Here is a 56,395-nt window from a genome sequence, read left to right on the forward strand (position 1 = left end):
GCGACCTGGGGTCCCCAGTGACAGTGCTAATGGCTTTGGTTTGTGAGAATTTATTCCTGTAGAAGTGTCCTCACACCTCTAGTAGGCATCAGTAGGATTTCAGTGTCCTTTGGCCTAGTGATGTTGGTGCTCCTGAGGCTCCAAATGTTGGTAGTGACTTGTGCATGCAGCTGAGCCGTAGAAGCTTCCAGGCTGAGTGTCTTGTGGCGGAGGTCTGATAATTCATTTAGGGCAAGACTCTGGGGGTTGGCAGTCAGAGCTCAGAGCCCCATCTCTGCAGATGAACCTGATCTTTCACACATCAGAGCTGAGAGCTAGTAGCTCAGCCAATGATGCAACACGCACCCTTCCCTGTCTCTGTTAGTAATTGCCTTTGCTGCAGGAATCCCTTGAACAGCAACTCCCCTTGGGCCAGTCCACGCTGAAAAGAAAGCTTTTCAATATCTGGCCATGGAGCCATTGCTTAGCCTCCGCTCCCCTATGGCTCAGGGAGGCAAGAGTTTATAATAGTGTGCTGTCAGGCCTGTCTGTCTGTGGGGCCCTGTTACCAGGCAGTCTGGAATTATTCCATTTGGGTCCACAAGGTTTTTGTTTGAGGTTCAAAGTGAGCAAACGCTTAGGTCTCTGGTCCTTTGTATGAGGTGGGGGATGGGTAGACAGTCAGGGCCCCAAAGGAATCACTTTCTGAAGTCACTTCAGTATTGTTTGAGCCACTTCCAGCTGTATGCTGTTCAAAGTGACTTTACAAAGTCTGGAAAAATGTGAAGACGCAAAACCACCCAGCATCTTGCCACAAAGAAGAGACCATGGTGTATTTCTCTTGTATTTATTTCCAAACTTTTCCATGCATTAAGGCATGAAAGACCTTCTGGGGTGATGGGAATACTATATCTTCATTGGAGTGGTGGGTTCCATGATTGAAGACATCTTCCAAACACCTACAAAGGGCAAGCTTACACTGTGCAAACTCACTTTCATCCACAGGAACTGGACTCCATAAACAGCAGACACAGCTCCTGAGGTGCTTACAGTGAGATGTTTTTCAAAGTTCTTTATTAAGACAATGCTGAGAACTTTGCTCTGGGCTCTGGGTGATTTGTCACTGGGTTAAGGACTGTAAGCACCTTGTAAGCTCTTGATATTGTCAAACTGTTTTTCAGAACGTGTGTCATTCTGTGCAGCCCCCAGATGTCTGGAATGTCCTTGAGCCATTATTTTCACCACCTTTAAGCACATTTTCCGGAGGTTTGGTTAGTAATCTGCTTAGTATTCAGACATCAAGTTTCACTTTTTTCTGTTAAAAAGGGGTCTGGGCTGGGAATGGAACTTAGTGGTACAGGGCTTGTGGGTGAAGCCCTGGCATCATTCTCAAGCACTGTAAAAACATAAAATAAGAATTAAAAAAGGGCATGCAATTAGGCAAAGGTTTCTTAAATATAACACTTAATGAATGGTCAAAAAAAAGAGAAAAAAATTAACAAATTGAGCCTCACTAAAACTCAATACCTTTGTACTTCAAAAGATATTATTAAGAAAATGAAGCCTGGCAAGGTGGCAGACGCCTGTAATTCCAGCACTCAGCAAGCCCAGGCCAGAGGCACTTGAGTTTGAGGGCCAGCCAGACTCTGTCTCAGTAAAGACAAACAAGACACTGGGAGAAAATATTTGCAAAACTTATGCCTGTTATGCCTGACAAAGGACTTGTGTTCAGAATTTATAGTGAACTTCTTATGACCCAGTGACAAGAACATAACTAAAACAATCAAAAAGTGGGCAAAAGATATGAATAGAGATTTTGACTATAAATGCATGTTCAGTAAACAAAAAGACATTAGTGTCATTGGCCAAATACAAATTGAAACCACAATGAAATACTGTATCACACCATGAAAACGGATGTAAAAATAAGCCAATGAATCTTGTCAGGATACAGAGAAGCTGGAGCCCTCACACACTGCTGACTGCAATGGATAACGATGCATGCACTGTGGAAGACAGTTTGATGTTTTCTTAAAAAGTTATTCATAAAACTACCATATGACCCCACAATTCTAGGTTGGTGCTCTACCATTTGAGCCACACCTCCAACCTGCCTGACCCAGCAGCTCTCCTCCTAGGTATCTACTGGAGAGAAAGGAAAACACATCTCCATACAAAGACTTGCGAGCCGATGTTCATAGCAGCATTTCCCAGAGGTCACATGTTGTAGGACTCTTTATATGAAATGCCCAGAAAGGCAAATGTTCAGACAGAGAGATTAGTAGTTGTCAAGGCATGGGGTATGAACAGAGGCTAGCTTTAATTGTACAGGAAAGGTCTTATGGGAATGGAAAAGTTCTAAAACTAATTTTTGTTTTCAGCACCGGGGTTTGAACTCAGGGCTATACCTTGAGGCACTCCACCAGCCCTTTTTTGTGATGTTTTTTTTCAAGATAGGGTCTCAAAGTTATTTGCCTGGGCCAGCTTGAAACCACCATCCTCCTGATCTCTGCCGCCTGAGTATCTAGGATTACAAGTGTGAGCCACCAGTGACCTGACTCTAAAACTAATTTATGATGATGATTGCACCACTTGGTAAAGTTACTAAAAAACAATCTATTCTACACTCGAAATGGATAGATTTTATCTATGAAATAAAACATACCTCAGTACAGCAGTTGACAAAGGGGTCACTACTTTGTCCTGTTTGGCTGTTCGAAGCCAGTCAGGACAAAAGTCACCTGGTGGCCCGCACCTGTGGTACGAGCTACTGAGAGGCCTAGGGAAGACCCTGACTGGAAAATAATTAAAGCAAAAAGGGGCAGTGGCTGTGGCTCAAGTGGTAGAGCTCCTGCTTAGCAAGCACGAGGTCCTGAGTTCGAATTCCAGGACAGCAAAGAAAAAAAAAGTGGTGGGAGCTGATGGAGCAGGTAGGGAGGATGCAGCAAACCCCTCCCTGCATACTACGGGTCCAGATTAGGTGCTCAGAGTAGGAGTTCCTTAAAGATTGCGTGAATGAACTAATGAATGAGTGAATGCAAGTGGTGTCTGAGAGTCGACACATCTGCTCACCAGAACTCATTTGTGCTCAAAGGCCTGGTGGGAGGGGAGCCCCGCCCCGCCGAGCCCCGCGCCGCGGAGCCCCGCCCCGCGGAGCCCCGCCCCCGGCCTCCGGTTTCCGGGCAACTGAGAAACAAAAGGGCGCTGCTCCCCTAGGACTCTTGGTGCGCGCTCCGCGAGGCTCCTGGAGCCTCCCGCGCGGGGCAGGCGTGGGATCTGACGCTAGGGTCTGAACTGCGGCCCAGCGCGCCCACTCGCAGGTACCCCTCGACCCTGACCCCAGCGGGGACGCCCCCAGCCGGACGTCCCTTCTTGACTCCTCGCCTCGCAGGGCTCCATTAGCCTTCTGAGCATTGGCGCGGGTTTTGCCTCCAAGAACCTTGGGCTGTGTCCTGAGCCCAGCGAATACATTCGTCTTCGTGGGGGTCTCGCCAGGCGCCTGCCCGTGCTGTCCTCGGCATGGTTTCCCTTGCCCCAGAGGACAGGCGCCTGTTGTGCTGGGGAGCATCGTCCCGAGCCTTGCGTCACCTCCCCAAGCTCTCTCGCCTCCCGGACGGGGCTCACCGGGCCAGGCCCTCCACAGGCGCCCAATGACCGGCTCGGCTCGGGTCGGAGAATCGGGTCGCTCATGATAATGCAGGCGGCCACTCTCTCCAAATCTGTTGTGTGTCTACTGTCCAGACCTGGGTAGTTCGTGGGAGGAGGCAGAGAAGGGAGTAAAAGGTGGGTTTTCCTGCAGGCAGCCGACTGGCTCCCACAGCAGAGGGTGATGGAGTCATTATTCTCCACAGGCAGCACTGCCAGTCGGCTCTGCCAGCATGTCGCTGCACGCCTGGGAGTGGGAGGATGAGGACCGGGCAAGCATGGAGCCCATGTCCTCCCTGGCCAGCCTTTACCAGTCACTGAGCGACTGTGATATGGAGGAGTACCTAAGGGCCAGGGCCAGGGCCCAGGAGTCTGACTCTGATGACCAGTACAGCAGCATGGGGTCCTTCGTGGAGACTGACAGCACCTTTGACTCCCACGTGCCCCACGTTGTCCCCTGCAAATTCATTATCTCGCTGGCCTTCCCGGTTAATGTAGGTAGGTGCTAAAGCAGAATTTCAGCATCCTCTGCCAACGGGGGTGCCCTACTGACCTGCATCTTTCTTCTGCCCTCCCCATATGGGGTGGTTGATGCCAGCCGGGATCACAGGTCAGAAAAATAACAGCAAGTTTAGCAGAGCTCAAGGATGGGCTAGGCATGTGCGTGGCTCTGTGGCTTCACTGTACTTCATCCTCTCAAAGCCCTAAGAAGCAGGTGATATGCCATCTGGTTTTTATGGACAAAGAAACCACAGAGAGGTTAAGGCATTGGTCTTGTGCATCACCCAATACCTCGTTTAAAATACATCTGAGATCCACTGAATCAAAATCTCTGAGTACAAAATGTTGATTTAGTTATTGCCACAAAACAAGCCCTGAACTCACTGACTGCAAACAAGAACCTGTTGTTCCCTGTATGTTCAGGGCATGGATCCAGGTTGGGCTTTGGGATGGTGGTTCTGCTCTGTTCATGTGTCTTCCATCCTCCTCCCAGATAGCTGCTTGTCATACAAAGGCAGGTGCACACAGAGGATAAGCTCATTTCCACAAGCAAGTGTCTTGGTGACTCCTACCTGCTAATGTCTCTTTGGCCAAAGCAAGTCACATAGTTCAACATTAGGGGCAGATTGATAGACTTTGATCCATCCTCCCTTTCTTCCTTCCCTTCCCTTCTCTGTCTATTTGACTGTCCCTCATGGTGACTGATTTCAGCTTCCCCTTACAGCTTGTTCTCTTGTTGCTTCAGATATTTTGGAAGCTGTTTGATTAGTTGGTGTAGAACATATTTACAATTGCTCCATTTCCTTGGTGTGTGGAACTTTTTGTCATTATGTGATGACCTCTTCTTTCCATAGATTGAACCCAGGTCCTCACACATGCTAGGCATGCACTCTACCACTGAGCTATACCTCAGCCCTATTCTACCCCTTTTTGGTGGATATTTAAGGTACTATTGTGCAACAGACATCCTTATACATATATTTTTGTGCATACCCATGTGTGGGTACTTCTGTAGCATGAATTCCAAGAGCTCTTGGGTTAAAGGTATGCCCTTAAAGTTGTTTGACAGTTACTGTTAAGTTGACCTCCAAAAGGGTTATAATAATTTGCTCTTCCATCAACAGAAAATGAGAGGCTCTGTCCACTCTACCTTGGATCAAATCAGAACATAGGCCACAAGCTTTCGGGGCAGAAAGCTTCACAGAAAAGTGTGCTGGCTACCTAGGACTGGCAGGTGGTGCTCTACTCCAAGCTGTGTACAAACACTAGCTATTCTGTCCATACAGTAGCAGTTTCCTGGTTAAAAAATTAGACTTTAAATCTACAACATGTAGTGGGGGGTGTAGCTGGGTGGAAGAATTGCATGCCTAGCATGTGTAAGGTCCTGGATTTCATCCCTAACACCCTAAAAAAGCAAAACAAAAGCCCTGAAAAAGTGCAAAAAAATGCCCCTCCCAGTCCCCAAATAAACATATTCTGCCCCCCTCCTCCCCAGAAAACCAGCTTTTAAAAACAGTCATGGGCTGGCAGAGTGGCTCAAGTGGTAGAGCACATGCCTAGCAAGCACAAGGCCATGAGTTCAAACTCCAGTACTGCCAAAAAAAAAAAGTCACATAAAAGAATCCTATTTTGGTGGAATGAAATTTGGATCAGATACTTATGGAGAGCAGGGTCTGGGGGTGCATGAGGCTGAGGTAGGAAATCACTTGAGCCCAGCTTGAACAACATAGTGAGACCCTCCATCTCAAAAAAAAAGTCCCAAACAAATATTTGTGGAGTTCATATATTGTGAAAATTTCCAATGTAGACAGTTCCGTTGAAGCTTGTGGCAGACAGTGGGGCGCCTTAGGCTCTGGCCTCTGGCAGCATTTCTCATGGGGTTTTTGCTAGGCATATCTGCCAACTTCACTCCAGAAGACTCTGCTAAGGTCCTGGGGAGACTGCACTCACCATCCCAGGCAGAGTTATTTGCACTGCCTCACTGTATCTCAGAACCCTGTTCAAACTGCTGCTACCATACGAATCATGTTGTATTTATTTGGTTTTGACTCATTTCTTAGAGCTGGGCCTAGAGTGAGACGAGCAAGGCTACCAACATGAAACACCTAAGGAGATACCTCTCTCAGAACTATGCACTTAAATTTTGCATGCTGGTGCCCAGTCTGGCTCTGCTACTCTGTTGGCCAGGACTGGAACTTATCTTCTCCAAGCTAGTGGGTGAACAGCACAGGGCTACACAGCCTCCCACAGCCCCAGGCTCTTTGTGTTAGTCAGTTTTCCATCACTGTGACAAAACCTGAGATACTCAACTTATAAGGAGGAAAAGGTTGTTTTGGTCATGGTTTCAGTCACTTGACTCTGTTGCTTTTGGGCCTTTGGTGAGGCAGAACATCTTGGTGGGAGTGTGAGGGGAGGAAACTGCTCACCGCATGTCAGCCTGGAGGCAGAAAGAAGGGAGAGGCTCAGTCCCACTAACCCTCCAAGGGCACACCCCAGTGACTTAACTTACCTCCACTAGGCCCACCTCCTAAAGGTTCCATCACCTCTCAGTAGCACCACAGACTGAAGCAAGCCTTTAACACATGGCCTTTGGGTGCCATTTCCAAGCCATGACACTCTGTCTTGCCTCCAGGGAGCTGTGGTGACAGAACAAGTCCATTAAATCTCTCTCTTCTAGGTCAAAAAGGAAAATTCACAAATTTCACTGATAAATATAAGAGACACTTTAAAGTGGAAAGCCATGTTGCAAAGGCTTGCCGTTTCTACCACATCGAATATTTCATCCTGCCCGACGATGAAGAGCCTAAAATAGTCGATATAGTGCTATTTCCAACAGTGGCCAAAGTATTCCTGGAGTCAGGAGCAAAGGTACAGGGTGTGTGGAGTGCAATATTCATAGCACAGAGTGTATTCCATGGACCTGAAGTATACACAGCCCTGGAGTTTGCTAGAAGTGCAGGATCCTGGGGCCACCCCAGACTTCCTGAGTGAGAATCTGCACTCACCTAAGAATGAGTAGCATTCAGCTGCATGATTTTTCCTTTAGGTACTTTTACTCCATAATTTCCTGAGTATTTCAAAAGTTTCAGCAGCTCTTACAATTTCTTTCTTTGTGTGTGCACCTGTATGTGTATACCTACTCATGTGTGCATGACTGTGTGTATACATGTGCAAGCACACCCCTGCCAAGGGTTTGGCTCTGGGTCGTTGCTTAGAAGTAACCAGAGAGGACACTATTTATGGGAATTTGCTTTGCTTTTTATTTTTTCTGAGGAACCCAGAGGCCTGAGGGGACCCCATGTCCCACTGTGAGTTCAGAGCCAAGAGAGGCAGGCATAGAAGCCAGACAGGCAAGGATGGCATGCTGGCTCCATTTCTGATGGGCCAGGCTGATGGGGGCTACCTAGCTCTGCACACTGCTCCTCCTCCATCTCCCCACAGTTAGTCTTGAAAGGTATTGTTTCACAGACCATGAAGCCTTGGCGAGAAGGTAACAAAATCTGGGTGTCATAGAGCCAAACTTTTAATATCAACGTGACAAAGGAATTATTAAAGAAAATAAATTTCCACAAGGTCATCTTGAGGCTCTGGGACACCAAGGACAAGGTTTCGAAGAAAGTCAGGTATTATCGACTAAAGGCCACCGGTTATTCTGAGAACACAGGATCTTATGGTAAGTCTGAGATTTTGGTTTTATTTGAAATGTTGCTGGAGATGTGATTTTTCAGCACGTGTAGAGCATCCTTCATCCAGAAATCTGAAATCCAAAGAACGCTAGAGTTTAAACAGCATCTCTGATGCCTCAAGCAGAAAGTTCCACAGCCCACTCCAGGTGACAGGTCAGTAAAAATGCAGGTGCACCAAAAATACTGTATGAAATTACCCTCAGAACATGTGTATATGGCATGCAGGCAGCATAAATGAACCTCGTGTTAGACTCAAGCTCCATCCCCAAGACATCTCGTATATGTGTGTGTTTGTGTTACATATGTGTAAACACTCCAAAATCTGAAAAAAAATTCTGAATCCCAAGCATTTTAGACGAGGGATATTATAGTTCTGGAATAAAAGCCAGAATTCCTTCATGTGTACACACACCATCCCTCCAGCAAGTGCTCTGGTGTGGGAAGAGCCTCCCTATGCAAGGTACATAGTGTCTGTGTGCCTCCAACACCTTTCAGAACACTTTGTCCACATCAGGGCAGCTCTGACATGGTCCACATCAATTGTCTGTCTCCCTGGACTAATATTGTATATTCACAGAAAAAAGTTAGAGAATAACAAAAAACAAAGGACAAAATTTGGATAGGAGCTTTACTCAGTGGTAGAGCAACCTTGGTTCGATCCCCCACCAGGAAAACAAGAGACAAAGGGAGAGAAAAAAGAATAAAAAATTCTTCCATTTCAAGACAACCGTACTAACATTTTTATGTAGCCCTTTCTAGACTTTTTCTTTTCTTTTTGAAGTGGTGCTGGGGCTTGAACCCAGGGCCTCATGCATGCTATGCAAGTGCTCTACCACTGAGATACACTTCAGTCTCTCACCCTTTTTAAGGTTTATTTTGAGACAGGATCTTTCTAAGTTGCTCAGACTGGCCTTGAACTTTTGATCCTCCTGCCTCTACCTTCCGAGTAGTGGGATTGTAAGTGTGAACCACCTTGTCCAGCTCATTCTAGATGGTTACTTGTACAAATATGGCAATGTCAGAGTCTCTGAACTGTCCTGGAGGGAATGAGCCTGGAGGGGTGAGAAGACCCAAGGTTTGAAGTCAATATCTTCTCTGTCTTGTACTAGCTGGTTGCCATGGGCAAGTCCATGAACATCTGTTTCTCATCTGTAAAACGGAAAAGATGAATAGGACCTACTCCTACTCCGCTGGCAGCCCAGACAAGGTGGTGGGAGCGGCCCATTCTCATGCAAGCCACAGGATGGTTGCCTTGTCCATGAGAATTTAAAACCCGAATGAAGGTGCACTTGATGTTCAGAGCTGTTAGGAGACATGCGTATTGGAGGTCTGGCACTGTTGCTGTGCTTGGCTTCCAGGCAGCATAACGAGCCTCACTTTGCTGTGAGCATCTGAGACCCTCACTTGCAATGGGGATAGCAGAATCAGATCCCAATTTTGTGTGACCAGGAAACTGGTTTTCTCCAGTTTTCCAGCCTCCTTGAGAGGCCACTCTCATACCGTGATCTCAGGACTTTAGTGTTTCATCTGTACTGTTGCCACTGGGCCAGGCCATTCCTCATTGTGTGGCTTTCCTGCAGATGATAGGGGCTCTTCTCACCAGAGGGCCATGTCAGACTCCCAGGATGGCAATGAAAACCTGCAGATATTGCCAGATGTCCCTAGGGACCAAAATCACCCTGAGTGATTTAAATCTGAACTACTAATTGTAGGGTCCCTGTGTGAGAAAATGGTACACAGGTAACTTTTCTCACCTGCACCAAATGAAAGTCTCATGTTCTCAAAGTGTGGGCTTCTAGTAAGCTGGCAGACACACCCTTGGCTGGTTTGAGGACCCAACCTGAACAGCTGGGCCACAATTTGTGGTCCACATCTGCCCCGGCCTGGGCTCACATTGGAGCAGGAGGCCAGGGTATCAGGAAAGCTTTCTGGAGAAGGGGCCATGGGAGACAAGTTGGGAAGGATCAGCTACACTCTGAGCCCTGCAGGGAGAGCCTGGGGCCTGCTGAATGAGCCTGAGACCAGAGCCCCAGCCATTCCTCACAGCTTCCAGTTTCCTCACAGCCTCCAGTTTGGCATCATGGCCTCTTACTTTAAATACGTTTTTCTCATGAAAAGAGCTGTTATATTCACCTCATAAAAACAATTTAGGAATAGATGACAGAAAGGAGAAGAAACATATGCCTGTCACCATTACCTGCCTTCCATGGGTCTAGTGCACCTGTCTTAAACCCTGCCTTTTGACACTGGCATAGATACCTTATAGGCACTCATTTCTCAGGAGTACAGAAATACCTTAAGAGGTCTATTTCATTAGAGAGGACAGGAAATTTATCTGGTAGGTCGTCTCAGAGGCTGATGGCCTTAATGCAATCCCTATAGGGCCAGCATTTCACTTTGCTTCCATCTGTTCAGCCTCTTGGTTTCACAATGCTGGAGGAAGGTGTTATCATTCTTAAACCCTCTAAATCTCAGTTCTTGACCCCTCCCCCAACACCTGCTTGGTATTCCTGCCTAATTTGTTTTTTAGTTCTCCACCCAGCCACTATCTCTTCCTCTGCTCCTGGCTTGCTGTACACCTGGTTTTTGCCTGTCTCCCTTGCCACCATAGCCTGACCTTCCTGTGTCATCCCTTTAAACCCTGGCACTTCACTCTGTTTGTTTTCACAGCTGCCTTGAGAACTTTTTCATGGTTTGTTCTCCAAGGCTTCGTCCTTGCTTCTGTCCCCATCCTTCTGATGCCTTGCTGTAATTTATAATCCCTGAAGACACTGGCTTGTCCTGATTATAGCCCCTGCCTTCAGGCAGCAGGCCATGCCTTTGGAGCTCCCAGCCTCATCTCTTTCTTCAAAATTTTTATCTGTCTTTCAATAGTGAATCAAATCTCACTTCATCTTCACTTCTTTTTGTGGCTTCCTTTATCTGTACTCATTCGTTCCCTCCTTTGATTCAGAATTCCATCCATGCTTGGTTGTTGTCAAGAACCTGCAAGGCCCCCTACTGATGGAAGGGAAAGGGGAGATGACTCCCCCGCTGGGGACGGGAGCTGTGATGTAGGCCTGGCTTTTCCGAGGACCCGATGTGATGGCAAGAAAGTTACCAGATACTTATCTATAGAACAGGGATATGTGGTGGGTTACATGGTATTGTCCCCCTTTGCAGTGAGATCAATGACTCTTTGAACAGTCACTCAAGTGCTTGATGGTCTCATTTGGCAGAAGCCAAAGAGCACCTTGCCCAAGCAGGTGTGTGGTTATTCTTTTGAGTTCCTGGTATTTGGAGGCAGCATCCCACACCACAGCTCCAGGAGGCAGACCCACACCTACTTACCCCATACCTACTTAGCCATCAGCTTATCCTGATGGACTCAGGTCCACCAGGAGGCAGTGACTGCACACAGCAGGGACTCATAGGAATTTCTAATCCACTTAGCCCATGGCCCTTTTTCCTTTATTCTAGAGGAAGTAAGACATTTGGTTTTAAATCAGAAAAGATTGTTTGAAATGGGTCCTGAGAAAGCCAACTCTCTCACAGAGGAGTGGGACCAGGAGTATGCACCAGGAAAACAAGAAAAGGCAGAAAAACACTCAAAGTCTCCACAAGGTGAGTTGAGACAAGCTTGTGGACAAGCTGAACATTGGCTGCGTGGAGTATGCATGTGCGGCTCACTCTTGGTTGTTCTTTTTTATAACTCATTTGTTACAAAAAAACCTTTTCTGACTGTGGAAGTAAACGTATGTTTTAAAGGAAGATACAGTGAGTATAGAAAAGTAAAAAAGCAGGAAAAATAAAAATTCATCACCAGTTGTAATTAGTATAACATTTTGGTTACCATGGTATAGTGAATTTGTTTTTGTTCTTGAACTTTTTTTTTTTAATATGAAGTTACCCTGGATGTGAACAGTATTTCTGTATTCTGAGATTATTTATGTGTCATCACAAGCACTTTTCTGTTTTCTTATGAACTTTGCATTAACTTTGTTTGTGATGACTGAACAGTCTTGCATCTTCTGGGGGACTGCAATTTGCATAGTCGTTCCCCATATGTGGGAGCTTGGGGATCTTGGGAGTTTACATTCTCGTAAACTGTGGTGAAGCAACAATTTGATATGCAATAGATTTTTGTCTTTTCTCTATGGGGGCAATATATAAATTCATGCAGGATTCTGCTTGTATACTCATGATTTAGTCACTCAGGTGTTACTGGCAAAACTTTTTTACTGAATGCATACCATGAACCAGGCCCTCTGCCTGCATGCAGCACCACAGAAATGTGTAAGGGGCATCATTTTGTAGTGAACTAGCACATAACAAGAAGTTTAGTGACATTTGCTAATATTTCCAGATTCTCACCAAGCAGAGCCTGAAACTTCTTCCAGGAATAGTGAGGAATATGAAAAGTCACTCAAAATGGATGATTTTACCTCATTTCGGTAAGGCTGGAACCATGTTATTGTGGAGGAGGAGCGGTCATACTGGCCCTATTCTTGTTAAGCTGCACTCACTCAATCCAGACAAAATGAAAGGAACAGAGAAAGAAAGCGAAGCATGTTTATGTGCACATGCACCAGGATTGCACTTCCTGCCTGCAGCATTTCTTCTCATTTGATCCTCATAATGGTCACTTTTAAAAAAAAAATGAAGATTTGGTTTTTCTTCATCTTTCTGTAATTCTGAATCCTGAAAGTTTAGCAAGTCATTACACTCATACATCTGTAACCCCTTTCTCACATGACAGGCACACATATACTACACCAGATGTCAGTACAGTATTCTCTCCGCAGTACAGACATTTATGTAGATGAATTTCACGTGAAAGAGGTGCTAGGCATTCCTGTGGTCTGGCCCAGTGAAAAGCAAACATCAGAGTGCCATTTTAGCAGTCAGTTGACATGATCAGTATAATCATTATATATTTTCATAACTCATCCATAGATGAGAAACACAAGACTGTGCATCCTATGCGTAGGATCAGATTCACTGGCAACCAGAAATCATGCTAACGCATCACTAACCATGTGTTGGCAGGGCTGCAGCTTCGCCTTCATTTCCTCCACGAGACTCACTTTCCTTACCAGGATTCACCAAGCACTGGATCTCCACTCACCATCTGGAGATTTTGCACAATGATGATGGTTTTGATACAAATTAGACAGTCCATAATTCATAAACACATTGCCTTCAAATAACTTGCTAGTGGGATACAATGCTCACTTTTCCATTTTCGACACAAGGTGACTGAGTGGTTCAGTGATTTGCACAAAGTCATAAAACTAGAATTTTTGGATAAGCAAGGATTCCAACCCACACCCTCAGACTCCTGAGCCTTGGCCTTTCCTGCTGTGAGTCTTTGGGGCCTTAGGTGGCCAGAGAAAGGTGTGGAGACGGAGGCTCCTTGTGTGCTGTGGAGACATGGGGAGCGGAAGCCTTGCTGCTGGTCTGGGGAATGTGATGAGGAACCAGAGCATGTACCACTGGACAGTCTTTCCTTTTCTTCCTTTTCCTCCCCTCCCCTCCCTTCTCCTCTCTTGCTCCTCCTTCCTCCCCCCCCACTCTCCCTCTCTCCCATCCTTCTTTCCTTTCTTCTGTCTTTCTTTCCTGTCTTTCTCCCTCCTCTTTCATCCCATTCCTCTCTCCCTTTCTTTCCTTCCTTCTGTCCATCTTTCTATGTTTTCCAGGCTGGCCTTGAACTCATGGGCTCAAGCAATCCTCTGTCTCAGCCTCCCAAGTATCTGGGCCTAAAGGTGAAGTTCACTGTGCCTGGTTAACAATCTTGATTTTTGAAATTGTTTTTGCATTTAATTTATAGATTAATTTGGGAAGAACTGACATTTTTTGTGGTCACATTAGCCCATCAATGATCAGGGCATATCCTTTTACTTAATTCAGACCTCTTTTATGACCTTTACTGGAGTTAGTTCCTCCTTCCTGTAGATGTTGTAGCAATTCCTATATGTGAATTCCTAGATGTTATAGTTTTAGCTACTTTCATAAAAGCATATTGTTTTCCATTATATTTCCTAGTTGGCTGTACCTTGATGGTGTAAGTGTGGTCTGTAGACCACTGGGTCAGCACTTCTGGGGAGCTCAGTAGAACTCAAGTCTCCAGCCTCCCCTGGCTCCTGAGGTGTAATGCACATTTTATTTGACAGGATCCCCATCCAATTCACATGCACATTGAGTTTGAGAGGCTGGTCAGAAAATGTTATTTTGAAACATCTATCTTCATCTAGTGTAGTAAATAGAGTCTCAGGTCTGGCTTCTGAGTTTTCATGGTTATTAACTTTTCTCTTTGTGGATTTTCTAGGCGGAATACTTCAAGACCACCAACTACTTCTGTGGCAGGAACAACCATGATGGAGATCAAGGAATCAATTGAGAAAACATCATTAACTAGCTTAACCAACATATTAGAAAGGCATAGGTCTCAAAGTAAGTGAGGATGGGATTTTGAAATTTTTGAGACAGAGTCTCACTAAATATAGTTCCAGGCTGTCCTGGAACTTGAAATTTTATAATATAACTAGACTTGGAAAATTAGGAAATATTTCAAAATCTGGCTACTTCAGTAAGATTCAGTAAGGTATCTGACTAAGTGCTATACTGTACTACATGCACTTTCACCTTGCCCATCTCTCCATCCCAGCCTCTCCCTCTGGTCCTAACCCACTCCACAATGTTTATGTTTGCCTGATCCATGATTTGGGCCTAGGGAGACACTACCGCCTGGTGGACACTTTCAAGTAACAGTTACAATTCTATAGGAGAGCTGCTGTGGTGGGGTGGGTACATGGCTTGTTGGGGTTATGGAAAGACTCCCAGAAAGACAAACCATTTGTGGAAAGGACACAGCCTCCCATGTCATGGGGCCTGCTCATGCCATGCAACCCTAGTTACAGACTGGGGAAAGACAAGAGTCCTCATGCTCAGCCTAGATCCCCTCACCAATTTTCAGTAAGCAGCTGGGTGTCTAGTATGAGGTAGGAACTTTAGAGCCCCATGTCACTGCTGCCTCCTGGGATGGGCCATTTCATTGTCCAGCTACAGCTGCTGCAAGTCACCAGGGCTTGTTTCCTCACCTCTCAACCTGTCTTCTCCTTCTGATGACCTGGCTCTGGTTCAACAATCTGAGTCTGCACAGGGAAGCGGCTGGGAGTTGGCTCTCTGTGAGTTTATGGACATGAATAAAACTTGTCTGTGTTTTAAGGCTTGTGAAAACTAGTCCACACTTTCACATCTGAAACCTTTCAACTCCTTTGGAGTTTTCCCTTTGCAGACTAAACAGCATCACTCCTTTTTAAAGTTGCTTTAAGCATTCGATGAGATTTTCAAGCTATTCTTTTTTATTTTGGAATAAATATAAGAAAAGTCACAGAAAAAAACCACAAGTATGCACCCACAACTTAGATGTTAAATTTTGCCACATTTCTCTCATTTTTTCTTTTTGAAAGAAATAAAGGTAATAGAGTGTAAGTGCCCTTTTCTTGCTGTTCTTAGAAAGCATGCCCTCCCTGATCAAAGTCGGTGCCCCTCGCACTGATCTTTGTTTTATGAGGTACACAAATGGTGTGATGTCCCACAAACTTTCCTGCAACTTGCTCTTTACAGTCAGCTTTATTTCTGAGATTTGTTCACGTCCATATGTAAGTCCAGCACTCACATTCTGACTTCTGCAATGCACTCCATTAGATGGAGTGTCATCCTTTATCTGGTCCCTGTCAAGGGCACTGAATTTCCCTAACGTCTTACTGTCTCCAGCACTGTTATGGTGAGCATCTGTGTACTTGTGTGAGGACCCTGGGTGTTTGCTTTGGGGCAGGACCCCCAGTACTGGCTGTTAATCTGAGTTGGGCCTCCTTACCCTGCCAACAGTGTTGAGGTCCTTCTCCACCCACCTCCAGGCCCTGCAGGTAGGTGCTGAATTCCTGGTCCCTTGTAAGCATTTCATAGACTTCTTTGTTTGCTTTCACAGTTAAAGGGAAAGAGTCAGAGTGGAAAAGGAAAAGCCCTCAGAGAGGGAAGAAATCTCAAGCAGAAGAGGAAACAGATTCCAAGCTAGCAGAGCCCTGGAAACAGAGTGACTTCTCCCTCCAGCTGGCAGTCATGCCTCTCCTTGCTGGTAGCTAATAGTTCCTGACAGTTTCTGCTTGTCTTGTCACACATGTCCATATTTGGGATGCTCCTGGTGATCGAACCCCTGCTCTGTACCATCTATCATCCTCACTGCCACCTCAGGATTGTGGGTGTAATTGTCTCCACTGTACAGAGGAAGAAATAGAGGCCCAGGGAGGTCAGGTACATTGCCCAAGATCACACAGCTAGTAAGTGCAAAGTCAGGGTTTGAACCCAGGTCTGTTTGGTTCCAAAATCCAAGGAAACCTGCAAGAATATGTGGCATGATTTTATTTGTTAAATAGGCACTGCATTTTATGAACACTTTCCTACAGGTTTTTTTTTTTACAAGGACTAGTAAAGGGAATGAAGGAAGAGAACCAGTTTTTACTGAGCATATATCCGGTGTCTTACATATGTACATCATTTTCCTCTCAGTGAACCTGTGGTGGTGGTGTTGGGGACAAGGGTCTTCACTGTCACACTCAGGGAGATGAAGCAACTAACCCAAGGCCACACTGGTCAGTGGCAGAACAAGGATTTGGGTCTCTTGCTTTGTAAGATTTACCACAATTTTTAAACTAAGTTTTCTACATTTTGGTAAACAATAATTATGTTTATATATTTTATGAAAGATAAGAATATATTTTGGGTAAAATTATGCAATTTTTTTTAAAGCATGATAATATGGGGGGCTTTTGACTGGCAGGTGGTATGTGTGTCCTCTGCTGGCTGTTATGTGGAGGCTCAGGCTCTAGTCTGACCTTGTCAGGCCCACAAGTGTCAGGACAGTCATCATCTTCACAGCTCTTGGATTGATGGTGATACATTTTGAGACAATACTATTAACTTTTTTTTGTGTGTGTGGTACTGAGGCTTGAACTCCTGCTTGGTAGGCTTTGCTAGACAGGCACTCTATCACTTGAGCCACTCCACCAGCCCAGAGAAAATACTATTAACTTTTGAGCTTGCTTGTTTTCAGTGCTGTGGTGGGACCAGGGCCTCCAGTATACTAGGCAAGAGCTGTACCACAGAGCCACACCCCAGCCTTAGTTTTCATTGTTAAGTGGAGTGTTGAAAACCAGCCTTCCTCTAAAGTTGGTTATCTCCAACTGCCTTAACTTCCCTGTGGCTCAGAATCCCTTGTGCACAAGTGCTGTAATGTGAGTGACTTCCAGGGTCTCGTCTCCCTGGCCCGGCTGACTGCTCCTTCACTTTGCTGGGAGAGATGGGAGAACCTCACAAGACACCTGGCTCACAGGGAGAGCCAGGGATGTGCAGCCCTTTTCTGAAGCCTGTGCTGTCCACGATGTGCAAATGGCAGGTGGTGCAAGAGCCTTGGTGACAAACAGACTTCGAATCCCAACCCAGACACTCACTACCACATTATCTGCTCTCTCTGGGCCCCAGTTTTCCTATCCATAAAGCGGGGATGATAATTTCTACCTGAGTGTTGTCTTAAGGGTCACAGGAGGTAGCAAGAGACCTTGCACACAGTAGGACTCTGGGGGCTGATGGGAAGGTAGCAGCTGCCTCTCCAGGACATTGGGAAGGCTGGTGCAGGGCACTGGGACTTCATCAAGGAAAACAAAGATAAACCTGCTCCCTTACATGGATGACAGTATAGTCATAAACTGGGACTGGCTTCAAAATGCAGATGATGTCTGGTTTTGCCAGAAAATAATGACATGAGGTTACATCCTCAACTTCAAATTAGGCCATAGATTTTTATGAACTTCATGGTAGATATTGGTTGTCCAGAATCCCAGTATGGTTTTAGAAGGATTTCAGGCTTGGGAATCAATTTTTTCCTTCCTTCCTTCCTTCCTTCCTTCCTTCCTTCCTTCCTTCCTTCCTTCCTTCCTTCCTTCCTTCCTTCCTTCCTTCCTTTCCTTCCTTCCTTCCCTCCCTCCCTCCCTCCCTCCTTCCCTCCTTCCCTCCTTCCCTCCCTTGCTTCCTTCCCTGCCCCTCCTCTTTCTCTTTTGGTTGTACTAGGAATTGAATTCAGGGCCTTGCTCTTTCTAGGCAGGCACTCTACCACTTGAGCTGTGCCTGCAGCTTTGGTTGATTTTTCAGATAGGGTCTCATGTTTTTGCCTGTGATCCTCTTACCTCCACTTTCTGCATAGCTAGGGTTAAAGTGTATCACACCCAGCTGTGAACTCTTATTTTAAAAGGAAATGGTAGAAAATGGAGGGCCATGGTGAGCCAAGTTGAACTGGGTTGGATGCTGGCATCACAATTCATTAGCCAAGAGATTTTGGATGATGACTTAACATCTCTGGGCCTCAGTTTCTCCATCTGTAAACTAGAGGTGACAGCAACCACAGAATTTTGTTTTAAAGAGCAAATGACATTAACACATGTCTGGAGAGGGCACTTGAAGGAACATAAACATTGCCCCACCTTTTCCTTCACTTGGGAATAAGATTCTCAACATGGAGTTGTGTCCCTGGGGGCCATTGATGGTATGTGGAAGCACTTTGGTCATCACAGCTGGGAGTGGGGTGCTACTGGCATCTAGCAGGTTGCTGCTACATATCCAACAGTTCAAAGAATGGTTATCTCAAAGAACGAGCAGTCCTCAAATGTCCAAGGTTGAGAGACCTGAGTTATGGCTGCCATCTCTCAAACTCTGAATGATGATATCAGCCCATGTTTGTTCCAGATATTTCTTCTGTCTTGGGCAGTGTCTTATTTGAAAAAGCTTACTAAGTTATAGAACTCAAACCATAATTATTTATCTCTGATTTGCTTCATGAAGGAGAATCATTCATATGGGGGGCTCACCTATTCATGGCTTGTTTTGGAAGTGACTACTCTCCTTGAGTGAGAGCAGTTTGGCTTTTTTGTTTTTGTTTTGTTTTGAGTTACTGGGGTTTGAACTCAGGGCTTCATGCTTGCTAGGTACATGCTCTACCACTTGAGCCATTCTGCCAACCTGCAATTTGGCTTTTATGTGCCCTAGAAATACATTTACAGGCACTTTGAAAGGAACAGAACTGATTGCTTTTTGAGCACGTGCTGTGTATTGGTAGCACCCCTAGCATCTTCACCATCTCTCTTAGCCCTCTGAGCCTGAGAAAGGTATTATGTGAAGAAACTGAGTCTCAAAAAGACTAGCTTGTCACATAAGTAACAGATCTGGGATCTGAACTCATATTTCTCTGCCTCTAAAATTTAAGCTGCCTTAATTATTTTATTTCATTTTATTTTTGCCTACCCTGGTATGTCTCTGACTGGTAAAATGTAGGTAGGGCCCTTTTTAATAGGAAAAGCATTCTCACAGATATCTGTGTACCATGAAGTGCCTCAACTTACCCCTCCCCCTTTTTTGTAGTTGAACAGTTGCAAAAATTGTCATGGTGGGGGCATGCATATATAGGTTTGGCTCAAATGTGCCAGTTATGTTAGACACAGATCTCTGTGCTCATTAGAACAGTTGGCTCCCCGAGCCCCCTGTGCACACACTGACATTACTGCTCCTGATGTTGTACTGTTCTGCCTGGAGCAGCTCTACCCAAGGGTATTGTCTTCTACCTGGGCAGTAGCCCACAGCCACGCAGGGCCACTGAACACTTGAAATGTGGTCAGCATGGTTAAGGAACTGCACTTTAAATTTTATTTAGTTTTAATTTAAGTTCTAATCACCCATGTGGCCAGGAGGTATTATAGACCAGGAGGTACTATAGAGGACAGCATGGGTCTAGAATTGTGGTTCTAGAATCACCTGGGGAGCTTTTGAAATCTCTCAGCATGAGGCCATACTCCAGGCCAATGAACTCAGGGTTCTAGGATGGCATGCATACCCAGATGATTCAGGAAATATGTATCAAGATGACAAAAATTAAATGAGAAACATTCAGTCATCAGAGAGAATTGATGGGACTTTAGTTTGAGAAATTGGAATATAACATGCTTCCTGTGGGCATTTCCTAATTCTTTCTTACTCTTGTGGTGCTGGGGATCCTACCTGGGGCCTTGTGTGTGCTAGGAAAGTAACTCTGCCATTGAGCTACATCCCCAGTCTTTGGTTTAAGATACAGGGCCTTACTGTGTAGCTGAGGCTGGCCTGGAACTTGAGCCTCCTGCCTCAGCCTCCTGAGTGCAGGTGTCCAAGTCCATGCCTGGTATCTCAGTTCTTTTTTTTCTTTTCTTTCAAGTTTTCCTTTTGGATTCTGAGTTTATCATTAGCTCTTCTCAGGTTACTTTACCCCTCTGAACACACCTGGGCTGTCATGAGTACAGGACTAATGCTGTATTTCCTCCCAGGATGGCAAACTGTCCAGAATCGCGGCAGTGAGAAGTCTGCCAACATTTTGGATTGCTTTTTGACTTTAAAAACAGAAGTTCCCATCATGACTGAGGAGCAAAAGCAGGACTTAAACCCCCTGACCATAAAGATAAAGTGTGCCTCCTGCCTTCCATCACAACCTGTACCCATTCATGAACTCGAGGTAAGCATGAAGCCATCCCCCAAGTGAAGAGTACCTCATCCCACCCAGCTGCCCATTATGCTTCGTCCCAGTAGCCTTCAGTGAGACATGTGAATTAGCATCCACATTTTGCAATTTAGGATCCCACAGGAAGACATGAAAAGAAATTAGTCTCCTGAGATGGGAGCCATCTTATCTGAGGTTTCTCACCGAACTTCTACAAGTGGAGGTTGCTAGCCTCTCTTTAGGAAAGTATGGGCTTCTCTGTTAATAGTGACAGTATTCGGCTAGACACTTGCTCATTGTGAACCGACTAGCTTTTGTGCTACTGTTTATCCTGGGAATTCCTCTTCACTTTCTTGGTTGGATCTTTGTCTCTTGGACTGTACATCTTCCTCTTCATTTGCTCTTTAGTTTTGCTGGAGCACATCCTTCCAGTAACTTCTTGAGAAAAGGTCAATGGGATATTTCTTCCCCCCATATTTTTTTTCATATGTTTGAGTGTATCTTTTTTTTTTTGGAGGTACTGGGGTTTGAACTCATGCTTGCTAGGGCAGGTGCTCTTACCAGTTGAGCCACACTGCCAGTCCTTCATATGTCTCAATGTATCTTTATTCCACCCTCGTACTTGGTAGATATTTTGATTGGGTATGGAATGCCAGGTTAAAAATAATTTTCCTTCAGAGTTTTGAAGACTTTGTTCCATCTTTTTATGTTCTGAGGATGTTCTGTGTTGAAGGTTTATGTGTGTCCTCTTTTTTACTTCTCTCAAAGCTTGTAGAATTTTCTTTTTGTCTTTGAAGCTGCTTAGTTGTTTTAGTCTGAGAATATCTGCAAATACACATCATACTTTTATTTTGAAATATAGATACACAGGAGACTGTAAAGATTCACCAGAGGACCCATGTGTCATTCACCACTTAACCAGTGTTGTTATCTAACTACAGCATGAGTTCAAAGTAAGAGCATTAATATTGATGCAGTGTATCATTGCAATCAAGCTGCAGAAATAGTCCATGAGCACAAAGATAGCCCTCATGCTACCCTTATTCCCTATTCATTTTTTCCATATACAGTTTTGCCAACTTGGGATTGTTATTGTTATGCATCGAATTGGGCTTCCCCTCAAAAGCAGTACATTAAATTCCTACCCCCAGAGGTCATTTTACAGGTGAGCATACATACCCCCCAATGGACCAATGTGAAGGTTTTGCTTTTAAAAATTTGTGCATTTTGTTTTTTAAAGTGCTGGGGATGGAACCCAGGGCCTCAGCCACCCAAGGGAAGTGCTCTACCACTGAGTCACATTCCCAGCCCGATTCACTTAATTTTTTTAGAAGAATTTTAATTTACAAAAAACTGAGCAGATCATATAAAGAGTTCCTATATACATATGCCCATTTTCACATTATTAATATCTTACATTAGTATGATAAATTTGTTACCAATAATGAATTAATAGGCCATAATTTATTAAGATTTCCTTAGGGTTTTTAAAAATTGTTTTCTGTTTTCATTATAGTGAAACAGAGCTTGTTTGGAGGTTCTAATAGGGAAGTGCAGCTGCTCATATACCCTTGAGGAAGAACGGTCCTCCTCTATTGGGGATGGTCATCCTCTTTGACCGAGCGCGCAGCTTCAGGAGGGACAAACATGGAGTAGTGAGGGAGGAAGGGGACACCCACCTAGCCAGCCAGACTAGCTGAGTTAATGCTCGTAATCAATGGGGTGACAGATGTCACAGCCAGATCCTCTTACATCCTCATGGTGGAGCAGACACACAATTTCCCACTTTCACCGTTTTCAAGCACACAGTTGAGTGGCAGTAAGTTCACTCACAATGTTATCACCACTGCCTATTTCTACAACTTTTCATCATTCCAAGCAAAAACTCTGCCCATTAAACAAGTCCCTATTTCCCCCTACAAGCTGTCTCTGGCAATTTCTGTTCTATTTTCTATTTCTATGGGTTAAGGTTGGCTTTAGAACAACTCTATGAGTTAGAGACAGAACAGGACCTCGAATAATCACACAGTTTCTGCCCTTTCATTAGTACTTATTTCACTTAGTGTCTTCAAGTATCCATGTTGTAGAACATGCTATAATTTCATTCCTAGTTATGGTTGAATAATATTCCATTTTATGCATGTGCCACATTTTATGTGTCCATTTATCAACTGATGTACAGTTGGATTGTTTCTACCTTCTCGCTATTGTGAATAATGCTCTCATGAATATGGGTGTCCATTCACATCATTTGACCATTGCTATGGTTTCGATAGGGAACATCCCCCAGCAAAGGCGCATATATTGGAGTCTCAGTCCCCAGTTGGTGATGCTATAGAGAGATTGTTGGATCATGAGGCTACTACACCAGGGGATTAGTCCATGAATGAGTTCATAGCTGAATGAGCTATTAGGACATGGGCCTGGGTAAGAGGGAGTAGGTCACTGACGGCATGATTTTGAAGGGTATATTTTGTTCCTGGACTCTTCCTCTCTCTCTGGCTTCTGGCTGCCATGAGGTAATCAGCTTTCTTCCACCATGCCCATACTCTTTGATGCTTTTGCCTTGCCATGGACTTGAAAGCAATCGAGGCAGCCAATCATGGACTGAAACCTTGAACCATGAGCTGAAATAAACCTTTCCCCCTTTAAGTTATTCATTAAGGTATTTTGTCACAGAAATAGAAGGTGACTCACATAGAAAATTGGTACCGGGAGTGGTGTTGTTGATACCAGTGTCAGGTGTGGACCAAGTTCATGTCCAAGAGTTGGCAAAGAATGATGAGTTCAGACTCAAGGGGGAAGTATAAAGTGGAGAGTTTATTGAGATTGAAAAGTGTATAGTGGGAGAGTAGATCCCCAGAGTTGGGGGATCCCAAGACAGGGTACCCAAGAAATGACATGATTTGAGGTTTTTATCCATTCTCTTTAGGGCATTGTTTCAAGGTTATTCCCTCTCCCCCTTCTCTGTCTTGTATCTTCTTCTTAAAGAAGTATGTGCGTTGCCATGCCTGCACTCTTTATCTTCTAGCTATCCCCACTTCTGGCAATTTTCCTTACCCTAGCTGCCTACATCCCAAGCTGTGGGATCATATCACTGTGATTATACATAGTAATGTGGTTCAGAAGCCTTTGGAATTGATTTGTGGGAGGAGTTTAGGAAAGTTTTGAGATGCAGGCTAGAGAATCCCTGAAAAATGGAAAAGAGACAATCCCTGACTCTCATGGGAGTTCAGAAGATCAGAGTGCTGATAGGAATGCAGAGAATAAAGGCTGTGCTCATGAAGTTTCAGATGGGATCTTCACTAGAGGCCATATTATATTACACTGAGGCAAAGGACTTGTCTTCATTATTATTATTCTTATTATGAGACGTTGTGTCAAGCTGAATTTAATAGTGACAGACTAGTCTGGCAGAGGATATTTAAAAGAAGAAGAGTATTCAGGCTGTGGCATGAGTATTGCTAGCTGCTTATTTCCAGATTTACAGAAAGAACCAGAAAAAAACATAGAGGAAGGATTTGAAAAACTTGAACTTTAGCCAGAAAAGCAGCAGGTTTAAAATTGAGGCCAAGGAAGGTGTTAAAGAAATTAGTGTGATTAAAAAAGAAGCCAAGTACTTTTAATCAGAACAACAGGAAAGATGCCTTGAAGGCATCTCAGGAATTGGCCAGACTCCCCATCAAGGGTTAAAGGCTTTGACTCTGAAAGACAGGAGCTCCAAGAAACTGGTTCACATAGGGCAGCCTGGGGAAGTGTGGCCCTGTGCTTAGCCTCCAGGAAGGCTGATGCAGCCGTGGTCTAAGTAGGCTTGGCTGCTTTCAAGCTGGTGGCAGGCCTTGCCATCATACACACAATGCTGATTTTTCAGGCATGCAGAAAACTAGAAGAGAAATATAATAAACATAAGAGCAGAGATAAATGAAATACAGTTAATTTGTAACAAATGAAACAAAGTTTATTTTTTTATATCAACAGAATGGGCGACCTGTTAGTTACATTGACTAAAAAAGAGATATTCAAATTACTAAAATCAGACATGAAAGAGCAGATAGTACTAATGATTTTACACTAATAACATAAGCGAATACTATGCCAACACACTGGCTAAATACAATGAAAAAAGTACTAAAGGTATATTGCAAATACATAAGTCATCAAAATGAGTGAAGTACAAAAAAATCCAGGAACAACTTATTAAAACTAAGTGATAAAAATTCAAAATCTGAATAGATTAATAACTAATAAGAATATTGAATCAATAATTAAAAATCTCCCAACAAAGAAAATTCCAGGACTAGGTGGCTTGATTGGTGAATTCTACCAAATAGAATAAACAGCAAGAAATGTTTTAAAAAATTTTTCAGAACTGGGGTGTAACTCATTGGTAGATCACCTGCTTAATGTGTGAGGCCCTGGGTTTGATCATCAGCACTGCAAAAACAGTTCTTCAGAGAGAAGGAAAGTGATCAAGATTTTCCTGAGGAGCTGCACAAAGGGAAAGCATTGGGAGGGAATAAGGAAGAATAATTTTCTTCTTATCCTTAATTACTCCAAAAGAAAACAACTGGTCAGCATAATAATAATGACAATATATTTGATGATTATAACTTATGTATGAGATAGGAATGACAACAGTGATACAAGGAACAGGAGGAGGTTTAGAATTATTTTGTTATAACACATGAGTATCTCTTACCCAAAAAATGCTTGGAACTAGAAGTGTTTCAAATTTTGTAGGTTTTTTTGTTGTTGTTGTTGTTAGAACTCAGCCTAATAAAATTCTGATTTATCAGTGGACAACATCATTTCACACATCAAGCAGGCCAAAATAAATAAATAAATAGTAACTTCATAGGCAAAAAGGGAAAAAAAAGGAATATTTTATCTTTGGCCTTTAAAAACATCTCATACAAACCAACTACTTATAGTACAGCTAAGTACATACACACAAAAAAGTTATTGGAATGCTTGGAATAAGATTGGTTTTGTTTGTTTTTGCCTTTTCTTGCAAAGTTTTTTTTTAAATCTCCTTTGAGATTATAATGAACATGGTCACACCACAAGTAAAGTTAGAGTAGGACGCAGAACACTCTGAAGGGTGGTTTGGTCATGTGAGATCATTAAAAATGGCTGACCCCTAACAACATGTACAAAAATATAAACTGTAAGTAGAAATACAAATTTCCTTTTTAAGTACTTTTAAGAAAAAAAAGCAGGGCCTTGGAAGCTTTGTTTTTTCCTCCCCTGTTGCAGATTCATGTTGTGGTTTTGTGGGTGGTGGAGAGCTTGAGTGGGCTGCCTACAGTGGACAGATGGGCCTCTCTACTCAAAGGTGACCACATTTAGATTCTGGGGCAGGAAGTGTAGGGTGGATAGGTCAAGAAGGTCTTTTTTGTAGTTTAACTTCTCCTTTTTTGCTGTTTAGTTAACCTCATCAGTTTTCTGCTTCTTGGTATCAACATCACCATCCTCATCACCTTTAGCTGCCCATTTACCTGTGGCTGCTTTCATCTCTATCTTCTTCCTCACCATCACCTTCTTTCTCCCCACCTTTTTCCCCTTTATCTATCTCATTGTCAGCCTCCTGCTCTCCATCTTCCTCATTAGCATTCCCATTGGCTGAATTGTCTCTTCTGTTTTCTGCCTCCACAACTTCCTTCTCCTTTAAGTCCTTGGTGATCCAAGATAAAAGCGAGTGCACACAAGGGAGATATGAGGATAGGTAAGACACCTAAAAAGTTAGCTAGCATTTGTTGCCCTCAACACAGAGAATCTAAAGCAGCTACCTTAAAAGCAACTGAGGCCAATAGGAGAAGGGGACCAGGAACTAGAGAAAAGGTTAGATCAAGAAGAATTAACCTAGAAGATAACACACATGCAGAAGGAAATCAATGTGAGTCAACTCCCTGTATAGCTATCCTTATCTCAACTAGCAAAAATCCTTGTTCCTTCCTATTATTGCTTATACTCTCTCTTCAACAAAATTAGAGATAAGGGCAGAATAGTTTCTGCCAGGTAGCGAGGGGGTGGGGGGAGAGGGAGGGGGTGGAGTGGGTGGTAAGGGAGGTGGTGGGGGCAGGGGGGAGAAATGACCCAAGCATTGTATGCACATATGAATAATAATGAAAAAAAAAACAATCTGTACAAAAAAAAAGTCCTTGGTGATCTCAGAGCTGGTGTCCCCAGCTACATCTGACATGGTGGGACACACTGGTGATCCAATGTAACAGATGAAAAAGAAAGCTAGAGTTTGGGGACTTTGGTGAGAAAGCTGCTGGAGTATGTTGTGGAGGAGGAGGAGGTGCTGCAGAGGTGGCTGTGGCCTTGCAAAGATGGCTTTTCAGAACAGCCAATGGGTGTAGTTTTTGACTTTGGAACATTTGCATAGATTTTGCTAACTAAGCATCCCTAATCAAGAAATTAGGGATAAAATCTGAACTATTCCTAAATCCAAAAGTTCTCAAGCACCATGTTACTTTGAGATTTTGGAGCATTTTGGATCTTCAAATTGGGGTGCTTGACCTGTATAAGGTACTTGCACTGACTATGAAGAAGTATAGTGTTATCTGAAAGCAGACTTGGATTATTGCTTATAAATCTGTAGACAAAATCACGGGTAGCCACTTTAAAATTTTAAAGTACTGACTGGCACACAGTGGCCCAAGACTGTAATCCCAGCAACTTGGGAGGTAGAGATCAGGAGAATAGCAATTTGAGACCAGCCTGGGCAAAAAGTTCACAAGACTCGATCACAACTAATGGCTGGGTGTAGTGGCAGACACCCCTTATCCCCAGCTATTCAGAGAAGTACAATTAGGAGGATTGCAGTCCTGGCTGGCCTGAGCATAAAGCAAGACCCCCCCATCTCAAAAATAACCAGCACAAAAGGGCTGGAAATGTGGCTCAAGAGGTAGAGCCTAGGAAGGATGAGGCCCTGAGTTTAACCTCCAGTTTAAGTATAATAAATTGCTAAGGAAACAGCATGTAATCATATAAAATGCTCAATTAAAACCACAGGAGACAGAGTAAGAGTGGAATTAAAAAAATAAAGAAGGAGGAACATGAATAGAAAATAGTGACAAATGTGGTAGACACTAATTTAACTATAGCAATGATAGTCTAAAGCAGCAGTGGTCTAAGTATACCAATGGGGGAAAAAAAAGACTGTGAGAGCAGATAAAAACAAACAAATAAACAACCCAAAACTCCAAGACCCAACTATGTTGCCTACAAGAAACTCAATTTATTTACTTATTTTTGCAGTGCTGGGGATTGAATTCAGGGCCTCAAGTATGATAGGAACTCTACCAGTGAGCTACACCCTCAGCCCAGAATATAATACACAAAAAAATATAAACACAAAAAGGATGCAAAGAGGTATACCATGCTATAATTAATAAAAAAAAAAGAATGCCTGAGTATCTCTATTTACTCCAGAAGCAGCTGATTTCAGAACAACAGACATTATCAGGAATAAAAAAGGACATTACCTACATAATACTCTCCAAGAAGTCTTAACAATCCTTAATGTGTATATTCCTAACTAATAGATAAGTGCAAGAAGAAGTAGATGAGTCTCATTGTAGTTGAAGTCTTCAACACCTTTCTATTAGTAATTGACAGATCTACCAGGCAGAAAGTTACCAAAGGTGCCATTGAGCTCAATAATACTGAGTAGCTAGATTTGATCAACATGAGTAGAATACTGCAGCTAACAGCAGAACACACATTATTCTCAAACTCACATGGAACATTCACCAAGACTACATTCTGGGTTATAAAACACACCTTGAAGCCAGGTGTAGCGGTACATACTTATAATCCTAGCACTCAGGAGACTGAGGCAGGAAGATCTCAAGTTCAAGTCTAGCCTGGGACACATAGCATGTTTGAGGCCAGCCTCAGCTACATAGATCTTGTCTCAAAAAAACAAACTAAAACAAAAACACTGTGTAAAGTGTAAAAGAATATAAATCATACAAACTGAGTTCTCAGACCACTAAGGAATTAAACTAGAAATTGTTAACAGAATGATAACCACAAAGTCTCCAAATACTTGGAGACTAAACAACATACTTTAAAATAACACATGGTTGAAGAAGTTTTAAAATATTTTGGATATACAAAAAACTCTTAAAAGTAAAAAAATAAGAAAGAGAACAGCTTTATTAAAACATGTGCAAGACTTCTTCACCAAAGATGTGGATGGGTGAGCCAACATGTAAGATTACAAGCATTTGACTCTGTGAATGAGAAAAGCCAGGGTAACAAAGGAGAGACTATGTTCTGAAGATAAAGAGGAGGAACACTGGGAATCAAGAAAGAGGTAACATGACAGCTGAAAAGCAACAGAGAAAAGAGAAAACAGTCCACAACTCCAATCCTGGCACCCCTGGGTGAGGGTAAGCTGAGATGTCCCTGGCAAGAGATTGGCAATTCTAACTGCAGGATAAGCCCACACCTCCTTAAACCTTAAACCCAGTGTGGGATTTGGTATGACTGCTCCTGCATGGCAGGCTAGCTTCAGAGAATGTTGCTCCTATTGTCTCTGAGTTATAGTAAGGCACTATCTTGAGAGAGGGTCTATTGTTTGAGACTGAGCTTCTCTGAGTATCACTGTAGAAACAGAACATTGAGCCCATCTGTGGTGAAATGTTGACCTTCAGAACCTGCCTCCAGGCTATATGTGTTTGCTGCTAGATGGGACCAAGAGCTCTGAGACCAGGATACTCATATCACAATTTCTTCCAGCCTTCTCTCTCTTATAGGTAGGTGATCTACTGGACAGGGTCTAAAAGCAGTGAGTCTGACCTGAGTCCTGCAGTCTACCCCCACTCCAGCCCAGAACTCAGTATTCTGTTTGCTTCCCTTGCTCTCTGAGGCATTCTAGAGATACTACAGGCTTGGATGCTTGCTGCTCCTGAAGTCACAAACTGGGGGAGGAGGGAGCTTGTGAGGTAAGTAGAATCTACCCAGCCAATAGGCTTCAAAGTGGCTTGCAGTACACAAACAAGGGAAGCTTCTAAAGTGAAAGTCCAAAAATGGACTTACCTCACACTCACCCCATATACAGCAACAACCTTTACACTAGGAACTACAAGGGACTCCAGCTAGTTTTCCTTAGAGAGGTGCTGGGCATCAGGTCTGGTACTCTGAACATATAGATGAATGACTATTGAGCTATACCCCCAGTGCAGTGTGAGAAACTGCACCTCAAACTAGCCACTACACAGTCCTTCCTGAACATTGAGAATACTTCAACTGAAAGACTAGAGATGATTAAAACTTCCAATCAACAACTTGGCCTCAAATGTACAAATCCCAATGAAAAAAACATAAGAAATATGAAAGGAGTAAGGTAATATGACTACTGAAAACATCAACAACTTAATTATGGACACTATTTTTGGAGAAGTGGATGTGAGCCCTGACAATTCAAAACAATGATTATAAAATGATCTCTGAAATTAAACAGGACACAAGTGCCTGAATGAATTCCAAGAGAATACAGATAAACAGCTGAATGAAATAAGAAAAACAATGCAGGATATAGAAGAGGAATTTAATAAAGACATAGAAACCCTGAAAAATAAAGTTGAAATTCTGGAAATGAAAAGCTCAGTGAGTCAAATAAAACTCAGCTGAAACCATCATCAACAGACTGGATCAATATAAGACAGAATATCAGGGCTTGAAGATAAGATAGATGAATTAGAACATTTAGATAAGAAGAAAAGAAAGTACAAAAGGAATATGCAAAACCTCTGGGACGCTCCTAAAAACCAAACCTATAAATCATGGGCAGAGAAGGAGAAGAGGTGCAAGCTAATCTTTTCAATCTTTTTAAAGTATATTCAATAAAATAATAGTAGAACATTTCCAAAATCTTGAGGAGATAGTTATCCAGATACAGAAGGCTTTTAGGATACCAAACAGATAAGAGCAGAAAAGAACCTCTCCATGGATATTATAGTTAAAACAGTAAGTATACAGAATAAGAAAAGAATATTGGAAGCTGCAAGAGAGAAGTGTCAAGTCACATATAAGGGCAAATCCATTAGAATAAATAACAGATTTCTCAACAGAAATTCTAAATGCAAGGAGGGCATGGAATGATGTCTTCTAAGCCTCAAAAGAAAGTAATTGCAAACATAGATTACTGCATCCAGCAAAGCTATCCTTCGTAATTGAAGGGGAAATGAAAACCTTCCACGATAAACAAAATTTAAGGAATTATTGGCCACTAAGCCAGCACTGCAGAAGATACTTAAAGGAATCCTATACATAGAAGAGGAAGATAAACACAACCATGAAAATATAGGAAAAAACCAAATCTCACTATATGAGTAGGAAAGAGAATGATAATTAGGAAAGAACCAAAACTATAAAAACAACAAAATGGCAGGAATTACTATAAAACTTTCAATAATAACTCTGTTAATGGTTTCAATAGTCCAATCAAAAGACAAATATTGGTAGATTAGATCAAAAAACAAGGCCCAGCCATTTGTTGTCTACAAGAAACATACCTCACTGACAAATACAGGAATAATGTGAAAGAGAGTCTGAAAGCAAGCAGAAGTAGTTATACTCACTCAGAAAAGACAAAGGTCATTTCATATATATAAAGGGAGCAATCCATCAATAACAACTATAAACAAATATGCACAGAATTTTGGTGTACCCAGTTTCTTAAAACAAACACTACTGGACATAAAGCACAGATAAATCCCCAACAATAATAGTGAGTGATGTTAACACCCTGCTTCACCAGTAGATAGGCCATCTGAACCAAAAAAATCAACAAAGAAACTTCATAATTAAATAGCACTATAGATCAAACAGAGTTAACAGACATCTACAGGATATTTCACTCAATGGCCACAGAATGCACACTTCATAGCCCATGAAACTTTCTCTAGAATAGATCATATTTTAGGGTATAAAGCAAGTCTGACAAATGCAAGAGGAACTACAGAAAATGTCCAAACACATGGAGGCTGAAAAATATACTTTTGAATGATATCATTCAAAATAAATAAAAGGGGAAATAAAAAATCCCTAGAATGAAATGAAAATGAAAACACAACTTGGCAGAACCTTTGGGTCACAGCAAAGCCAGTGTTAAAAGGAAAGTTTATAGCTGAGTACCTACACTAAAAATTCAGATCTCAGAATAATGATGTACCTGAAGCTCTTAGAAAAACCAAACCCCAATTCAATAGATGGAAAGAAATAATAAAGATTGGGGCAGAATTGATTAAATGTAGACTAAAAGAACAGTACAAAGAATAGAAGAAACAGAGTTGGTTCTTTGAAAAGATAAACAAGATTGACAAACTTAGTGAAATTAACCAAAAGAAAGAGGGAAAAGACCAAAATTAATAACATTAAATGTGAAAAAGAGGATTCACCAATACCCATAATAGTCAGGATAATTAGGGAGTTCTTTGAGAGCTCATATTCTAATAAAGAAACGGATAAATTTCTACAAAAAACATTTAACAAAATTCAATGTCCTGTCATGATAAAAGCCATGCAGAAACTATAAGGGATTACCTCAACGAAATAAAGGCTATCTATGACAAACCTGTAGCCAACATTGTAGTAAATGGGAAAAAACAAAGCATTTCCTCTAAAATCAGGAATGAGACAAGGGTGTCTACTCTCTCCTTCTTATTCAGTATAATGCTTGGGTTCTTACAGCAATAAGGCAAGAAAAAGAGGATACAAATAGGAAAAGTTCAAATCTCTATTAGCAGATGATATGATCCTATACTTGAAATACCCTAAAGACCCCATCAAAAAGCATTTAGATCTGATAAGCATTTTTGCCAAGGTAGCAGGATGCAAAAATCAACATACAAAAAATCAGCAGCTTTTCTATATGCCACTCACAAACAGGCTGACAAAGAAATCAAGAAAACAATCCCATTCACAATAGCCTCAAAAATACCTACTAATAAACTTAACTGAGGAGGTAAAGGTGTCTACAATGAAAAGTATAAAACATTGAAGAAAGAAATGAAAGATGACACTAGAAGATGGAAAGACCCCCTCATGCTCATTTGGCAGAAGCAATATTGTGAAAATGGCTGTACTACTAATGCAGTCTACAGGTTCAATGCAATCTCCATCAAGATTCCAACAGCGGCATGTTGGATATGACTGAAGTACTTTACATGCATGTATGAAAATATACTAATGAACCCTGTTAAAAAGTGTAAAAAATATAAAGGAGTCTGGAGGGGAATAAGAATAAAAAGGTAATAGAAAGGGTTAATTTGATCAAAGCACATCATATGTATGTATGGACATAACACAATGAACCTCCTTTAAGCAATTAATATTTGCTAATAAAAAAGGAAAAGATGTATCAATGATAAGAAAGCACATTAAAGATGCTCAGATCATGTCATTAGGAAATTACAAAGTTAGTTCACAAACCTACACTAGTGAATTGCAACTTAAAAAGAGGCATTTATTTATTATTTACAATCTGTAGTGGTATAGATACTGCTGGACACCTATTAAAATGCCAAAATCCAAAATGCTAACAACTGTAAATACCAGCAAAGATGTGGAGCAGCAGGGACTCCTGCTCATTGCTCTTGGGAGTGCAAAATGGTGCAGCTAGCAGTGTTTAAAAATGAATTATAAATCATGACCACGTGGAATTTATTCCAGGTATGCAAGGCCAGCTCAGTATTTAAGATAAATTAATGTAATTCATCACATCATATGGGATGAGGGCCTACCATGATTTGATTATGTCTGTAAGAACTCTGTGTCAAGCTAAGGTCACACTCTGAGGAATCAGGGTTGGGATTTCAACATATTCTTTGAGGGAATCCAATTCAACCTATGGCAGCTCCCTGTTGTTATGTCCCAAAACATACTCGTGGGTTCTGGGGATTAGGATGTAGGCATCTTTGGAGGTAATTATTCTACCCACCATAGTGAGCACAGTTAATTTAAGTCTGTGTCTGATAATTCCAATATCTGTTTATATGTTTTGTTGTTTCTGCGGGTTCCCATTCATGGTATCTTGTTCAGTATATCTATTTCTCTTTGTGAACTTGACATTGTATTAGACAAAAACATACCTTGTAGAAGTAATTTGAGGCCCAGGATTTGTTATCTGTCTTCAAAGAGGATTTTTCTTCTGACAGGTATCGAGGTGTTAATAATTCAGGACCTCCTTAATATAACTTCAGTAATTTGCATTTTCTAGGCCATCCACTGCCTGATAAGGAGGGTTATACTCTGTTAGAAGGCTGCTTTACTTCTGCTCTATCTCTAGTAGCTCTGATACTCACCTTTGGCAGTCTCTATCCCTATGTTTTTATCTTTGGAACCAGAAACCATGTTCACCCTCTCAGAAGTCTATTCTGAAACTGCAAGACACAGTATTAAATGCTAGACTCACATCTCTGGATTTCTTTCTTCTTAGGTCTTGGTTCAGGAATTTAATTTTTCTATGTCATTTATGTCTTTCAATGACTTTTGGAAAAGATGGTGGCGATCTTTATTTTTTTTTCCTGATTACTTTTCACAAGTCTTAACTGTCCTGCTATTGCTAGAAGTCTATTATCTTTTGAAAAGATAGACTAATATTTATGCAACTTAAGATTTATAAAAAATGGATTCACATGGTACAGAGAATTCTATCTACCCACACTGGCATCTCACCATGGCACTGTTTCCTTATTATTAGCAACTTGCAGTAGTATGATACAAGTTAGAATTAATGAACCAATACTGATACATTGTTGTTAAAGTCCATAGTTTACATGAGGCTTCCTTCAGTGCTCTGCATTCTATGAGTTTGACCAATGTAGAATGATCACCTGTAACATAGGGAGTAGTTTTCATACCCTAAAAATCCCTTATGTTCTGCCTACTGGACACTCCCTCTCCCCTAGCTCCTGGAACCCTCTGATCCTGTTCTTGTATCCATAGTTTTCCTTTTCCTGAGTGTCACATGATTGGAAAAGCATATAGTGTCTGGGCATGTATTTCTTTGAGTTTATTCTTAATTGGAATCTGTAATTTATGTCTTTTGCCAAAATTAGATTTTCAGTCATTATTTCTTCAAATATTTTTTCAATACCACATTTTTCTTCTTCTCTTTCTGGGACTCTTATGATACATATATGATATTCTTTGATACTGTCTCACAGGTTCCTAGAACTCTGTTTACTTTTTCTTTCTGTTCTCAGACTATGTATTTTCTATTCTGTCTTCAGGTTCACTTACTCTTTCCTCTGTCATCTCCATTTTGTTCTTAGGACCATTCAGTGAATTTTTAATTTAGCTATTATATTTTTCAGTTCTAAAGTTTCTGTTTGTTTCTTCATTGTACTTTCTATTTTCTGAGACAGGCTTTCTTTCTGGATATTTCTGTCAGTATTTGCTGTTGCTTCCTGGAGCATGGCTGTAACAGAAGTTTGAAGTCTGATAATTCCAACATCTGGGTCATGTTAGACTCAGCATCTCTTGATTCTCTCTCCTGATGATCAGTCAGACTTCCTGGTTCTTTGTCTGTCAAGTAATTTTGGATTGTATCTCAGGCATTTTAAATATTGTGTTATGAGACTCTGGGTCTTGTCTAGCCCTTAGAGATTCTGATAATTTTTACTGTTTTACTTGATAGCATTCCTGGTTAGGGTCAAGCAGAGAATTCTCATTCCCCTTCTGTGGACTGTCCAGTTCTAAAGATTTCACAATGGAATTCGGATCTGCTGTGTGTGTGCTGTTCTGGGCCAGCCTGGGACCTGGGTGGTGCTCTGCTCTGCATTTACTCTGGCAGGCTGCCATAAGAACAAACCCATGGCTCAGGGACAAGTCCATGCAATTATCATAGCTTTATGGATTTCCTTTTCCAGCATGTTCTCCAGCTCAGTCCCCTTCCTGGTCCTCTGGCTAGAAAGCTGCAGTGTGAGGTCCACTCTGACCATGTGCCCTGATGGCCTCTGAGGACACAGGGCTGGAAGACAGAGAAGGAGCAGTGGGTTCTCCATAGTCTGTCAGAATTCCCCTCTTAAGAGTTTTAGGTGCCTCCCCAGTTGATGATGTTGTCACTAGATGGTAGCTTCAAAACTTGAACTTTTCTAGGGCAGGCCAGAGGAGGACAACAGGGCAACAGGGGACATCCCCTACTCTCTCTGTCCCCCCCCCAAGAGACATCTTCTACTCCTTGGAACTCTGTCTGTCCATGCCCAGTACCATTTTTGGGATTTAGGCTTCCTTTGAATCCAGTCTGAGACAAAAAGGAGAAAACAAGCCTAAGAAACTCTGTGTTTGTTGTACTTCAGGTTTGATGCTTCTCCAAGCTTCTCGCTGGCTTTTTTGCTCAGAGTCTTCAGGAGGCCGCTCCATGAGTTCTAGGCTGTAGTCACCGGAGAAGCAGGGTGGGCTGTGTTTACTTCATTGAACCAGACTGGCAGGCTTCTATTATGCTATTTTTAATTGTTTTTATTATCGATTTATAAATATACTTTTAATATTCTGGATATAAGTCCTTTGCAGATACTGTCTTAGTCAGGGCTGCTATAACAAAAATGCCATAAGTTGGGTGCCTCATAAATTACAGAAATTTACTTCTTGTAGTTCTGGAGTTGGGAAGTCCAAGGTCAAGTGCCAGCAGACCCAGTGTCCTCCTGGATAATGCCTTCTCCCTATGTTCTCACATGGCATGAAGCTGAGCTGGCTCTCGGGCCTTTTATAAGGGGACTAACCCCAATCTTGACTGTGACTCCTCATAGCTTAAATGCCTCCCGAAGGTTCCACCTTCTATGACTGTCACATTGGGATTTGGCTTAACACGTGGCTCTGGTGGGGACACAAGCATTCTGACCATGTGGACTGGAGTAGAGCTCAGGGATAGGGCACTTGCCTAGTATGTGCAAGGCCCTGGGTTTTATCCTAAGAACAAAACAGAAAACATTCAGGCCATAGCACATATACGTATTATAAATACTTTCTGCCAATCTGAGGCTTGCCTTTAATTTTTTTAATAGTGTCTTTGATGAAGTCTAATTTATCAACTTTTTCTACCATCCTTGATGATTTTGTGTCTTGTTAAATTTTTTTCTACCCCAAATTCAGGAGGACATTTGGCTTTGTTTCCTTCCAGAAGATCTATATTTTAGCTTTTATGTTTAGGTGTATTTTCCTGACCATGAAAATCTTCTTTAATTTATTTCTGGAATGTTTTATAGTTGTCAGCTTTCCTTTAATTTCTATTGTGTTTTTATGCTAGTCTAAGTAGAAGTTTTTAAAATTGTATTTAAAACTAGTCTTTGCTAGTAAGTGGAAATACAATAGTGTTCTTCCTTGATGATCTTTTATTTTCTTAAACTTATTTTTTATGTTGGATCATTCCAATCTCTTCTGCCTCTGTGTATCTGATTTTTTCTGGTGGCTCATTTTCCTTAGGAGTTTTGTGATTTTTTTTAACTGTGATTTCATGTTCAATAGTACTTTCATGATAGGAATTCTTTGAGGCCTTGGCTAAAAGTGAATTTCTCCAGAGATATTTTTTAATCTCTTCCAGGTAGCCAGGAGTACTGCCTTCCATTGGTGGTGCTGGGGATAGAACCCAGGGCCTCAGGCATGCTAGGCAAGCACTTTCTTGCTAAGCCACATCCCACTGGGATTACCTTTGCTAAAAACCTGCTTATCTACTTTTCTGTACCGGCTTGGCATTGGAACTAGAAACACAAGTCTGAACAAGACACACAACCTATGTTCTTGGCACTTGCAGTCTGGGAGGAAGAAAATAATGATTAGCCATCATCAAACCTTGTCTTCTGTCAGCTGCATTCATGTACATGATGCACACAGGCCTGCGATGACCTCGCAGTGTGCTCTTTCTTGTGGAGGACACTTAGGCTCTGGGGATACAGGTAGCGAGCATGCTGAATGTGAGCACCCTGTGCTGGGCGTCTCCCTCCTGAGTGTGACTTGCTGTCATCTGCTCTCTCCTTGAGGCTACGTGCACCTGTATACTGCAGGTACCAGTTTGATAAGACTCCAGTTCACAAGACCAAGGGGGAGCCCCATGGGACACATGTATACTTCCAGGACATCAATGTCATCTTCCTTGGAGCCATGCACCTCAGTGACCTGAGGGAATACCTAGAGGGACCCCCCATGGTGGTGGAAGTCCATGACCGGGACCGCAAATCAGAAGAGTATTTCCGTAAGCCCACCCCATTTGGGGAGGACCCCCTGGATCCATACTTTAACCTCCAGGCCCTCATCTCTCTCAAAGAAACAGAGGAGAACCCCTTTGAGTCCCAGAACAAGACTTGGGACCCCTATGGGGTTGCCCGGGTCAGTTTTGCTGACCTCCTCCTTGGCCACAAGTACTTGAATCTGGCTGTCCCCATCCACAGCTGTGAGCCCAACTCTGCACGCCACAGCCAGGACACCAGGAACAAGAAGGCTGTGGGATTTCAGGACCCTACAGATGTCCTACAGCTCAGCCCAATGCCCATGGGCAACTATCTGGAGGCTAACTCTCAGCTCAAGCTGAGAGTGGACATTGCGGTGCCCCTCGGTGCTGGGGCCAAATCCCCTGATATAGACCTCGTGGGTACCCAGTTTGGCCGCATAATTTTTGTGTTTGATTCCAAGAAGCTGTTCCTCCTATGTAGCCTGCTGCAGGACATCACTAGAATCAATGCAAAGGACTTGGAACTGGATTCCTACCCCACCAAGAACATCCAACAAATCCTGTCAGCCTTCAAGATGAGGGTGAAGATTCAGGAACAGGAGGACCTGGACTTGCTCACTGGCTTCCACCTGGTGGATGGGAAGATCCACCTCTTCATTCTGGAAGGCTTGGCAGACCAAGGCTCAAGGCAGCTGTGGGAAAGTCACCAGAGCAGGTGAGTAGATGACATGACATTCTGGATATGGAGGGAGTGGAATAGTCTTTCAAAGCCAAGGTAAGGAGGGTCAGTGTCCTGGTCTTTGAGAGGGAGATACTGATTCAGTTCCCCTCAGGGTTTATTGTCAGCTACTCATCAAAGGTCAGTAATGGGACTTGAGAACAGGCACAATTTTTGCCTTTGGTGGAGGTGAAGTATTTAGGGGCACACAGAAGACCTGGTGGTCCAAAAAATGAATCCTCCCCTAAGACTTTGGAGTGAAGGCTATGCTGGCTGCCCAGGAGCAGAATGTTCTGTATTAGGTTTTAGTTCAACCCAAGGAAGACCAATCTGACTGAACCTGGTGGGGATATAGCTGCAGGAATTTGCTCTTCTCTGTAGGCCTCTGGGACACTGAGATGCCCACTCGGGGGACACAATAGAGGGTCTGATTCTGGGCTGGAGCAGCTGGCATTTCATAGTTCTATCCCTTAGTTTTGTTGACATGACAATTGTCTTCCTTTCATAATTTTCAAGTATCCTTGTTTGAGTAAATAGGGTCTTATTCTTTAGTGGGAGGGCCTCCATCTGTCCTCAGAGTTCACATGCCCCAAACTCCATATGCTGACAGCAAGGAGTCCAGAAGCTTAGTGTGTCTACCTCGAGAGGGGCTGCAACATTGTGGGGGTCTGTCCTGATGTACTGATAAGCCAAGAGACCCAGAGACAAGCTAGCCCATGTCAAGGCAATGTACGGAATGACCAAAAACACACATCCATATAAACATGTGTACATAAATGTCCACAGTAGCATTATACATAATCATCAAAAAAGTAGAACTGACACAGTCCCCATCTGATTGCAGCATGTGGTATATCCATACAACAGAGTATTATTCAGTGAAAAAAGAACTGAAGTACTGATACACTTACTTCAGCATGTACAAACCTTGAACACATTATGCTAACTAAAAGAAGCCATCTGTTAAACTGTTACTAGAATCTGAGATCCATATTGCTCCCCACTCTACCAAAAACCCAGGAGATAGAAGCTGGTGGAAGGAAACAGGTTTATTCTAGGCTGGCCCTGAGGTCGATGGAGGAGACCTCTTCCTCTCAAACCTCCATCTTTAAGAGCTCAGGAAATGCAGAGTGCAAAGGGACACAAGAGGTTACAATGAGACAATTGGCAGGAAACCATGTGCGGGAGGAGTCTTTCTCTTCAGAGCACCTTCTCCTTCCCCTCTTCCTGAAATTGTCTGGATCTCAGGCCTTCTGTGTGTCTGCATTTTCTTTTTAGAAAAACCAGTTCATATCAACACGAGGAAAGAATGGGTCACTAAAATGGTAGGGGAAAGACTGGGAGGGAAATGCAACTAAGGTCCCCAGTTCATCACCTCACACCCCAGTTTTCCTCCTCCAAAATAATAAACTTAGTGAGTTTGTTGCTCTGGACACTTTTCTATAGTTTAACATTCATAGTATAAATATGGCTTCTGCCTGCACTGTTACAGTATGATTCCATTTATAAGAAATGTCGAGACTAGGCAAATCCATAGAGACAGAAGTAGATCAGTAGTTGCCAAGGACTCAAGGGAGGGAAAATGATGGGTCATGGGTACAATTTCTTCTTGGAGTGATGAACGTGGTCTAGATAGTGCTTATAGTTGCACAACATGGTGAATATACTAAGAAACACTCCATTGTGCACTTTAAAAGATTGAATTTTATGGTGTGCAGTAAGGAGTTTGGCCTTGTCCAGAACAGGTCTGGCTTATGCTTATGTGATCTATGTCACACCTGAAGGCTGGCTGTGGCAGAAATCCCAGCAGTATGATTAAGGTGGGGGCTTTGGGTCATGCAGTATCAGTTGATCTAGACACTGGTTCAGCAACTTGGACAGTCAGTCACCCAACCAGCCATGTCCATGGAGTGGAGCACAGTAAGAACTACAGCCTTAAGACTTGGGTGAGCATCCCTGTGTGGCAGTGTTCTTGAATGTTGTCCCCCATCAATGCCAACATGGCAGCATCTCCTGACTCCATGAGGAAAGGGCAGCAGAGGCATCTGGTATTTGGAGCCATCCCTGACTTAGCCTTGGCTGATTTTAATCTATAACCTTTCCCTGTAATAAACCTTAACTGTGAGGATAACAGCTTTAATGAACTCTGATTCCTTTTAGTGAATTAAACTTGAGGGTGCTCTTAGGAACCTCCTGAACTTGAAGTTAATGTTAGAAGAAAGGGTAGTCTTGGGGGGGGGGCTGTGCTTTTAGTTTGCAGTTTGACTAACTCTGAGCATATAATATATGAATGCTATGAATGCTATCCAGAAGCTTTTCAGTGGCAAGAATAATATGATATATATATATATATATATACACATACATGTGGGCTGGAGTTATATATAGGAAGTATGAGGTCCTTGGTTTGACATCCAGCACTACCACAAACAACTAAAAAATTCATATGCTTGGAAATTAATAAACATATTTCCAAATAATGTGTGGGCCCAAAAGAAATCACAATGGAAAGAGACATTTTAAAATTGAACAATAGTAAAAATCTATAATATCTATCTGTGGCATGGTGTAAAAATATTACTTAGAGGCTCAAAATGGAGGTAAAACCTCTTCCTGGGCATCTCCAATCTGACTCTGGCCAGCATCCTAAAGAGTTATTTTTCAAAGGAAAAGTTTTACATGTAGTCTGATTTCATGGTTTTCTTATCTTATGGGTCAGTTTGATGTCAAGTTTAAGAAGTCTGAGTATCCCTCCTATGTGCTCTTCTAAAAGTGCTAGTTTTATGGTTGACATTTAAATGTATGATCTAGCTTCAATTAATTGGTATAAAAAGTTTGAGTTTGGTCCTTTTTTTTGGCATATAGACATCCAAATGCTCTGGCAACATTTTTTGGAAATTCCTCCTCCTCTTCCTCCTTCTCCTCTTTCTTCTTCTTTGTCTTCTTCTGTTTTTGTGAGTGTGTATTCCTTGGGATTTTCTTCACAGACCATGATGTCATGTACAACTAGGGATGATTAAATTTCTCCCTCTCTAGTCTGTAGGCTTTTACTTCCTTGTTGTGCTGGCTAAGACTTGCAATACTATTTTCTATAAGTGGTGAGAGCTGATGTTCTTGACTTGTTTTGATTATTCCCTACCACATGTGACCTCAGTGGAAAGGTTTTGTAGATGGTGCTTTATCAGTTTCAGAGACTTCACACTGTTTCTGATTTGCTGAGAGCTTTCTAATAAGCTGGCTCACAGAATTCATGAATATCAATTCCAGGTAGACCAAAACTCTGCTTTTAAACGTTGAACTTTGGTAGTTCTACACTCACATGTTGCAAAAATAATAGATTTCATGTCCCCATTACCCAGCTCCCCCAATGGTGACATCTTCTATAACTACAGTGCTTCATTGATTGACACAGTGCAACTAACTAGACTACAATGATCTAAACTTACTCAAATTTCACCAGAAAAACCTATTTTTGAAAAGCAAAACTAAAACTTTTAGATGAAAATATAGGAGAATATATTTATGACAGCAGAATAAAGACTTCTTGAAGAAGAAGGAGTACAAAGAATAAGGGATAAGACTGGTAATTTGGCTATTTAAAATCAATACCTTCTGTTCAACAAGAACTCATATACGTTGCAAAAACATAAGCCACAAACAGAAAAAAAAATTTGCAATGTGTTGAACAGAGTTAGTACCATGCCAGATAGGGTGGCACACACCTGTAACCCCAGCACTGAGGAGGCTGAGGCAGGAGGATCCTAGGTCCAGGTCAGACTGGGATACATCACAAGACTCTGTCTTCAAAAAAAAAAGTTCTTTGAATCAATAAGACAACAATAAAAACATCCCCTGGAAGAACAGGCAAATCACTTCACAAAAGAGGAACTGCTAGTGACTGCACACAGCTTTCTGGAAAGGGATAGGCGGGTGGGCACAGATGTCCAAGTGAGGAATGGCACACAGGCAGTGACAGAGCAGGTGGGTGGCTATTGCTAGAAGGCAAAGTATGAGTAGTGCCGGGGCAGGGGCTGGTGGCAGGAGGTGCTGGGCTTACAGGGGTGGCAAGCAGCAGGGAGGAGGCAGAGGGACCAGCTGACTTCAGTGTTATTACTGTCAATTCCCTGTCAGGGCCTCAGGTTGTGAATTTACTAAATGCATTTGCCAACAATTTGTTCCTTTCTTTTGTTTTAGACAAGTCAAAATAAAACCAAATCTCTGCCAGAACAAAGCCACCAAATGTTTCCAGTACCTTGCCTACCACCTTCTCTTGCAGGATACTCCCCTCCGAGCACGGAGCATGCAAGGTGCTGTACGACTCGCAGCTGCTGTTCCGCCACCGGCTCTACACCGACCTGGAGACCATCCTGTACCGAGTGCACCTGTTCAGGCCCCTGTTGCTGCTCACGCGGCACGCGGGGCTCTATGTGCATGGCGTCGTGCCGCGCAGGGCCTTCCACGCGCTGGCGAGGTGGGCGTGGGGTAAGAGGGATAGCAGGCGGGCCTCTACTTCCTTAGATAGCAGTGTAGGCTCTTCTGAGACAATGCCAGGATGTTCTGGCAGAAGAAGGACCCACCAGTTTTGTGGCCTGTGATGTTGCTATGTTTGCTACCCCTCAGAACAGCCTAAAGCACCTGAGGAAGAAGGGCTGGCTAAAATCCATTTTCCTGGGGAAACCATGAGTTTCTGCATCATCCGCAGACACGGCTTCCCTTCCAGAGCTGATACTTTGCCTCTGCCTCATCCCTAAGCTTAGTGCCACCCATCCTCTCCGCTCCTCAGTAAGTGAATGCACAAAGGTCTGGCTCTTCCTGTAAGTGGTGCCTTTGTCCCAGGTGACCTGGGGTCTCACCACCTCTTTATGGAACAGCTTCTGACCATGGTGGCTCTTGGAGGAACCAGTCCCCTTTCCAGAAGCCACAGTTCAGGTGCAGAGGACACAAGGAAGGGGTGCAAGGGTAGCAAGTCTGTGTACAGTCCCTGGGGGGGGTAGGAGTAGCCTAGGGAGGGCAGGAAAGGCTGACACTGGGGAACCAGCAGCTTGTTCATCTGAGAGCTTCTTGCCAGTTCCCGCAGGGTGCAACTTCCATCTTCCTCTTTATAGAGCCAGCTGCAGATCTGGGTTGCTGGCCTCAGCTATAGCTTGTTGAATGTATTAATAAAGGAGAAAGAGAATAAAGGAGTTGAGAAAACAGAACTTCAGGATGGAGAGTAATGGAGAAAGAGCTCCATTACTGAGAAGGCTTTTCATTTATTCCTTACCCTCACCACTATCTCTGGTCCAGGTGTAGAGGAGTAATGAAGCTCTCAGTCAGGGAGGGGCATGTGGAGGTGCTGGGACACTGGACATCCTGAGACTTGACTGTCATCAGCTGGAGAGGCTGGATGCTGTCCTGCCCGGTTCATGATGGAAAACAGCTAGGGTTCTATCAGGGAAAGGAAAGAAAGCTGTTGTTTATTAAGTGCATTCTGCATTTGGTAGCTACATCCACAATAGCTTTATTCCTCTCTGCTAGTTAAGGAAGCAGTTCAGAAAGGCCAAATGAGAGGCAAAGTCCACCACCCTTGGCACCCACCTTGCCAGCCTTGGGAAACAGTGAGCAGCACACAGCAGTTTCAGGACATGTCTTTTGGTCAGCAGCATTGTGGACCAAAGGCCCACTGCAGACTAGGTCTGGAGACTGGGGTCCTGATGGGGAGGCAAGATGATCATGCAGGCCTTGAGCTTCACTCAGAAGTAAGGCTATGTGAATGTGGCCCACTCCGGTACGGGAGGATCCTGAGATCTACCCTACTGATGTCCAGCATGTCAGGGTTTCTCCACGGTGGGGAGTGGATTGATGAAGGAAGCACTCAGAGTAGAGCCCTTCATTTCTGGGAGTTCCAATAAAGCGGGAAGAAGGCCAGCTCGTAAAATGGAATCCTGTGACCTGAGGCCAGCTAGTCCATCTCTCTGAGTTTTCATTCCTACTGTAAAATGGGGGTGGTTATACCTACCTTGCAAGTGGGACTGAGTGGGTGGCCGGTCTTTGTTCCAGAGTCTATGACATCTGCTACAACAGCACCAGGCTCAAGGAGGTGATTGTAAGAGGACTGCTGCCTTCCTCTGCTATGATCAAAGACCTGAGTCAAGAGTTTGGGATGCCCATTTCACAAGTGGATCTCACAGATGCAAAACTGCTAGTCATATCACCTCCGCCCTCTCTCTATGTTGAAGACTTCCAAAGCCGGGCTTCCATCCTCACTTTGGAGATCCGTACTCACCAGGAGAAGTACCTGCAGTGGCGTAATGCCATGCTGCTGAAAAACAAAGTCCAGAAAGCCAGTCTGATCCAGGTGGGTGTTTTCCCCTCCATCCACATCAGGGTTCCAACCCCTGCCTCATTTGTCCACCACTGTTGACAGATGCAGGTAGGTGCCTCTGGCCTGTGTTTGCTCTTCTGGCCTGGGACAGTGGGATGGGTGGGCCAGCTGAGCAGGATGTGGGGCTAAGCCACACCAGAGTATTCACTCCCAGTCCTGGCTCACCTTGGCTGCAGTTCCTGAAGGTAAGAAGGAAAGCTTTTAAGGCATGTAGCATTCACCATGGGTTCAGAGTTCAACTTAGAAAACTTTAAGATGTGTGTGTGTAACTTCTTGCTTAAGCTACCTAAAGGCATGGATGTCATAAATTGTCTTTTAGAAAATAACTGATCTGTATGGAAAAATCTGAGAGAAAATAGGAGACAGAGAAGATGTGAGGCATAGATGATTGGTGGTATGTGGTCTGGATGGCCCAGGAGACCCTCACTCACCCATGGCAGCCAAAAAGATTTGAAAACAGAAACAACTAAGGTGTGACGTGAAGTTGTCTGCCCATGATCTGTCTGCACAAAGCCTCCCCTGACATCTTTACTCTCCACCTGTCCAGTTTTTTTTTTCTTTTTTTTTTTTTAATTTGAGACAGAGTTTCACTCTGTAGGCAAGGTTGGCCTTAAACTCCAGATTCTCCTGCCTCAGCTTCCTGAGTGCTGGGATTACTGTGTGTACCACCACGCTTGACTTCTCCATAGTTTTATTGCATATGTGTATATTCATAAACATCTCACTAGATTTGCCTATATTTGAAATGTAATGATACCACATGTACTTTCCAGTTTGAATTTTTGCTCAGTATTAATGAGATCCAATCATGTAGATGTGTAGCTGTAGGAATATATCATAATTTACTTACTGGGTTACATTTATATTCTTGTCTCTTGCTACTTAAATATATAACTATATGCTAACAGTCTTCTGCTAAAAATGTTTTTTTGGTGGCACTTGGGTTTGAAAAAATACGTTTTATTTTTCCTAGGATGTACACTTAGGATTAGAATTGCTGAGTGGCACTTTCATTTGTCTAGATAATCCCTTATTTTCCAAAATGATTATAAACCAACATAAACTACTCCACTATGCATTAGAGATCCTGCCATCCTACTTCCCATGCTAATGCATTATAGGTAGACTTAAACTTATTACTAACAGTATCTCACAGAGGTTTTAATGTGTATTGTTTACCAATAAAGGTAAATATCTTTTCATACACTTCCTGAGGATTTTGATTGCTTTTCCTGACTTTCAGGTAATGTTAAAACATCACCTAAATGTTAAAACATTCTTGATGCCAACTGAATAGCATTTGTATATGTGGCAAGTATCTTCTTGTTTCTGACTTGTTTTCTCACTCTCAATGGTGTCTTTCAGTATAAGTTATTTTAAAACTTGGTAATTTTTTTTGTATTTTCTCATCACATTTTTCCTGCTTTTCAGAAATATTTTTTACCCTAAGATCATAAAACCATTCTGTTTTCTTCTAACAGTTTTAAATATTTGTTCATCATATTTCAACTCTGAATTCAGCTGAGATTTATTTTTGTATGAGGGTGGGAATTTAATTTCCTTTCTTCCATATAGATGATCAGTGGTGCCAGAAATCTTACTGTAATCCTTCTGCTCTCTGCTTCTTGAGTAGCTAGGATTATAGGCATGAGCCACCCATGCCTATCTCCAGCAATCTTAAATAGCCTGTCCCTTCCCCCCAATGATTATACTGCAGGTCAGGTTGTAATTTATGCATGTGTATGAGTGGTTGGGGTCCTCATTGAGATTGCATCTGACTTTATTACTATTCCCTTCAAAGAACTAACAGATTGCTTTTTTAATTTCCATATCGTGTACTTTCTATCTCCTTGATTTCTGCTCTTATTTTGGATTTAATTTGAAGTTCTTTTTCTAACTTCAGATGGAAGTTTAGATAATTGATTTTTTTGGGAATTCATCTTAATATATACAATCTAGCTATAGACTCCCTATGAATATCAAGTGCATCCCACAAGCTTTATATATATTTCATGCTACCTGTTAAGTTATATTTTAAATTTCTTCTTTGATATACAGATTATATGATGAATGTATTGTTTAATTTCCAAATACTTTGGTTATTCAATTTTATCCTAATTTCACTGATATCCTGCCTTTTGCTGAGATTTACTTCATGACCCAGCCTGGAAACTTTGGTAAATGTTCCAGTGTACTCAAAAAAATGTGTATCCTATAGTTGCTGATATGTTGTATTTATGCCAGTTATGTTGACTTGACTATTTTTCCAAGTCATTTATAGCCTTAGTGATCTTAGAAGAAAATCTTTTTCTTCTATTAGTTACTAAGGCAAGTCTGTTAAAATCTCTAAATATGATTATGAGTTTGTGCTTCTTTAGTTTTATAACTTCAGACTATTTCATCTTGATTTGATTACCTTATAGCTCTGGTAACCCTTTTTTTCTTAGATTATACTTTTTATATGTATACATTAAACATAGTAAAGTACACAAATCTCAAATGTATAGCCTTGTTCATATCTATGTATATGTGAAAACATTATTCAAATCAGTTATAAAATATTCCATTACCCCAAAACATTATGTGCCTTACCAGTTAGCCACTATTCTTAATTCTTTACCATACACATGTATTCTTATAGCTGTCTGGCATTTGCTCCACATACATTTTAAGTTTTTCCATGATATTGTATATATATATTTATTCCTGAGTTTTCAATTGTATACCACAGTTAATTTATCCATTTTCTACTGATTTATATTTAGACTGACCCAAGTGGCTTTTTTTGGGGTGGCACTATTGTGGATAAAACCACTATGAACATTTTTGTACAGATCCTCTTTACACACACACATGTACATTCCTCTTTGGCATGTACCTAGGAGTAAAATTATTGGGTCATAGGTTAGGCATATGTTTAAGCTTTTAACTTTAGCTGTCTTTCTGAAGTGGTTATACTATTCTGCACTCCTATAAGTAAATACATGGGAGTCCCATTTTCCTTGCAACTTGTAAACACTTGGACTTTTTAGTCTATAATATCAGCCATGCTGGTGAAATGTCTGGTATTACATTCTTGTTTGTGTCTTTCCCTGATGAGTAATGATTTGAGCACCTTTTTACTTGTTATCAGCCATTTGGAATCGTTTTGTGAAGTGTTTGTTCAAATTTATATTTTCCCTCTATGTAAGAGAAACTTTGTTTTTCTCACTGATTAGTAGTGTTTTCTTAGTATTAGTCAGAATTAGACAGAGTTGTCCAATGTATTACAAATATCTTTTCCCAGGCTGTGGCTTGACTTTTGTTTTAGAGCTGCATTTTGATGAGAAGTACTTAATATTCATGAATATCAATTTACATTTTTCTCTGGCTAGATTTTTTTATTACTTAGAATTCCAGTTTTCTTTTCATCCCATGTCTTTTGGCTTCCATTGTTCCAGCTGTTCTTTTGAAGATAACATGCTTCCCTCTGGTTGCTTTAATTTTTTCTCATTTACTTGGTTTCAGAAAAACACCAATATAGGGGTGTTTTTCTTTGGATTTATCCTGCTATGTATGGGTTTATAGAAGTTGTTGAACCTTTGGTTTGATATCCTTTAAGTTGAAAATATTCTAGAACAGTGTTTATCTTCTGATATTACTTCTATTCATATTCTCCCTGTTATGGGATTCAGTGACAGGTATTTTTGCACATCTCACACTTATTTTCCAGCCTTTCTTCTTCTTTTTCTTCAATCTGAGTATCTTCAACCAATTTATCTTCTGACTGAATAATGTGCTATATGTAGTCTGCTACTAAAACCATCCAGTGAGTTGTAACTTTTTCAATTCTGATTTCCATTCAATTTCTTTTCTCTCTCTTCTTCTTTCTTGGCAGTGTCTCACTACCCAGCCCAGGCTGTGATCTTCCTGCCTCAGCCTTCTGAGTGCTTGGGTTACAGGTGTGCACACCTGGCTTCACTTATTTTCTTGATTAACTGTATAAGTAGTGTTGTCAGAGTTGTAGAGGTCCTTGATGTCTAATGCCAGAGGACTTTTTTTTTCTTCCAGTACTGGTATTTGAACTCAGGGCCTTATGCTTGCTAAGCAGTTGCTCTACTACTTGAGCTACAGTCCCAGGGTTTTTTTTTCCATTGGTTATTTTTGATAAAGTCTCACTTTATGCCTGGACCACAATCCTATTTGTGCTTCCCTGCATAGCTGAGGACAAGCACGTACCACTGCACCCTGCCATGGATTGAGATGGGGTCTTGTGAACTTTTGGCCTCAGCTAGTCTTAAACTGTGATCCTCCTGATTTCCTTCACCCCCACAGCTGTGATTACAGGCTTGAGCCACTGTGCCTGCCTAATGCTGGAGAGCTTTTAGCAGCCAAGCAGAGAACAAATACCGTTACTCAGGTTGAGGCATTTTTCTAGACTGCCCTTACTCCTAATGCATAGACTTTCTAGTTCTGAACCAAAAGCCTCTGGCCCTTAGGATCCTTCTCCTTGGCACACTTTAAATTATCTGTTTTTAGACTGTGACACTTTAAAAAATATCTGCTTAGCTTTTGGTTCACTTAGCTGCTTTATTTTGTTTGGGTTTTTATCTGCCTCATTCAGGGGTAACTTAGGAATTAGCAAATGCCTTGAGAGAAAAACTTTCTCTCTAGGGGATGGGGGTGGCTCAAGCCATAGAGTGCCTGCCTAGCATTCGTGAGTTCAAACCCCAGTACCACAAAAAACAACAACAAAAACAGACTTCATGTACTTCTGTGTCTCCAGATTCTTGGCCTTGCTGACCCCAGGTGCTTTGATTGCTCTCCAGTGATGTCAAGTGTATGCATCTCCTCACAGAGATGTTGCTGTGGTTTAGTGTATTTTAAGACTATGGCAGGTGCACATATGTTCACAAGTTGTATATTTTTGCTCTCACTGTATAATAGCCTTTCCCTCCTTTCGATAGGCTTATTTTGAATCATTTTGTCAGAATATTTGCCACTCTAGATTTTTGTCTTTGCTTTCTGGTGTCTTTTTGCCTAGTGTGTATTATATATCTCTTAATTTTAAAGGTACATTGTCTAAAGCAGTTTTGAAGACAGTATATTGTAAGGTTTAAAAAACCAATCTGAGATTAGTTAACTGGCAAGCTTAAAACACATTTATGGTAAATGTTGTTAGATTAGACATTGTTTTGCCACCTAATTTTCTTTTAAACATTTCTTTCCAGTGTTTTGTGAAGAGATGTTTTCTTCTGTTCATTTAGAAGTTATACATTCTATTTTGTGTTCTAAGATGATTATCCTGAAGACTAGATTCATTTATATATATTCCCATCAAATTGTTGCTCACAATTTATATTAGCTCCCTTTACAGGGCAAATAGTACATCTCTCGTACTTCACACACCACCACTCTTTTATACTCTCTAGAATTCCAGTTTTAGGCTGTTATGAAACTTTACCTTTTCATATAGGAAAACTGTCCTAGGATATTGGACACCATTGCTTGCTAACTTGAATCCTTCTGGATTTTCCTCATTTTGAATTTTCTCCCAAGAAGGTCTTTGTGTAAAACCTCCAAGTCTTGTAAGCCTGAGTGTATGTTCCCACAACTAAATGAACAGTTTACCTAGACCTGAAATTCTAGGTTGAAGTTTTTATTTTGTTTATAGTAGTGCTGATGCTGAATGTGATATTAGTCTGATTCTTTGTGCAAGTTTGGAAAATTTGTTTGTTTTCTTAACTATCACTAGTAATAGTGTACTCACGCTTGGGATTTCCATGATTTAGTCTGTGTTTCCATCTTCTGTATCCAGATTAAGTTTTGTCTTCTACAAAAAACTGAAACTAGATCCATGTATATCACCCTATACCAATATTAACTGAAACTGGATCAAGGATCTTAATATCAGACCACAAACTCTAAAGTTGATACAGGAAAGAGTAGGAAATACTCTGGAGTTAGTAGGTATAGGTAAGAACTTTCTCAACAAAACCCCAGCAGCACAGCAACTAAGAGATAGCATAGATAAATGGGACCTCATAAAGCTAAAAAGCTTCTGTTCATCAAAAGAAATGGTCTCTAAACTGAAGAGAACACCCACAGAGTTGGAGAAAATATTTGCCAACTATACATCAGGCAAAGGACTGATAACCAGAATAGATAGGGAACTTAAAAAACTAAATTCTCCCAAAACTAATGAACCAATAAAGAAATGGGCAAGTGAACTAAACAGAACTTTCTCAAAAGAAGAAATTCAAATGGCCAAAAAACACATGAAAAAATGCTCACCATCTCTAGCAATAAAGGAAATGCAAATTAAAACCACGCTAAGATTCCACCTCACCCCTGTTAGAATAGCCATCATTAGCAACACCACCACCACCAGATGTTGGCAAGGATGCGGGGAAAAAGGAACCCTCTTACACTGTTGGTGGGAATGTAAACTAGTACAACCATTCTGGAAAAAATTTGGAGGCCACTTAAAAATCTAGACATTGATCTACCATTTGATCCAGCAATACCACTCTTGGGGATATACCCAAAAGACTGTGACACAGGTTACTCCAGAGGTACCTGCACACCCATGTTTATTGCGGCACTATTCACAATAGCCAAGTTATGGAAACAGCCAAGATGTCCCAGCACTGACGAATGGATTAAGAAAATGTGGTATCTATACACAATGGAATTTTATGCAGCCATGAAGAAGAACGAAATGTTATCATTCACTGGTAAATGGATGGAATTGGAGAACATCATTCTGAGTGAGTTTAGCCTGGCCCAAAAGACCAAAAATTGTATGTTTTCCCTCATATGTGGACATTAGATCAAGGGCAAACACAACAAGGGGATTGGACTATGAGCACATGATAAAAGTGCTCAAGGGAGGGGTGAGGATAGGTAAGACACCTAAAAAATTAGCTAGCATTTGTTGCCTTAATGCAGAGAAACTAAAGCAGATACCTTAAAAGCAACTGAGGCCAATAGAAAAAGGGGACCAGGAACTAGAGAAAAGGTGAGATCAAAAAGAATTAACCTAGAAGGTAACACACACACACAGGAAATCAATGTGAGTCAATGCCCTGTATAGCTATCCTTATCTCAACCAGCAAAAACCCTTGTTGCTTCATATTATTGCGTATACTCTCTCTACAACAAAATTAGAAATAAGGGCAAAATAGTTTCTGCTGGGTATTGAGGGGGTGGGGGGGAGAGGGAGGGGCAGAGTGGGTGGTAAGGGAGGGGGTGGGGGCAGGGGGGAGAAATGACCCAAGCTTGTATGCACATATGAATAATAAAGGGAAAAAAAGTTTTGTCTTCTATCCACAGCTGCTTTTTGGGAACACATCACAAACTGATTTCCCATTAGTCCATTCTGCAGCTGTATCACTTCTGCAGTACACCCCATTTGCTAATTTCAGATGTTTTATATGCAGTATTTGTTTTACTTGTTTCATATTGTGAATATTGTTACATGCATTTATTTTTTGGCAGTACTGGAGTTTGAACTTGGGATTTCATGCTTGCAGGCACTCTACTAATTGATCCACCCCCAGGCCTTTTACAGGCATCTTTTAAGAATGATGCCTGTAATTCTTAAATTGTTAAATTCTTAGCTCATCTCTTTCAATAACTTGGCTTCACTTGTTCATTTTGTGTCCTTTCTTTTATACCTATGTACTTCCCAGGCATCTAGGTACTGTGGCAATGAGTCTAAATTCCCCTGCAGGTTTCAGCCTCTAGGCAGAGAATCTCAGGTACCCAGAACATGTGTTAACCACTTTTTGCTTTTCTTCCACCAAATAACTCTAGTCAGATCTTTTACTTTAAACTGTAAGAAATAGCATGGATGGATGTCTCCCTGGGTTATAATCCACCATCTCTAGGGTTTGGAAGGAGCAGAGCACTTGTACTTCTTGTCATGACAAGGCCAAATAATTCAGATTAGTGAAATTCTTCTGATTACTGTGCAGTACTCCTCAAAGATTCCAAAGCCATGTCAATGGGGTTTATATTAAGGTTACCATCTTCAGCTAACAGCCCCCCCCAAATCCCATAAAACCCTCACCCCCAAATAACAAAAACCCCACTTGCTTCTTTTAAAGCGAAAGATGGTTATTTTGCCTAAGGTTTGTAGGCAAATGACTATACTACATGGTGACAGTTTGGATTGTCAGCTCTTCTGTTTTGGGACCTTCCCCCACCTTGTGTATACAGTATTGGGATCAAATCCAGAGCCTTGTGACTGCTAGGTAAGTGCTCTACCACTGAGCTACAACTGCAGCCCTTGGTTTTTTGAAGCAGGGTTTTACTATGTAGTCCAGGCTGGCTTCAAACTCAATCATCCTGCCTCAGCCTCTCAAGTACTAGGATTACATGTGTGAGCCACCATACCCAGCTCATTTTTATTTTTATTCACAAAGGAAGTCCATAGGCCATCTTATTTCTTCAGCATTTTCTCTGATGAGGGAATAATCCTTGTTTCCTACTTTTCTCTGTTGGAGAGAAAGAGGACCAGACTCCCTACATACTCAGTACCCAGACCTAGCCATGGCCAGGGATGGCAATCCTTGCTGCTTTAAGTTACAGTGTTCCCCTCCACACCACGAAAGCCTCTCTTACTTCCGACTATTGGAACCTGTCTCATTATTACAAACTGGATGGAAAAACAGTGGCTATGTGATGTGTTCCAGTTACAGTGACCTTGGGCAATTTCTGGTCCTCTGAATTCCATTTTGCATAGTGACATTTTGGACTAAATGGCTACTGGTCAAGGTTCCATGATGGAAACACAGCACCAGTATTGAAGAATCTTTAGTCAATACCTGTACCACAGCTTGGTGCCAGAGTCTGTCTCATGGCACACTTAAGCTTAGCAGCTTCTGGTGAGGGGCTGATGTGGGCAATGACTGATGTTTCTTTCTTCAGAAAAATATCACAGAAGCCTATCAGGTCGACAAGAAGCCTCGTAAGTCCATGGTGAATGTGATTAGTTTTACCCCCTCTCAACAAGGCTGTCTACAACCATAGTATTCAGGCCCTGAATTCCACAGAGCTTGCCAAGAAGGAGATGTATCAAGAGATGGCCAAGGTGAGTGACAGGTCCAAACAGGATAATGACAGTTGGCTAATCTTTCCTCTCTGACCACAGGTCAGCAGGGGACATCTGTGGAGCAGATGAAAGCCTATCAACTAGGGACAGTAGACAGGGATCAGGTGCTAAGAAAGAAGTCCTGTTCTACACTAAATGTGAATCCTCCGTATATGCTCAGGGGTGAGCTAAAGACCTTTAACATATGCTCAGATACACATGACTGAAAACAACTCTGTTGTTGCTGCTTATGGAAGGCAGCTGTCACCCAGAACACAAAACCTTGGTGTTTTCAGCACCCATTACATGTAGAAAACTTGTCAGAGGGGGTAATAATGTGACCTTCACAGGGTTGCCATATAGTTCAGTTAATCTGAATGTGCTACTTACAATGTCAGGAGCTATCATTATGCCTCCAGCTGTTTCTGACACGTTCTTGGTATCCTGATGCCCACTCAACCCTATCGAAGACTATTCCCAAATGTTCTCTAGATCTATTTGCCCTCATTTCTAGGAGCCAGGAAAGAGATTCACATATGCACAGAATTATCTCTCAGCCATGGTGGAGCCCCAGGATTCAAAGGAAGAGGAGAAGAAAGCCCAGAAGAAGTCCTGTCAGGCCTGGATCACAGCCAATGGGTTCTAAGTATGGGGTCTTCACAGCAACATTGAAAACCAACATCAGGATCTCAGACTGCCAGCCATTGGAGGGCTGAATGAAGTCCATGGGGAGGAGGAGGGCCTCAAGTGGAGGGTCCTTACAAACCTTTTTCCTCCTAACTTACTTGCTCCTCTAATTTAGGAGTGGAAGGAAAATGCACTGTTTGCCAATGTGCTGAAACCTGTGTTGGATCGAGAGAGGTGGAGCTGGGACTGGCGTCACCTGGATTTTGATTTGTACAAGAAGCTACCACCTTTCTTTGAGCTGGTCCCTCCTGCAGCTCCAAAGGCTGTGACAGGTAAGACAACAGCTTTCTGAGCTAAGTCTCCTGATGTATTGGCAGGCAGAGCTCTGCATCTTTGCATCTTTAGCACTGTCTGCTTGGTTTAGAATGCATCCAAAATTTCTAGGCTAGGAAATCAGAATTCAGAATTGGTCTGTTAAAATGGACTGGAACACAGGAGGCCTGGGTTTTAGTCCCATGTGTCATGCTAGTTTTGCAATTTTGAGCAAATCCCTTTCCTGCTCTGAGCCCGGTTTCTCAGCTATAAACAAGGGAGAGTTGGAAGGTAGGTTTAAGGGCTTCTGGTGCTTCAATGCTGTTAGCCATGACTGGTCTCTGACTCCTGACAAGCTCAGGGCAGAGGCCTGGGGCCATATGTAGGCCTTCTAGGGGGAGGGAGACCAGAAGCATGGGTCTTGCTACACTAATACCCCCAAGTCTTTCTGTTTTCCTCTTTATCCCCATTTATGAAGACTGACTTCAAGATCATGTACAGGTTGGTATGGAACCCACATTTGTTGGTTAACATAGCCAGAAACTTTGTTCGGGGGGAGACAAGAGTTTCTTTAGCAACAAGGTTTGCCAGAAAAACTTTCCCAGAAATCTAGATGCAATAAACAAGGGAGATTCTTCTCTCTCCTGACTCCTGAGGACAGCTGGTAACATGGGAACAGCTCCATGAAACAGGAGGAAATGTAACATGTTTGCTAGAATGTCACTTTCTCTGTATTCCTGGAAGTTGTTCCTTCCCTCCCAGACAGGACCTGGGCCTTCTGAGACTCCAAAGGAAGAGATCCAATCTCCTGGCCTATCCCAGGCTGAGTGGTGGTTCTGGAGGAGGTGTTAGCTGATAGCTGAAAGCTACCAATCTTCCCAGCTCAAGTTGCCTGGCTACTTTGTTGGTGAAAATGTGTAATAAATACAGGCTGGGGTTTTCCCTTGCCCTGATCATGTTTAAGAAAAACTAGAGGGCCAGGTGTGGTGGCTCCCAGTTACTTGGGAGGCAGAGTTTGGGAGGATCAGAGTTTGAGGCTACCCCAGGCAAAAAATTCACAAGACTCCACCTCAACCAAGGAAAACTGGGTATGGTGGTATGCGACTATCATCCCAGCTATGCAGGAAGCATAAATAAGATGCTGTGCTCCATGTTGGCTTGGGTATACATGTGAGACCCTTTTCAAAAAATACCTGAAGCAAAAAGGGCTGGGATCATGAGTCAGGTGATGCCTGGCAAATGCAAGGTCCTAAGTTCAAACCTCAGTACCACCAATGTAAAAAAAAAAAGACAAAAAACTAGAATCAGCAGGAGAGAACTGAGGGTGAGGGCTCTGAAACCCAGATGGTGGACTAGAAAAACCTGCTGCTGAAATGCCTGTGTGCCACCAGTAATAAGCTTTCCCAATGAAGGGATCTCTGTGCAGCCTCCTGTCCATGGCACTCTGCATAGGCATCCACTCCACATTGTATAAAGTGCCTCTGCCATCAATTACTAGCCAGTAAAGTAACAACTTTGGATTTCACTAGAAAGTTATTTCCAAAGCACCATATTTGTAAAGTTTTTCCTTTGTAAGACTAGTTACCAAAACCCTGGCAGAGATCTTGCAAACAATGGTAGACAGGAGCCTGGTGAAATACAAGGACTGTTAGTCCCACCTAAAAACATCCTCTCACCCTCTCTTTAAGATGGAGGCCAATCCTTGCAGAGAAACAAAAAGTGACATGTGGGAATAAGCATACACTGTTA

The 56,395-nt window shown here is 42.3% G+C and overlaps 1 protein-coding gene across 1 annotated transcript; it reads left to right on the forward strand.

Moving 5' to 3' along the window:
- Nucleotides 1-3,794: 3,794 nt before the first annotated feature.
- LOC109690106 (uncharacterized protein FLJ43738-like) lies at nucleotides 3,795-54,731 on the forward strand. The gene is given in 16 exon segments (XM_074068482.1): nucleotides 3,795-4,122; nucleotides 6,803-6,993; nucleotides 7,594-7,798; nucleotides 11,271-11,414; nucleotides 12,172-12,244; nucleotides 14,119-14,243; nucleotides 15,784-15,930; nucleotides 20,195-20,379; nucleotides 21,516-21,517; nucleotides 37,362-38,264; nucleotides 42,544-42,738; nucleotides 44,307-44,604; nucleotides 53,545-53,606; nucleotides 53,608-53,707; nucleotides 54,222-54,428; nucleotides 54,510-54,731. Coding segments are annotated over 16 exon segments (3,279 nt in total). The 5' UTR covers nucleotides 3,795-3,857; the 3' UTR covers nucleotides 54,687-54,731.
- Nucleotides 54,732-56,395: the final 1,664 nt, after the last annotated feature.

This window comes from Castor canadensis, chromosome 3 (genome assembly GCF_047511655.1).
Source record: "Castor canadensis chromosome 3, mCasCan1.hap1v2, whole genome shotgun sequence".
Lineage (NCBI taxonomy): Eukaryota > Metazoa > Chordata > Mammalia > Rodentia > Castoridae > Castor > Castor canadensis.